Genomic DNA, 66,183 nt, shown 5'->3' with positions numbered 1-66,183 from the left:
CTGCCCCCGCCGCCGCGCCGGCCGCCCCGGCTGCCCGCCCAGGCCCCGCGGACTGCGCAGGATGCTCGGCTGCATCCTCGTTTCCGTGTGCGGAGCGGCCCCTGGCAGGGGATGGTGTCCGCTTGTCCGCAGCGGAGCTGCTTTTGGTTTTCCTTGGTTTCCCGAAGCTCATTGTCACAAGGCTAAGGGATGCGTTCACTAACTGAGATACACAAATAGCTAGAGAGTTGCGATGATAGAAACATGTGAGATTCCGGGGTGGCAGGATCCGGGGCCTGGCTTTATGCCCCGGAGGGCTCCCTGTTCCCGGCAAGACACAGCGCCCGTTCTGCTTCCTGTGTGCACCACTGGGTTCTTAAGGTTACAGTGAGGGTACATGTTCCTCTCCAAGCTCAGCTCATGCCTCGTTGTCCTGCACTGCAGAGTGTACCTGTTGGTTGAAAAGGGGCATTTTCCAGATACTTCGGCGCCCCTGTAGCTCTTCATGAGATACTAAATTCTTATGGGAAGGGGACAGTGCATTTGTCTTTATGGTGGCAATGTGCATAACCCGTAGTAGGCACTCTTTGGGTCCTCCTTGAATTGGATTCTTTCCACACCTTCGGGTTCCAACTTTTTTTAAACTGCTGTCCCAAATTTTGGCTTTTCCAAGTGTGCATTTTCATGTCCCTCCCTTCTGTCACTGGCTGGAAAGTCCGAGAGGTCAGATCAGCTTGATTTCTGTAAGATGGGCAGTGGTTTTTACTCAAGCCAGGACGGAGTAAATAACGTTAGTAACAGCTTATCTTTTATTTCCACAAATTGTCAGCTACCAAAAGCTACCCCTTTCTTTATTGTGTTAGTTTCATTGCCACCTCCTCTTTAATTTTGGTGTAGTCAGTATTCACTATCTTAGCTTCGAAGGTCATGCCTTTCATCACATGAGTTGTTTTCTGAACACACTTCTCTTTTCTAGTGCTTTTAAAACGGTTTTGTTCATGTCTTAGTGTGAGGTAGAAAGTAAAGCTCTACTTACTTTGTTATTGTTGCTAGCCAGTGACTCGATCATCATTGAATCAAATGCTGTGAATGTTCAATTTTTTAAAACTTTTTCCAGTGAAAACTTTCTATAGACACATGGCCAGCAATGATGGGATAAATATGTTCAAAGCAAGGGGGAGTATCTAGTGTTTCCAGCGGGATTAATGGTCATGTGTTTTTACTGTAGTGAATTTTTATATTTTTATACCATATTTTTTGATCACCCTGTGTATGTGTCATGGACACTGACTCTTCTGTGTTCGTGGCACTTGTTCTGAGTGGTGATCTCCGCCTGTGGCGATGCCATATTGCTCTGGTTACTCTGGCTTTATGATGTCTTCAGTGTTTAATGCCTGCATATTGTAGCCGTCTCTAAATACTTTTACTGGGGGGCAAGCTGAATCCCTTCCTTTGCATCTTACCCCACTTAAAAGTTTCTTGGCTTTTCTTGAAGTTAAGTTTCTAGTTTGTCTTTCCTATGGTTAGGTGAATTAGTAACCAATGTTGAATAAATCCCTCTGTGGCTCAAATAGCAGGCCCCAGCACCACATAGAGCTGCCCTCCAGAGCTGTATCTAAAGAAGCAGCCTCATTCAAAATCTGCATGTCTTTTGACATTGCTTTATGTTTTATTATATTTAGTGTTTGTCTTCACAAGCTACCAGAAGGATCTTCTGTACCTGGTTTCACCAGTTACGAGGTATAGAAGTGATTTCTGAAGTAAGCTCATGTCCATTTGTATTTTACCATCCCAAGTGGATATCCCACGTATAATAAACTTTCATGTGTTGCACTGACACTTAAAAAACTGCATTAGATCATAAAATTATATAATCATTCTTTAAAAATAATCAAGCAATACAGAAATAGTAGAAAGAAAAGTGTTGTGCCTATCAGTAACCTTGTTTCACAGAGATCATTGCTGTATAATTTGTTCTTACCTTCCACATTTAAAAATATGTGTGTAAGTCTATAGCAATTTTATAACTGGCGCCATACCATATATAATTTTCTGCAGCTTCTACTTAGTAATAATTGATGTGTATCTTTTTGTGTCAATGTATATATACATATATATGTATGTTAGTCCCACAATGAAATACCAGAAAACTTTTTAAAAGGATGTTATATATATATCTTTTTGTGTCAATGTGTATATACATATATATTGACACAAAAAGATATATATATATATATATAAAACATCTTTTTAAAAAGTTTTCTGGTATTTCATTGTGGGACTAATTCAAAATTTAATCAGTCCTCTGTTAATATATAGGCTACTCCAAATTTATTTCCATATGAACAAAATTACAAGTGGGCATGGTGGTGCATACCTTTAATCCTTGGCATTCAGGAGGCTGAGGCAAGAGAATCACTTCCAGTTGGAGGCCAACCTGGGCTACATAGTGAGTTCAAGGCTGAACTACATAAAAGAGACCCTGTCTGAGAAAATAAACAAATAAACAAAAAACAAAACAAACAAAAAACACCACTCCAGAATTACAAGTTCATTTTTGTATGGGTGCTGTTATCTTCAGTTTCATCTCCATAATTTCAGTTATCTACAGTCAGTCTCAGCCCAAAAAATATTAAATGGAAAGTTCCAGAACTAAATACTTTATAAGTTTTAGATTGTGCACTCTTCTGAACAGAGTGTGATGAAATATCATGCCTCCCTGCTCCATGAATCATGTGTATCCGTGCTGGATCTGCAACCTGCCTGTTAGTCATTTATTAACTTTTATGGTTTTCAGATTAACTGTCATGGTTTTGCAGTGCTTGAATTCAAGTAATCCTTATTTTGTTTAATAATGACCTCATAGACCAAACAAGGGTAGTAATACTGGAAATCATATATGCCAAAGAAAATCCACCAGGTGCTTCTATTAAGTGAAATGAGTAAAGTTTATCCCAGGTATGTATGTATAGGAAAAAGCATTGCATATATAGGTTTCTGTACTATGCATGGTTTTAGGCATCCACTGAGAATCTAGAAACATGCTGTGTAAATAAAGGGAACAGTTTATATATGTTTGCAGGTTTGTTTATTTCTTTAGTGTAAATAAATTTCTGAGCCAAAAGCTATATATACATTTTAAATTCTCAGAGAATTTGCTGTAGTCCTTTTCAGAAAAGTTGTTGGTAAGAATCAAATTATACAATCTATAAGAATACTTTCTGTGGCCACATCATTGTCAAAAATGGTCAAGACTCTGAGATTATCAGCCAGGCGTGGTGGTACATGCCTGTAATCCCAGCACTCTGAGGCTGGAGGACCATTTTGAGTTTGAGGCCAGCCTGGGCTACAAAGTGAGTTCAAGGCCAGCCTGAACTGCACAATGAGACCCTGTCTGAAAAAGACAAAAATAAAAGTCTGTGATTATATATGGCCTCCTTGCACATCAAGAGTTCTGTGGATGCTGGCAGAGGACATAAGAATCCTGGGTCAGAAACAAAACAGAAATTCAAGAGGCCACAGAGTGTCAGCCTCTCCTGGCCGTCCAGTTTCCGTAGGTTGATGGGACAAGGGCCAGATGACACTGGCACATGGAGTAGGTTGTGTCGTAGGAGAAGAGGCCTGAGTTTAAGGTTCCTGAACTGTTCACAGTGGGCTGCCAGTAAACCTGCCTCCTTTGTCCTGGAGGGAGACATCGTTTTCCTGGGTACTAAACAAACCTGCCCTCTCTTGCAGAAGGAGACCTTTTTATCTACCAGGGCTGTTTGTTGAATAAACACCACTGAAGATGTAATCTGAAGCAAAAGTCCTTTCTGCCTTTGTTTGTAGACATGTAGAAACTGATGTAAAGTATTATGTCACGATTATAGCTGAGATTATGTGGCTAAAAAGCCACATTTAGTAATTTTATGAACGAAAATGTTTACATTTCTTTATTGATAGTATTTTGATGATATTGACTGTCTATACATGTTAATTGGTATTTATATTCACTTGTTTCTTAATATGATTATGTCCTTTTTTCTACTGAAGTATTCTTTGTCTTGTTGATTTGTAGTAACTATTGTGACTACTAATAATTTGAAACACCACTTATTAATATTTTCTCATAGTCTATTTTTTACTTGATGTTTCTGGGAGCTTTTGGTATATAAAAATCTTAAGATTATATGTTTTTGTCAAAACTTATCAAACTGTGCACTTAAAATGGGGTACATCTTTTGAAATGCAAAGTGTACCCCAAATTTGGTTCAACAATCTTACACCATTTTAGTTACTCTTTTAGCTATAATGTCTACCCAGGATAAACCTTGTACTTGTACTGGACTTGGATTTTTGTTAGGCAGGATAACTGTGAATCCATTATATTTTATTAGGTATAATGTTCTCTGTATCTCTTACAAAAATTACATTTACAGCGTATGTGGGAAATATTTGGCTAAGTATAGTTAGTATGGTTTTAATAGTTATAAATGATATCTTTTTCTCTTCAACCCTTGTACTGGTTAATCTTTTTTTCCCTCAGTATTGGAGATTAAACCTAGGACCTTTGCACTGAACTACATCCCCAGCCCTTTTTTCATTTTTGACTTTTGAGACAGAGTCTCACTACATCACTGAGTTATCTAAGCTGGGCTTGACTTTTCAGTCTTCCTGCCTCAGCCTCCCAGGTGCTGGGATTATAAAGTGTGTACTCCCAGGCCCAGCCAGTGTTTAATCTTAATTGTCAGTTTGACTGGTGTCTTGGTTACTTTTCTCTTGTTGCTGAGACAAAATACCTGACACTCAAAATTAAGGAAGGGAAGGTTTATTCAGCTTACAGTTTGTGGAGGTTTCAGTCCAAGGCAGAGTGGCACATGGCAGAGGGCAACAGTTCTTGGCGGCAGAAGATAGCAAAAGCAGCAAGAGCAAAAGGGAAGAGCAGCAGAGGAAAGAGCAAGCCTGTTTTCTAACCCCAGGGCGGGTGTAGCACTCGAACCCATAATCCCAGCATTGAACTCTGGATCATTCAAAAATCTAGAAGCCCATGACTGCATGAGGATTTGAGGGGACATACAGACACAAACCATAACAGCTGGATTAAGAGATTCCTAGAGAGGTAATTAGGCCACAGGTTGTTATACTTACTGGTGAATTGATTCACTGGTATGTGTAGCTGAATGAGCTCCTTGGAGTGGGGCCCAGTTGGAGGAGGTGGGTCAGTTGGGACTTGCCTTGGGAAGTATGTATTTTGCTGCAGTTCTTCCCCTGCAGTCTGTTTCCCTGTGTCCGTGAGGTGAGCAGCTTTGGTCCATCAGGCCCTTCTGCCAGTATATTTTGCATCACCTCAGATGCACAGCAATGGATCCAGCTAACCATGGACTGAAACCTCAAACTGTGAGCCAAATAAACCTCTCCTTTCTTTTGTCTGTGTCAGGCATGTTGTCCCAGTAACGTAAATCTAACCAATATGACCATCTATTCCTACTTTTTAGTATTGGGAAGATGTATGTTTCGTGTGTGTGTGTGTGTGTGCGCACACACACGCTCTAAAGGTTTAGAGTTCTTCTGAATTCACAGTTCTTCCTAATCTTAGGGTTTATTATTACCTTTTACGAAGCCATGAAGAGAAAGGTAACAGGTAGGTAATGTAGTGTAGTGACAACTGTGTTGAGGATACCTTGTGTTATTACACCTGTGTAATTAGAAACAAGTCCTTCCGTGTCACTATGAAATAGTGTCTTGGGCAAGGGTTTCCAGGTCTGCTGTATCAGGAAAATGCCATTCCTTTTGTTATACAGCTTTTTTTTTTTAAAAAAATCATTGATTCCTTTCATTCTTTTTTTCTACTTTTCTTGCTACTAGAGACTGAACTATAAAAAAATTCCTGAGATAATAAACTTAAAAAGAGAAAGGGCTTATTTTGGCCCATGGTTTTAGAGGGTTTAGTTCTTAGTCACTTGGCCCTGTTGGTTTGGCCTGTAGCAGCCGGTAAATCATCATAGGAGCAGGTAGTAGAGGAGGTCCACGTGCTTCATGGCAGGTGGAAAGCAAAGAAAGAGGCTCTTAGGCCTGGGTACAGTATCCCTTTCAAGAGCGGGCCCGCAGTGACTGAACTTCTTACCACTGAGCCCCCTCTCTTAACGGCTCTACTACCTCCCAGTAGTTGGGGACCAAGTGGATGACACTTATCTAAAGCATAGTAGGCCTTTTTTATTAAAAAATATTAGTAAAAATGTCTTCATTAGCGGAGAATTTACCTGTGGAAGAGATACATAGAGTCTTAAGACACCTCTTCAGTGGACTCCTTACTATACTGTTTACTTTTTCAGTAAGTTTTAAGCATGTAACATAATTGGAATGTAAATAATTATAATGAAGGGAAAGGGATGCTTCTGCTAACACTTAGTGTGCTTCTCCAATACATATCCAGTATCATAATGGTTTCAACCTGTCGGTTTATATAACAACCTGTCTTGTTATATTCTTGCTTTCTTGGTCTGTCTCTTTTCTTGGCTCTTAAGTTATCCTTTTTTTTAAGAACTGCTTTTTTTTCATCCATAGTTCTTCCAGTGCTCTGTAATCAACCATGGGCTTAACATAGATTTGGGGTGTTATAAAAAAGTCATTTGTATTTGAGAAAATAGCTTTCTTTTACCTCTCCAATCGTCTCTTTCATGAATCTTTCTTTAATTTCAATCAGAGTTTCTTTGTGGCCAGAGTCAATCCCTTTTATGTATTCAGTGGGTGCTTTTATACTAACAAAAGTCACCACTTTTTTACATTCTCTTTGAACAGCACAATTTCAATATGTATACTATTCCTTCTTGGATGGCTTCAAAGAAGTTCATACATTTGATTCTTACCTATTGTGCTTCAGTTTTTATTATCCATTTCCCCCACTTTTTCTCTATATCATGATACGGAACCTTTTTTCATATCTACCTGATCTTAACATGTCACTGGCTTTATTTCTGTGTTTATTTTAAAAAATTGTAATTCTCTCCTGTCATCTACTCTGCTAATCTCCATTAAACAAGAAATATTTTTGAACATATATGGGCATACATGAGGCCCTAATGGTTTAGTTACAATTAAGATATGTTCTCTGGATTTGTGGAATTCATTGTATTTGGATGGAATAATATTTCAGCAGGTGATACATAATAAATGATATGTAATGTACAAGTACATAGGATATGTGGGCAGTGGATAGAATCTGAAAGTGACTTGGAAAGATGGGTGAGAGTGCTAAGCAGAGGAGGGCAGGGAGGACTTCTGCCATCCTCAGTTGGAGACTTAAATCACAAGTACTGTCGATGGAATGGTGGAGGTTCTGGTGGGTCAGCAGCAAGGGCTGTGGGTATACAGAAGTGAAAGGGAGAGGGAGGAGACAGTTGCAAAGGTACGTGGAACTTTCTTGTTAGTCATGTTATCAAATAGACCATTTTTTTTTGAAAGGTGCCTTTGTGCGTTTGAGAAGGATGAGGAAGATGACGACCTAGGGAAGAGACAGGCTTGCCAGAGAGACAGGAAGGGATATAAGAATACGTGTTCTAGGACCCTAGAGGATCCTAGTGGGGGCAGGCCAGGAAAGAGGGCTGGTGCTCACTGTGGGGTCAAATACAAATGTAATTTGGTGACTGCTGCTCAGAATTCAAATAGAGTGTATGTCCATTCGTTTCTTACTTGATGCTTTCCTTACTTCTCCTGTGTTTTGATTTCTAGATTCAACCAGCAGAATTCTTTCCTTCAGATAGTATCTCCTGACCAGTTTCACTAGATTCAGAAATTACAAACATTTAACGTGTGTCCATTTCTTTGACTTACTATCCCGTCATATATTGCATTGCATTTTGGTACTGTGCTGCAAAGCTACCTAGTCCTTTTTCCTATTACTTCATTGACATATCTCTGCAGAATATTCACAAGTAAGTATTGTGTGAAGACTCACTGTGCCTGTATGACTGCCTTCTTTCCTGTCATTTTAATCATTTTCCATATCTTTTTCACTTTAATATAAATTGAGAATTGTCTTTTGAGTGTTGAACTTGTTTTCCAGGTTCTTTCATCACCCTGTGAGCATAGCTCTAGATCATTCTGTTGCCTCCTTTTATTTCACATGAAGCTCACTTCCTCCCTCCTTTTCCCTCTGCTGAAGCACAGGCTAACTTCTCGGCAGCTCCTGCCATCCTGTTTCTCTCCGCCTCATCGACTCCCCATCTCACTTCAAATCTCAGTGGTAAACATATGTTCTCCCTTGTCTGTACCTCTTAATTTCCCTTTTCCACTGCTACTGCTTTCTCTGTAATTGTATGATTTAACTTTGTCAAGCATTTTATAATAGGAAAGATGTGGTTGAAAATAAAGTTGTATTATAATAAAATCATGTCATTATAAAACAAGTTGTTTCCCAAGGAATGTGAAAGTCTCAAGACACAAGTTAAAATGGCTGTTGTTTTGTATTCCTTGGTTGTGCTAGTAGTGTATAAAAGTTCATTGTGTCCCAGAGACTTTCTTATCTCACAATCATGTTCTTAAGTGATAAGATTAAGCCCCAAATAAAATGAAGACCATTCTGTTTGTACTTCTAACTTCTTACATGAAAATAATATGTGTTGTGAGAGTCCTGAAAATTAAAGAAGCTTTTTGAGTGAGCTAGAAAAGACAATGTCTCCCCAAAGGTACATTTTATAATCACCATTTTGGAAAATTTAGTGTTCCTGACTAATATTTATGTATTTGCCCCAGATGGGAAAAATCATTTTGTCTTTGAATCCCATTCTCCTCATAAAATAGAATTATTGTTTCTTTTGCACTTGGTTCATTGCCCATTGGGATATTCATTGGTTATCACAAATTGCCTCTATGCCTTGGCAAAAGTCCAGGCGGTACATGGGCAATTTGGACTTCTGCATTGGTTGTCGCTACCCACATGAGCCCTGAGACAATGGCTGTATTCCCCTTTTCACTTCATTTCCCAGGGAAAAGTAGAAAGAGATATCCTTCTTGTCCATATGGTCATCTCTACCCTAAACCACTTTTATGTGTCATCTTAGTGGACTAAAAAGGAGTTTAGAATCAGTGAAGGGTATTAGCTACAAGTTTATATATTTCCATTTTTTTTTCTAGGTCTTGTTTATTTTCAAAAATGGCATTAACTTACATGGCATTAATTGAACAGCACTGATGGAAAAAGAATATTTGCTTTTTCAGTACCATACACTGTTTTTTCCCCCTCTTTCAAAATTTTTTCTTTATTTAGCTTTGTTTCACAAAAATTAACTTTATTTCACAAAAATTAAAGGATTATTTTTATCCAGAGTTGGACAAAAATCATATATTTTACATTTCTATACTGAAGAAGCTTGAACACATATATTTACAGTTTATAACTCATTTTTACATATGTTGCTGCAATGCAAATTTTATTTTACTTTAACACAGCTTAAAAATAATATTGCCCATATGACAGTCTTGCTGATTTTGACATTATCCTATAATCTGCAATGGTAAAAACTAGCCGAGAGGCAATTATAAAGTTTGTGGTTTGGTATATCAACCAAGCTTTGACTTTCACAATTTGTCTGAATTTTCTTTTTGCCAAGAATGTTTGTGAAGGTTCAGATGGATGATGATGTCTTACTTTGCATGACATTTCTTTCAGTTTATGAAGCTGTTTTGCTTTCTGATAAACAGTTTTTAAAAGAAAGTGGAAGAAGATTATAGAATGAGAAATGATATCAACGGTCATACAGTCAACGCCTCCCTCCATGTTGACCAAAATGTCTTGCGCTACAAGACTGTTTTAGTAAATGCTTGACTGCCTTTCCCCCCAAAAAAGTCTTATTCTTGGGACTACAAACTCCTTCCCTGGGTGAGTCTACTGACTGACCCTCATCTCGGTTCATTTTTATAGTGTCTGTAATTTTTACTGTGATGCTTCACCAATATGGATTTGGTTTGTTCTATGTGAAAGCATCTTTACAGGGAGGATTCTCATCAGTGCTTAACATATCCTAAAATATTGCCAATTTGTGACTGCTTTTTGCTTTTTTGACTTGGGGTAAGGTGGGATTCCAAACCGTGAAGGTAGCATGAATGTAGGCCTGATACAAGGCAGATCCCTAATAGGGCTCTGATTCATCCTCGTGACTCTTCCCCTATCAACATAAGTTGATGTCATGTCTACTTGTGCCTCCTGTCCAGGCGCCCAAGTTTTCACAGTCCTAGTTTCATGGATAGGGTCAATCCTTTTGAGTTTTGGCTTCAAGAAGTTCCTTTCAAATGTGACGTGTGTCTTGAGATGATTTCCCTGAAAGAGTGGTGGAAATTCCTGTTTGTAACCATGGCCAGTAACCAGTCTCATGAGTCAGGTTAGCTTCAGGTCCTGTCCCCTGCACTTGACTTTCATTTTTGTTTCTCACACTTCAAGCTCCCCTCTTTGTTTACTGTTTGACTGGTTCTGTTTCATCCAGTATCCCGTAGTATGTTTGGACCCAGATGGGATTAAGAGATAGAAGGATGCTATTGTATAATTTAAAAAAAATTTTTAGACTTCTATAAAATCCTTTATTTACCCATCACCTCTCTATGGACATATCAAGTGTTCTGGGCCTAGGTGTGTACTGAACGCTTTAAGCAATGGAGACCTTAGGCTGGGTTCCCTTCTTCAAGAAAACCTACTTCTGAAATAGATGCATGGAGATGGGTCTGATACGAATGCAGTGAGAGTGTGCTTGCTAATAAAGAATAAGATGGTTGGAAAAGAAAGAATAGAACAATTGAGACTTCAAATATGAAGGGTGGTTAGAATTTGATTGGGTTTTCTGGAAGAGATCTGTCCAGCTGAGGAGAACCTTAAAACACCAAACCAAGGAGTTTAAATTCTTTTTCGTGTAGCAGAAAAAGCCATTGGAGGCTTTGAGTGGGACAGCCATCTAATGCAAGTAGTGTTTTATAATCTCAGTGCTAAAGTTTTAGAAGTCTACCGGATGCTTGTACTGAAGAAAAATTTGTGTGTTCTCCTTTTACTTGGGAGAAACTGAACTCAGTACTTTGCAGGTAGCAAAATAACTATAAGGATGGAAGTTACTTATTCTGAGGACAGGGGACAGGCCTGTACTGTCAGTGAGGAGCTGACTAGGAACAAAAGTACCCTCTAGGAGACCTTGAGCTTCTTGGAAACTTATTACTAAACTAGATCTCTCCCCCTCAAAAAATTTTTTGAGACAAAGTCTGGCAATGTAGCCTACCGAGGCTGACCTCAAACTTACATGCCTGGTATCTAGACCAAAAAATTTTTTTGTTTTGGTGGTTCTAGGGATTGAACCCAGGGCCTGCACACTGAGCTCCTCCCCCATATGTTTTGGGAAACAGTTTTACAGAGTCACTAATTTGCGCAGGCTGGGTTTGAATTTAAGGTCTTCCAGCCGGTCTTCCAGAGTGCTGGGATTATAGGCATGTGCCATCACACTCAGGTTAGGCCAAATTTATAAAAACACTTTTGGCCCCAGTAAAATATGTGTCCAGGTATATCTGAAGGAAAACTGGGTCTGCAAAGTTTGTATACATGGGGTCCATTATTGCATTTTTATTTTACTGTATCATAAAATTATTTAAATAATAATGCAGAGTTGCCCACAAAATTCAGAAAAACGTAGCATATTTGATTTGAAAGTTCTATGCCTAGTAGCTATTTATTTGTAATAATAATGTTTTTGATATATTGAATGTCCTGATTTGAAATAAAAATATTTTCCAAAATTCTTGTTTTATAGGTAGAAGAATGTTAAATTTCAGCATCTGTGCCTGAAAGTAGCATACAAATTTCAGGCCACATGGATGAGTGCCAACTTCTGCATTTCCCTTGTGTATCCTGTGACCATTCTACCCGGGGTGAGTGATTTCTAAGTATAACTGGCAACCAACCAGGTGCCAGCCAGCCAGGGGCTGCCCTAACAAATAATGCTAGAGTTATAAATTAAACACTGTCTGGTGATCTGTGATGTGTAAGGCCGTTAATTTAGTTGATCTGAATTAACTGTCTGCTCCCAAAACTACATTCCTACAGTGTGAAATTTGTACTTAGTCTGTTTGGAAGAAAATAATAAAAAACAATAGGAAATTATTTGTTAAAATGTTAAATGATGGCATTGCCTAAGATTGCTTTGGGTTTACATAAGTATTTTCACTAGATGTAATTTTAAAAGCTCAAGAACTTGTTATTTCATGAATGTTGGTTATAATTTTATATAAAATAGGGCTTTGGGGATCATACATCTTCCATTGTCTTAGAGTATCAGTTTTGTAAATGTTTTATGCATTTACAGTGTTTAGGTTTCTAACAGATATATTAGAGAAATTATTTATACCTGAGATTCACATTTATAATTTAAAACTTACTTTCTCAAAGTTTCATTCTGGAAAATTACATTGGGTATAAAGCCTATTTGTTACCGTATCCATGCATTTTTCTTCTTATTTAAATTTTTTACTTCACCACGCCATTCATTTTTTAGAACATCCTTCAGAGTTCATGCGTCTTACTGAGGACACCTGACCTTTTGAAGCTTCATAATTCACATCTAGATGTCACCAGTCTTTCCCATGTTAACAGTTCTGACTATGTTTTATTATATGTGCCTTCGGCGCCGAGCCAGGACAGCTGCAAGAGGAGAAATGATGAACAGCCATAGAACTATAGTGTCAAACAGCCGGACTTCCCCTCTCAATGCGGAGGTGGTCCAATATGCCAAAGAAGTAGTGGATTTCAGTTCTCATTATGGAAGTGAGAATAGCATGTCCTATACCATGTGGAACTTGGCAGGTGTACCAAATGTATTCCCACGTTCTGGAGACTTCACTCAGACCGCTGTGTTTCGAACTTATGGAACGTGGTGGGATCAGTGTCCTAGTGCTTCCTTGCCATTCAAGAGGACACCACCTAACTTTCAGAGCCAGGACTATGTGGAACTTACTTTTGAACAGCAGGTATATCCTACAGCTGTTCATATTCTGGAAACCTATCATCCTGGAGCAGTCATCAGAATTCTGGCATGTTCTGCAAATCCCTATTCCCCAAATCCCCCAGCTGAAGTAAGGTAAGATTCATTTTTAATGACCTAAACCTTATGGCTCAAAGGTTTTGGTGGTTTCATTATAGGAGGTCTTTTTTTTATTGGAAGCATTCTTTTAAGTAATTTAAACAAATGATTTTGAAAATATTCGTCAATATCCTGATGGGAATGAGAGATCAGATGCATGAAGATTTAATGAATGCTTTCTCCTTGAACACCTCACACTATAATATTCATAGATCATAATATTTACTTGTCATAGAATTTACCATAAATAAAAAGCACAATTTGAACTATTATGAGCATAGACCAATCTAGAGGTTAGTAGGCAATATGCCTTCTAAAATATTTTCAAACAAGCATTTTTTGAAAATATTTTGAGCAACTCAAAATATGCACTGATACTTTAAAGGAGGTCTTTAGAGGATTAACCTTAGGGTTCAGTAGGTGTTTTGGTAGCAAGCTTATTCATTTAAAAATAAGTACTCCTTTAAGTGACTAGTGTGTTCTCCTTACAAGCCTATTTATATCAGTAGTTTGCTCAGCAATTCCTTTCTCTGTTGTTTTTGTAGTTCCACCTTTTGACTTTTTAAAAATGTAGGTGGTATCATCACATAGTCCAGTAATCAAAAAGAATATGTAATGCAGCCTTACATATATCCTGTTCTCTGTGTACCTGTGACCCAACCTTTCCTCAAAAGAAGACACTTTTGTCAACATACTTTTTTCAGTTTCTTTCTGCAGATACAAGAACTACAAGTATATGTTTATTTTCTTTATTCACAAAAATAAGCATACTATTCACATTGTTTTGTACCTTGATCCACTCAGTAGTATATATTTTGAACCCATTCAGATAAGTGCAGAGTTTCCTCATTCTTTCCTACATCTGTAAGTAATGCAGAATGTGTATATACCCCGACTTACTAACTTGTCCCCAGTTGAAGAGCCGTTAGTTGTTTCCAATCTTGCTATAATAAGCATGTAGGCAAGGAATGAACCCATCATAAGTTGATTCACCTATGTGCTGGTGTATCTGTGGGATAAGCTTCCCAGAAGAGATGCTTAGCCAAAGATACACACATTTATAACTTGGATATGGAGTGCCAAATTCCCCGTGAATATTCTGCACCTATTTATGTTTCTACTGATAACCTACAAATAATGCTGGTTTTGACAAAGCCACACACACCTACAGAGTGTGTTAATAAATTTCATTATTTTTTGCAGTTTAGTGTGTGAAAACTTATTTCATGTTGTTTATTAAAATTCGTTTACGGTATTAGCTCGGAGGTTGAATACCTTTTCAAGCGTTTGAGACATATTTCTCTTTCTTTGACCTTGATTATATTATTTGCCCATTTTTCTGTTACTTGGTGATCTTGGTGTTCAGATCGTTATATAACTACTAATTCTCTCATTTACATATTTTCATGTCTCCCATGTGCTAGGCATTGTTCTAGGTATTGAGGGTGCACAGTGAACAATGTACAAATGACAAAACTCCGGGCCCTTATGAGTTTCTTCTAGCTTGGAATAGTTCATGGGCACCTGTTAACCTTTCAGACTCCAGATTAGCTGCTGTGGAAGGAATGGAGCTGGGAGCAGCACCACTCCCGTGACCCGCTGCCTCCTTGTTGTCTCCTTAGTTCTAAAGGGGGCTCCTCCTCAGCCCTCCACAAAAGAGGTACAGAGTGCAGCACAGCTTGGATCAGAGACCACTAGGACAATCTTGTTCTTTTCAGAGCTATTTTAATTATTCACTGTGTTCAGTGTTATTAATGAGTCATTAAAAAACACTGAAAACCGGCATTCCTTTAATACAATGCTTTTTTTTCCCCCTAAGAGGAAAAAAAATGTAGAAATTTGGGCAAGATCTCTTCTTATGTGAGAATTGTTTTATTAGGACTCTGTCACTGTGCCTCTTTTCGACAGTGCTGTCCACCTTCTTTTTTAAAAAGCTGAATGAGTTTGAGGATGAGATCTATGAAATATGTAGTATGTTTTCTCCAATCTAAAACTTAGTGGCTGTATAACTGATTTGGGGTAGAAATCAGTTTCTTATGTTTCTGAGAGTTCTGGTATATGATTTTGATTAAAGTTCAAAATATATTTACAGATGTGTCTCTAACTTGTTTTAGTGATATTTAGCTTTATCCCTCAGAAAATACCATGAAGTTTTAAGAGAAAAGGAATTTGATTACAGTATAAGAAAGGCCATTTTAAAATTTTACTGATTATGAAATCAGAAGATATTTCATTAAAAAAAATTATTGGAAAATACCAAAAAAGGGAAAAAGACACAGAGAAAATACCTGTCATTCTTCTGCCCAGATTCAGTAACTGTTAAGGTTTTGGTGACTTTCCTTAGGCAGTGAGAAGCATTCATGGAACAATACCCTTTTTGCCAGTTCACTGCTAGGCACAGAACAAAGGCCAAACAGAAGTGGCCGTTGTTCTCAGAGCTCACAGGCCAGCCTGGAAGGGGACCATGGGCTCCCAGGGAACATGTGTTGGCGGAGGACAGAACCTAAGCCGCAGGGCTCAGAAAAGGCTTCCTTGAGGAAGTGAGGGCACTGAGAGTGAGTGAGGGTTGAGGGAGACTGCACTGTGGACGAGAAAGGCAGGGAAAGAAAGCATTTTCGAAGGTATTTGTAATTTGGCACAGGATTTTATGCCCACTGAGTAAACAAGTGTGTTGGAGAATTTCTTTGTTGGAAGTGGACCTCTTGTAATCTCAAGCATTCAAAATTTAAAAGCAGCCCTCGCCTATTTCATTCAGTTTCAGTGAAGTAGAAAAATTACAGGTAGTCCTGCAAGATATGTCTTTGCATGCTTCTTGCCAGTGCCTTAAGAGAAAAGGAAAACAGATAGTAGTAGGGAGTGACCTGATCCTAAAGTATAAGATCCCAGTGGCTGCCTGTACAAGAGTCGGAAAATAGGCTAGCTCAGAGTTACAGTTTGGAAGGAAGAGATAGGGAAGAGTGAAGGGAGAAAAATGACAAATTGAAGATACATTAAAGATTGGAATTACATTATATAGGAATGAAATTAGTGGTGTGGATTTCTTTTTCTTTTGAATGTTACAAGCACTTTATATAATGAAGTTAAGAAAGCAGATCGAAAGAAAGAGGCTGTCACAGAGAACATTTGCTGCCAGAAAGAGTTGCTTAAGCAACAGTTTCACAAATTTGTCATGGTCTGGTCACTTTGACATTGTGGACCAAGAAACATGATTTTGTCATTTAAGTTAGAATTGATCAAGCCTTTCGCATAGAATGGTAGTGTGCTAGTTTCCAATTGCACATGGGTTGGGTTGTTGTCTCTGAATACAGATATTCACAGGCTCTTTATGTTTGATGAATTTTATTCTTAATTTTCAGGAGAAAAATCTGCAAAAATAACTAGAGAGGGTAATTATGAAGATTCTAGAAACTGTAAAGATTCCTACTGTTATAGTTCCTTGTTCTGTGGTTATACATTCCCTGGGTGATACAGTTACTAGAATTCCTACTGAATATTCCACTTCTGGGTATATATCCAAAGAAGTGAAAGCCGTATACTGAAGAGCTACCTGAATTCTCATAATTATGATGGTACTGTTCATACTAGCTAAGGTACAGAATCAACCTAGGTGCCCATAAACAGATGAATGGATAAAAAAATAAGGTATATATATATTACTCACTGGTGAAAAAAGAACAAAATCCTGTCATTTGCAGTAAACTTGACAAACTGGAGAATATTATGTTAAGTGAAATAAGCCAGACACGGGAAGACAAGTACCATATGATATTCTTTTTCATATGTAGAAGCCAAAAACAGAATTTTTTTGGAAGAATGTGGGGGAAAGGGGAAAGGGAGGTTGGATTTGATCAGTGCTATGCATATTTGCAGCTATCACACTGAACCCTATTAATATGTACAATTAATGTGATGTTAATAAAAATAAGGTAGAATAAAAAACTTCTACCTTATGTTTTTATTCCTGAAAGTAGAAATTATCCGATGTCTCTTCACTGCTCTTCCAAGATGGTGGCCATATGTCTTTTGTGGCTCCTTCTTGGCCTAAAGACTGTTAGGGTCTTTCTATGCCAATGGTTTCCATGTTTTAGATTTCTCCTGTGAGTTTTATATTCTTGTCTAATTTAATTTCCTATACTATAGTTAATCAGTTTTTACTTAGATCTCAATAGATCGTTGGGCTAAGGAAATGAACCAACAGTTTTTTGAGGGAGGATAATAGTCTCTTATGATTAGTAAACATTTTAATTGTTATTAATTATCAGTGTATTATAAATTATAAGGAGATATGCCTCCTATTAAATTAGAGATTATTTTTTAAAATAGATAATGCTTTCAGTGGTTATTTTTATGTATTTTGGAAAGCAGTTTGTAGTATTATTGAAAAACTTAAAATATTCTTTGACATAAAAGTAAAAATTCTGAGCTGGGGATGTAGCTCAGTGGTAGTATGCATGTTTAACTTGTGAAGCTGAGTTCAATCCCCAGTTCCACGAAAAAGAAAAAAAAAAAATCTGCTAACCAAACTAAGTAGAAATAGAGGACAAATGTTTATTGAAGTATTTTTATGTTTCTAAATTTGTCTGCTATATTGGAAAACAATAAACACCTGATGGATGATACTACGTTATGAAGAATCTGCATGTAGTTTTGGAAAATAGTTTTATAAGAAAATGTCCATGCATGTGGGATATTAGTTCACTAAGCCTTGAAGAGTAGATGGGCAAATAATACCAGTAGGTTGGGCATTCACTGGGGGAAGACAACATGAACACAAGATACAAAGGTAGAAATAAACTTACTGTATGGAAAGTAATGACCAATTTGTGTGGCTAGTAGTTCATCAGAAGGGATAAGAAAGAATGTTATTCACCTTTTATGTATTAGAGACTTACTAGTTATTGGCGATACAAGGGTAACTAAAAGTTGACAAAAGTAGACATTCAGGAGAAGGGCATATATAAAAGACAATTTTCTGAAATAATTGACAAAACTTAATGACTGTATTTTAAAAAGAAAAAGCAAATCAAAGATCATACATAAATTTTGAGTTTGTATGAGGCCAGTAAAAGGCATGAAACACTAGAAAAGAAAACTTTTATGAAGCAAGATAATCAGTTTAGTTTCTGCAGTGGGTTTAAGATATAACACAGCACACGGGACAGCCTTACCCCTTAGTTAGGGTTTACTTATATCTATTCTAGTCTTTAAATGGACCAATGTAAAATCTAAAAAAAAAAGACTGTATGGGACTTAGGAAAATAGTTTAATATGTATATCTATAAAATTCAGTTTAAAACATTTTTTCGTATCTTAGAAACAATTTATGTGTTGATTCTGGTCAGCTCAGGTGACACCTTTGTTTCACACTGTATTGTGTTAAGGTATGGGTAGATCTCATTCCAAACTATATTATAGGGAAGTTTCTTTCTTTGGCAGATGGGAGATTCTTTGGTCAGAGAAACCTACGAAGGTGAATGCTTCCCAGGCTCGCCAATTTAAACCTTGTGTTAAGCAGATAAATTTTCCCACAAATCTTATACGACTGGAAGTAAATAGTTCTCTTCTGGATTATTACACTGAATTAGATGCAGTTGTGCTACATGGTACGAAAGACAAGCCAGTGCTTTCTCTCAAGACGTCACTTATTGACATGAATGATCTAGAAGATGATGAGTATGAAGAAAAGGATGGTTGCGGAATGGACAATCTTAACAAAAAGTTTAGCAGTGCTGCCCTCAGGGAAGGGCCAAATAATGGATATTTTGATAAGCTGCCATATGAGGTAAGCCAGAAGTATTCAGTAGTGCTAGTCGACATAACACAAATGTTTAACTATTAATGTTTATTTTGCTAATTATCAGAGAAATAGAAGCATTAGTAAGGGGCATATACTTTGTGATGTGTTGTGTATTTTTTGTTATTTTGGTTTTTTTATTAGCACATATTTGCAGTTTATGATGTTTCCATTCCTTGTATGGATTTGGAACATATGTATTAAACATCTTAAATCTGATTTGAAACGTGCGTATTAAGCATCTTAAATCTGATTGTAGTGATTCTGGATAAATTATTAAATATATATTCTTACATTACTGAGTAACATTAAGCAAATACATTAATGATAGATTATACTCCACTTTAATTCATAACTGTACAATGTAAATATGGGCAGTGTGTGCTTAACTTTATATCAGTTATGTTAAAGATTATTTGCTATCAGAGATAAGAACAATAAAATTGTGAAATGAATGCCTGTTTTATTTTATAACTACAGTTTCCTTAAGTGTCATTTGTTCTTCTATACTAATTATATTATTCTAAGCATTACTTTTGGTCTAGGCAGATAGAGTACCTTTACTCATAAATACAGGAGGTACCTTGGTTCATGAACTTGATTCTTTCCACGAATATGGTCACAAACTGAATTGGATGAGAACTGAACCAAATTCAGTGGTTAGAGTCAATGTTAACCTCATGGGGAAAATTGATTGAGTTCTTGTCCAGTTTGGTTTGTGACCAGAATTGTAGAGAGAATTGAATTCATGAACCTAGGTACCACTGTACTTTTTTGTGTGTCTAGTTTGAAATTTGTTTTCACTGTGTCTCCGTGGGAGTACTTCTGTAGTATATTTAGCCTGCCTCCCCAGCATCAAATTCCAGTACATTCCACAGCTATGTGACACCAAAATTCCCCACCTGTTACCAAATATCCCCAGGGAGTTGGGGAGAGGTGTGGAGGAAGTTTGACCAAGTATTTATGTCACCCACTGCAAACTTTTGTGTATGGTTAAAAATAATACAATCAGCATTTAAAAAAGAAATTTATAGACTGAAATTTTAACCAAATTAGATGTCAGCCTTCTAAATTGGTATTTCAGATTTCATTATAAACACACTGGTAGTTTAACATGCATGAAATGAGAAGAAGCCTGTTGAATGCCTAGTAGTAATAGTAACCATGATACCTGTACAACATTTTACACTTCAAATATTGTGGTGCTTCCTATGCAATAGCTAACGTTGCTAAACATAGACGCATTTAAGTAAGAGCAAGACCAAGATCCCACCCAGGGCCTCCAAGGCAAGACTTGCATGGTAGAAAGGAAGCTTCACAGACTGGAGAAGGCCATCTGGCCTTTACTGTGAGAAAGGAGGAAAGATGCAGGAAGAGCTGAGCTTTCAGTGAGGAGCATGAGGCATTGCTAGTGCCATTCCTCGGAGCTCTGAGGAGATCTGCCCGGCAGCAGTGGGCTTAGTTGATTGGGAGGCCAGTGAATCACTTCTTTGTTTTTACCCATTTCCTAAGATTTAGAACAAATTTGGTTCAAGAAATATGTATTTTAGACCGTTTATTGAATTTTATCCAAGCCTGGTAAAACGCATTTCATGTGGCATTCAAATGAATGATATGGGAGAGCTTCTGGTAGAGGGAAGAGAATAAAGTGTTTGACTTGTTGGAAAACTCCAGTATTTCCCTGTGGCTGGAACATGGGATTTAACAGGGAAAGGTGCAGGACATGAAATTGGAGAGAGACCTAAAGCTGCTGCAGTACTCAACTCAGTTCACGTGGATAGCGGTTATCAGGACGCCCTGGTCATGAGGCGCAGCAGAGGGCTTTTTGGGTTTACCAAGTTTGCCTTTTGTCCCTTTCAGCCAGGGGTGTTCAGGGTACTGTGCTTCCCCAGTGTACAGCAAAATAGTTGGGGAAAAACACAGATACTTCAGATTTTGTAAATAATTTACCATAGGTGAAAAAAACAAGAGCAAATTCAAGATAGTAGTTTCACACTGACTTACTTGTGTTCTTTGTGTGTTCTTTTTGAATGGGAAAAGATATAGAATAATATCTAATGTTCCAGAAATTATCCATAATATTCAGGCATTTTTACAGATGCATTGGCTCACAGTTAGATACAGTAATTGCCCAGATGTTTTGGTCTCATGTGAATTCTTTTTCATAGGTCTTGATATAAAAAAGATTGTGAACAATGAAAATTTTATTTGAAGAAAGAGCATAACAAAACAAAATTTTGATTTTAGATTACTCTATGGTAAATGAAGAATAGAACAGCAGGAAGTCAGGGTTGCAGGGAGGGATACCAGTTAGGAACCTGCTGCAGTAACTTAGGGACGAATTGACGAAGCCCTAGAAATTGGAATGCTTTGAGAAGAGATAAGGTGGGAGGAATATTCCAGAGATTCAGAAGATAGTAATCAAAAGAAACTAATAAATGTGGAGATGAAGGAAAACATCATGGACTTTTAGGTTTCAGGTTGGGATGTCTCCGTGGTGGACATGCTTTTAATCATGAAACTGGGTGGAGGGAGACGGGGACATTGACTTTTAAGTGCCTGTAACTCATTAAAGCAGGCTTGTATGGTCACGGACAGTGGCCAGTTGCTGTTTGAGCTTTACTTTCAGTTGGAAGGTCTGATATTTTATTTGAGTGATCCATCTCTAGAATGAAGTGGGTGAAGTTGATTGGTGAAACTATAGAATGTAAATAAAGGGCCAAGAACAGAATTTTGGGAATGCTAACATCTAAGAGTCCCATAGAAAAAAGAAATGGGAAAAAGGACTCAAGAGGTGGGAAAGTCTTAAAACCAAAGCATTAGGAAGCTGAAAAGGTACAGCCACCATTAAAAAGTAAACTCAGCTGTGTTGCTGCAGAAGTTAAATTACACTGCCCACTGGTTTGGGTCACTAGGAGATCTGTACCATGAGCAGTCAATTCCGTAGGGTGACAGATGACAGAATTGCGTGGTGTTTGGTAAAGGCATCAAGTAGAGAAGTACAAGCAGAAACAATAAGTGTTTAATATCTCAGAATAAGCAGAAAATTACTTCTGTAATATACTTTTGATTATGGACTGTAACATGGATAAAACTATCCACCAAGACAGTTGGCCTTCTAGCTAACATGCCACCTCTTTGTGTCATACTCCCAAAGGAGTATTATCACAGTGAGAGAGTGAGAAATTGTAGGTATAATCTTCTCTAGGTTACATTTGAAAGGAAAGAGATATGGTAAGTAGCGGAGATGCAGCAGAGAGGTTAAGGCTGTGTTTATGATGCAGAAAATTCAGCATATTTATATAGAAGGGAAGGAGCCAGGAGGGAGAGAAAGCTTCAAATATATGCAAAAACATTTAATCAAACAACAAACTTCTGTAGAAGAAACCAAGAGATAGAGTCACTATTCCTGGAGGGATATTAATTAGCATTGACGAAAGAACACCATGTAAAGAGTTAATGCTGGAAAACACATAGAGTATACTGAGTTTTGAGGGCAGATCAACCTTTTTTGGGGAGGCCTTCCAGACCATAATTTCATCATATATTCATTATGTTATCCTAAGGTACTTTAGACTAGGATTTCTCATATAATAAGAGGTTTTGACAGATACTAGATGCTAGTTGAATAGCGAGGAATGGGTATTGTCTTCCAAGCCTAAAAGCTGCTATCTTTATTTAGATAAAATCTGGAGGTACTCTTTCCCATGTCACTGTCATGGTTTTGGTGACTTCATTAATTTTTTTATACTTCGATATTTGTTTAAAATTTAATACTAAGTGTTGAAATGTTTTCACCTTATAATGTGACTTTTGTTATGGTGACTTTTGTTTGGAATCATGCCAGAAGTTGCTAGGAATAATTTAAATAACAAATCATCTATAAAAAGTAAAGTATTTACTTCTGATGCAGAATGACTCAGTAGTAACTGCTTAAAAGTTCTACTGAAATATATTTGAAAATTATAGTTAAAGCAAAATTGTAATTCTACACATTTTAAGGTACCATTGTTACCAAGCTCAGGTGATTCATAGTTGCTTTCAAACATTTATGAACACAAAATTCTTATATTACTTACATTTTCAAAGCATAAAGAAAAAGGAACAGGGATCAACATAACATGCAAAAAAGAAAACTGTGGACCAGTTTCACTTATATAAACATCTTGAATAAAATAATGTCAAGTAGAATTATTTTAAGATGATAATACAACAAAATCATTCAGGATTTACTCCTGGAATTCAAGAATTTTTGTCATAGATAATTTATAATATTAGATTAAAAGCTGAAAAATCCTAAGATCATCTCAGTAGATGTGCAAAACCAGTTAACAAAAGACAGCTAAATGGATATCAGTATTTTTGCTATTTCTGTTAAAAATTGCTTTATTAGGCTGTCAAGCATCATAAACCAAAAGCTAATAATCATATTTAATTATCAAAAACAAGAAGTCCATTGTTTAGCATGGCAGCCACTAGCCATACACACTATTAAGCACTTGAAATGTGGTAAGTCTGAATTGAAATGTGCTAAAAGTGTAAAATATATATAGGACTTTAAATACTTAGGAATGCAAAACATCTCATTTTTACATTAATTGTAAGGAATTGTGATACTTGTATATGTTGCATAAACTAAAAGAAAACTAATTTTGTCTGTTTTTTTTTACTTTTAAAAATTTAATTAGTAAAAAATTTGAAATTATATATATCTCACATTTGTGGCTCACATTTGAATTAAAGCCAAGATTAAAATAACATTGTTCTGGAAGAACTGGCCAATACTGGTAGATATGAGAAAGGAACAAAAGGCATAATTTTTAGTAAAGGCAGCTATAAAGTCAGCATTTACAGACAAAATGATTACCAATAATGGTTGAGAACAATAAGTAAGTTGGCAGGCTGGGAAGTTAATAGATGAAAAGTAATAGCTTTAGGAACTCCAGGAACATTGAGTGTTAAGTCATAGCATGGTCTTGAGTAGGAAAATACATTAAAGCTAAAGTGTCAGTTTTTCTTAAAGTAATGATATATTTAATGAAATCTCAATTAAAATGCAAACAATTTATAAATAAAAAATTCACCTAAGTAACCTGAAAATAATCAGGAAAATCCTAGTAAAGGAGAATGATTCATCTTGATTCTCATTTACAACCAAGCAAAAAAATCTAATGTATTTACCTGTATACAGTTTTAAAATTTTAGAGGACAACTTCCTTTACATAGATGATTGAAATGGGAAAAATAATGGATAAATGAAACACAGAGACCAAGAAAAGACCAAAAGGAGAGGAGAAAATATTGGCAATTTTTTTGGCAAAGAGTTAAATTTCTATTAAATTTCTATAATTAACAAAACAAATAATTTAAATAAATAGAAGAAGAGTAGTGGCAGAATTCAACACAGCACAAATAAAATAGCTGCTGCCCCCTTTTTTGCCTCTTAGAATGATAAAGTTTTGATACCAGTACGAAGATACAGGTGAATGGGTACTTTTACACACTTATTTGTGGATATATAAAATGATGTGAACATTCAGAAGGGCAACTTTGTGCTTATATAAAGACTTTTAAATGTGGATAACTTACCCTAAGGGTATACATACAAAGTTTGCCAAGATTAACTTATATACATAATATATAATAATGATATTGATATAATGATATTAATATACAATAAGGACATTACAATAATGACATTGCAATATTATTTGCAACAGGAAAAAAGCAGGTGATATACTAGCAGTCAGAAACTAGTTCAGTTATTATGTCACATTTGTGAAACCGAAAGACTTGGTTCTGTTTGTGTAGATGAGGATCTATAGGATGTATCAGTAAATGAGAAAAACAAGGAGCTAAACTATGTTTATGATATCCAGGAATACAATTTCATACACATGTATCTGGAAAAGACCAGAAAAACTTAAAAATGCTTATCTGTAAGGGAGAAGGATTGTAGAATTGAAGGTAAAGAGGAATAAACTTATTTTCTACCTGAGGTTTTTGATTTGTTTGTATAATATTTCATAGGCCAAAGGGTTATCTGGATGGTGAGATTTTATTAAAGGAAATACCCATTTGTGATAGGGATGGGGACCACTGCAGTGGGATGGTAGAGGATGAGGGTTTTGCTAAATTGACTTAGCAATGTTTTTTGTTTGCTTAAAATTGGATGCTATAAGGAAGTGCTCAGATGGGTCTAGGAGAAAATACAGATACATTGCTAAATTTTAGTAAAGCAGAGTCTTTGCCAGCCTTTATTATTAACATCTTTTTATTAACATCTAATTATTAACATCTTTATAGTTTTTCTTTTCACAGCAAATGTATAAATGCATAAACACCCTGAAGTTATTCTTTCAAGCCTAGTTCAAAGGTTAAGAGTAAATAGCAAGAATACCTCAAACCTTACTATAGATGATCGATTTATTAGGTAACTGATGCTCATATTTTATAAAAATCTTTTCAACTAGCGTGGTGGCACAAGCTTGTAATACGAGCAGTTTGCAGGAGGCACAATAGACGTTGTGAATGGGGAAGAAACTGTTCAAAAGAAAAGAGAAACTGATGGGGGAAAGGGGTAAGGAAAGAAAAGAAAAGGGAAAAAGTATACTACACAAGATAGTTAAGACAGTTACACAGCTAGTTTCTCTTAGCTGACTGAAAAGAAAGATCTGTGCTAATATTGTCTGACTTCACTTCATGCCTATATCTTGTACTCTGAGTAACTACTATGAAGATAACAATGCACAATCAATTATTCTTATTCTTCTATTAGCCTGATTTGAAACTGTTTTACTTCCATTTTTGTTCTCCTCTTTAAAATTGCATTAATTTTTGCTCTTATCTTTATAATTTCCTCCCTTATATGAGTTTTGGGTTTTATTTGTTCTTTTTTCTAGAAGTTTGAGGTTCAACATTAGGTTGTTTATTTCAGCTCATTCTGTTTTCCTGATGTGAAAACTTATCACTATAAATTTCTCTTGTAGGACTGCTTTCATTGCATCCTGTAAGTTTCAGTATGTTGTATTGACATTATCATTTAATTGTATATATAGTTTAATTTCATCTTTAATTTCCTCTGTTGATCCATTGGTTATTCAGAAGAGTGTTATTTAATTTCCATGTGTTTATATAGTTTTGTGATTTCTTTTGTCATTGATTTCCAGTTTCATTGCACTATGATCAAAGAGTGTACATGGGATGATTTCAATTCCTCTACATTTACTTAAGCGTGTTTTGTTAATATGTGGTCTATTTTAGAGAACATCCCATGTGCAGCTGAGAAGAATGTGTATTGTGATGTTTTGGGGTGGAATACTCTGTATTCATGTACTAAGTCCATTTGTTCACAGGCTTGGTTTAATTCTGATATTTCTTCATTGATTCTTTTTGTCTAGTTGATCTATCTCTTTGTGAGAGTGGATTATTAAGGTTCCCCGCTACAACTGTGTTAGTGTTTATTTGTTTTTTTTTTCATGTCTGTTAATAATTGTTTTATGTAGTTGAGTACACTGGTGTTTGGTGCATATATAATTGTTATCTCTTGGATGTTTCTCTTAACAAGTATATATTGACCTTCTATGCGTCTTTTCATCAGTTTTGGTGTAAAGTTTACATTGTCTGCAAATAGAATAGCTACCTCTGCTTTTTTCTGGGTTCCTCTTGCCTGGGGAGTTATTTTCTATACTTTGATGTTTAGTCTGTAACTTTCTTTTTGGTTTAAATGTGTTTCTTGAAGGCAGCATATTGTTGGATCTTCTTTCTTGATCCATTCTGCCAGTCTGTTTCTTTTGATTGGTGAATTGAGACCATTTCATTGATGTTTATAACTGTTATGTATTGGCTTATCCTTTTTGGGTTATTTTCCTGTGGTTGGTTTCCTGTCTTTCTTCTCTGTTTAATTGCTTGCCCACCTGGCAAAAACCCAATTGTTTACCATTAAAAAGAAAACTATTCTGGACTCATTCAAGGAGATTGTTTTTATTAGAGATAAAGATCTTTTTTATTCCACCTTGTTAATTTTTACATACATTCTCTATTCCATCATTGCTCCCGCTGCTTTGAACAGATATTTTTCTTTTTCTCTTTCCTGGAATTCTGCATTAGCTCCCTGGCTGTTTTCTCTTTCTGCCTCCTTTTGTCCTGTAGCACTTGTCTGATGACCTTTCTAAAACATAGACCTGATCTTCTCACTCAGCCGTGTAAATCTTTTCAACTCTCCTCAGTGCTTTTATGGTAAATGCAGACTCTTCTGTTTTTATGTTTGCTCTCATCCTTTTGATGCTGAGCCTTCTTGGCATAAGCACACTTTTGCTTTGGAGTTAGGTCTATGTCTTGTACAGTTTTAGGCTCTACTAGCATTGTATATCGCTACCAACACTATTAAAACATGTCATTGTACTTACTAATTTCCCTGGACTGTGAACAGCTTGGGAGTGGAAACTCTTTTATATCACCAGTGCCTGGAATGTAATAAATGCTGAGTCTATGAAAAATTCTATTAGTCAACAGATTAGTAAAATATCTTTGCACACTAAGGAAATGAGTTGTCAACATGAGCCGAATATTTGAGCAGTTTGAAATGCAGTGTAGTCGGGTATCTGTAGTTTCTTCCCACTTAGATATTTTTGTTGAACATTGATTTATTTACTATGTAAAAAAAAAAAGGAAACAGCTTTTGTAAATGAGGGAAAGAGGGGTTGAAAGGAGGGTAAGAGAATGCAAAAAAAAAAATTGAGATAAGTCATGTAGGGCTAGAAAGTCCCTATGATTAAAGCGATCATTATGTATATTTACAATGTACCAACAAACTTATTAAAAAAGCACTGTTTTTTATTGTACTATAAAATATTGTTTTAAAATGTGTGTTATGTTATAAATCCTGTATTATGCTACAATGATACTGTTTTTCACTCTTGTTCTTGGGTTCTGTTTTGTGTAGCTCATTCAACTGATTCTGAATCATCTTACACTACCAGACCTCTGTAGATTAGCACAGACCTGTAAACTACTGAACCAGCATTGCTGCGACCCTCTGCAATACATCCACCTCAATCTGCAGCCGTACTGGGCGAAACTAAATGACACCTCCTTAGAGTTTCTACAGGCTCGATGTACTCTCGTCCAATGGCTTAATTTATCCTGGACTGGAAATAGGGGCTTCATCTCTGTTTCAGGGTTTTGCAGGTGAGTGCAAGGACTTGTTGAAGCTTTTTTCTTCATCAGCAGGCTGTACTTATTAACTCAGTGTATAATAATTTTCACAGTAGGAGTTTAAAATTATATACTATATCTTACAGAAATAAAAAAGAAACACAGTGTGTGTTCACAGTGGTGCTGCTTATTAAAATTAAGGAGTTTTATCAGCCTTTCCAGCTAAACTTTGTAAGGGCATTGTATCCTTTACCTCTTAATTTTTTAAATCAGAAGTGACTTTCTACAGAACTCCTTTTTTTCTTTTCTCATATTTTCAGCACAGATGATTAACACATTTTAAAAACTATTTCCAAATCAAAATCTACCTCTAATGTGATTTGTCAGAAATGGAAAACAATTTATTATGGAGCATTTTTAATTAAATCTTAATTACATGTGCAATACATCACCCAAATTTAGAAGCTCATTTGAACTAATTATGTTGAAAATGCAATTGCATGCTAACTAGGCGACCACACTTGCAGACCTGCCCAGGTGTTTCTGCTCCTTTCTATTTAGGCATTTCGTTTCCTTACTATTAAATGTCACCTGTTAAACATTTGAAATCTTGTACAAGTGCATAATCATTTAGTAATGCCATAGTAATTTTTCTTATGATACAAACAGGTGTTTTTCTCTTAACCTTGATAAGAGTTGTTTCCATTGTATGTTACATGTGAGCTCATCATTTACATGAGGTTGAATAATAGAGAAAAGAGTTTGGGGAAAATACCTGCTAATGCGCAAATACTCTTTTATCCTATTTTTACAGACTAAAACTGAATTTCACCCATCCTTACATTTGGGTACCGTCCAGTGGGTATGTTCTTATATAGTGCTTTAGGACTTAGAAATTTATATGTAGTGGCTTATTTTCCTTTGCCTTACATTATAATACAGATGCAGTTCAAGAAAGAAATATTTGATATGATTAGATTTGGATGACATCATAGTGTGAGAGGTAGTAACAGTGTGCTCAAAATGCTAACATTAATTGTTTATGCATCAAATTTAAAAACAGGTACAAGCAATCGTGGCCCACAGCACATGTTAAAAGCATGGATGCACTGGCTTTCTCTCTTTTCTCCCAGAGATAGGTCCAGGGAAAGGCTTATTACTCAACATATGATAGCTATCCAGTGGAACACATTGTAGGGGCAGAGAGAGGGTGATCCCTTTTCTCTCCATCATAAAGGGTACAACTGGTACCCCCATGTCAAAAAACAAGTTAACAAGAAAAAGGTTAACAATTTTACTTAATCATAGTTATATATGCCATGGGAGTTTTCAGACAGAAGACCTACAGATGTAGGAGAAACCATCTGACTTTATGCCTAGGTTTGAAGAAGTAGGGATGGACAGGCATGTGGAAATGTGGTTGAACAAAGCGTGTGTGACCCAACAGTAACACAGTGAGTGTGGAAGGACCTGCCTGTTTAGATTCCTCTGTATTGTAGTGTTTCTTCTTCATGAATATAGGGCAGGACTCCTGTGGAATGGGAGTCTTAAGACCTGTTACTGGACAAGGGTGGGTCATAGAATTTCTTTCCATCCAGCTCCTAGGAGGAAAGACAGGGGAAGGTTAGAGTAATATGTTCAGAGTTTATGACTTGGTTTGGGAAAGAGAAGTTCTAGTTTTTGTGACCTGTCTTAGAGAAGAGTAGCTCTGGTTTCTGTGATTTGCTTTGGGGGAGAATAGAGATAAGAGAGAGAATGAGAAGAAAGAGACCTTGGGTCCGAGACTGCTTCTGAGACAGTCTCCTGTCCGTTAGTCAAAAGTAGACAGCATGCCAACACTGTAGATTTTGAAGTCTCATTATCTGAATCCCCCAAATTGTGTAGTCCTTTTTTTCCACTTCTCTCAGCCCAAACACACATCCTTCATGTGCACATTCTCCTCTCTTCTAAGAGACCTTGAAGACCTGAAGCTGATGCTGGCTGGGTAGACCATATGAATCAGTCATAAGCCAAGGCCAGCTGAATGTGAGACAGGGAGAAGAGCGGTGCCAGTAAGCGTTATTTTACATTAGAAAGACCTATAGGGTGTTTAAATTACTCTTACAGGTCTGTCCCCAGTTTTCATCACTATCAGGAATTAATATTGTTTTTACCCTTTGAGTACAAGGGATGGTAGTGCATATTGTGGACCATGTAAACAGATACTTGAGCTATATAATATAGCTCCTTCTACAGAGAAGCTAAAAATATATAAATAACATGTAAACATATCCTTTACAATATTTTTATGATTAAAATAAAGGTAGTGACCAATGGTTATAGAAGTTAAAGAAAATGTTGGTAGTAAATGGCTGGCATCTAGCTTCTTTGACAGTGTGCTACATAGGATTGTGGTAATGAATAAAACGTAAAGATAGTATTGCATTTTAAAAGCTTTTTATGTCATTTCCTTGGGTGCACGCGAAGAAGCTTCAATTGTGAGAAGAAAACTCAGTGGTATTTTTAAAATTATAGTTGATAATGGGCAAAGATCTTTTGCAAAGTTAGAGCTCCAGTCTGCTTTCTCACAAGAAGTTCTTCCATTTTCCAGTTCACACAGGGTAGTTACTCTGGGGCGGTGAATAATAACAAAACTACATATATAGATTTAATTTGCCAAATATTTAACCAGAAAAACAGTGCATTTTGCTAGCATTCCTTAACTATAGTCACTGTTCCCATTAAGAAAAGAAAGTTTAGATAACAGGAACAGAAAAAAGTTGGGGGTGGAGGCAGATGGGAGTTTCGCTTGCTGATTGCTGTTGACCCCCTTGACTTGACTGCTGAATTGACAGTCATTATGGCTTGTAGGCTGCATTCCCATAATAAACAATAAATATTCATGGCTTGATTATTAATGAATAATCTATGAATAAGTATGGTCTATTTATGCTTATTACTGTGAGCAAGACTTATTTATAATACTGTAAAGAAAAAAGGTACATTTTAAAACTAGAGACCAATGATGATGAGCTGCTTTTTGAGCAAGTTTTGGGGAAAAAAGTTTGATGCAGCTTATTTTTATTAACTGAAAACCTTATGAAGATTAGAACTATTTCACTAGATTTTAAAGAACTTCTTAGCACTTTTTATTATTCAGAATAGCAGAGAAACAGATTAAATTGGAAGAAAGAGAACATAAAACTCTTAATCAGCTATCATAATCCTAGCCCCACCACAGATTTGTGATTTGCAACTTGGAGTACTACTCAGGCATATCATTACTCATTAAAATCTTACCTATTATAATTACTCTTTTCTTTTATAATACAGTTCTCCAAAGTCTTGGATGTTCCTTTACCTCCCTGCCTGTTTGTGTTTTAAAGCATAATCACATCATTCTGTCCAAAAGGTTGATTTTTCTATTACCATGGTTCTCCATGTAGAAGAATGATGAATCAATGCTGATCCTCCACCTCACTTAGGTGTGGGTTTTACCCCTAACCTACTTACTTACTCTAGGTAGTTCATATTCGTTACTTCAGGAAATATTCTTGGATGCTTTCTAGATGCAAGGACCTTGGTCAGTATTTTCAAACAGTTATAGTTTCATGGCACAGAGAGCTATTTTTTGATTCATGTGTTTTTTTCAGTTGCTTGCCTATACTTTATACACTTGTTCTTAGATTGTCAAATCCTAGAAAGTAGAGATAATTTTAAGACTCTGGGCTGGGGATTTAGCTCAGCGGCAAAGCGCCTGCCTGGCAAGCGCAAGGTCTTGAGTTTGGTTCCTGGTACCGGAGAAAACCAAAAAAAAAAAAAAAAAAGACTTTCTCCCCACCTCTCCCCCTCTATAATTGATAGGTAGTACTATGTACTATTATCAGAAAGTTTTTTCAGTGGCTTTATTTTGGACCAGATTTATTAAATAATGTTCCAGGTACTTGGAATTAACATTACCTTAAATATACTGTCATAAAACTCAGTGAGGGCCAGCTAACAAAACAGAAGGTTAGGAATCAGAAGTTGTGGATATTTATATCTAATTCTCCTTTTACCTTTATACATCAGTCAGGGTGTGAGGATTAGTGTCTTCTATTTTGTGATGAGTAAGCTCAGATTAAATTGTCCATTTGTGTGATGTTAATTATTTTAGGGTACAAGGTACCAGTTAGTAAATTACTTCTTACATACTTGTGTTCCTCTGGACAAATTAATTCACCTCATAAGGTTATCATTTTATTTTCATCTCCAGAGGCTCCTGGGTAAGTTCAGGATTGTGTATCTGAACTTAGGTCTTCTCATAAAAACCTCAATATCAGTAAATGCTTTATGAGAATTCACAGTGTAGAATGAATAGGCTGCAGGAAATAAAAAAGCTGTAGTTTTCCTTTTAAGGGACCCATGAATAAATAGTTGCAATGAATAAATAGTTGACCAAGACAAAAGCATGTATCTAACTTTACATTACCTTCCAGGTGGTGCATTAAATAAGAAATGAGTTGTGTTGAGCTAATTGAGTCTGCTGCTTCTTGTGCCTTCTTAGGGTGCAGATACTATGAAAAGCAGGTAGAACAGATTTCCTAAAGTGAAGAAGATAGAATATGAGTGTACTGGCCAAATAATCCAGTGGAAGAACATGTGATATAAGAATCTTGACAAAGAAAAATAAAAATCCTTGCTAGTATAGTTATGATTATTGTCTTTACTGTGCTTTCAAATTCTAACATTAAATCTATCTGGAAGTTTTCTACTGTCTATTAACACTTGGTTTTCTAATGATTGGTTGAACAGCACTCTATACATTCTTTGGAAACAAAGGTTCATAAATGGTAGTAAAGAGCAAAAAGGAATGTCAGGTCATTTTAAGTCAAAAATGAAAAAGAGGTGTATGTCAGAATGCTTCACCCAAATAATGAAGACCATGAAGAGATAAGATCCCCTAAACCTTTCCATTGTAAGAGTTAATATACTCACTTCTAAAATCTGCAGATATTTTTAGAGTTATAAAAATGACATTCTTTAATTCTCTGAAATGCTACATCTATTTTTATATTGCTAGCTTATAAATAATGAATTACTCTGCATAACTACTTGTACACTCAGAGTAAGGTCAAAGTGTTAATTTCATCGTATTTCTCAGGAGTAGTTTGCCCCTACTATGGGAAAAGTACTGTTAATCACTGGAACTTACTTGTTCAAGAATAGAGGAAGATTACGTTTATAAAATGTATTTTTGTAATTAGAAGAGTTGTTCAGTTACCTCTCATTGAATGCTTTTTACGTCCCTGCTGTTGTACTCAGTACTGGGTGCACCAGTGGTCTGTTTCAGTTGTCACAAGAATTGAGACGGTTTTTAACTCTCTGTGAAAAACAATAAGGAAATTATGTTTATGAGAAAGATAATGGATGGGAAATAGATGATGCTAGAGTTCAGTGCATTGTGTTGGAGATATATCATAATTTAGCATACATTGTCTACCTTTGAAATCGGTCCAGAATCTGATTATTTTATCTCCACATTTAGAGCTGTCATCCAAATGACATCGCACCATCTTCTCTTTCTTGAATATTGCAGTGGTGTCTTCATGGTTTCTACCCCGTTCCTCTCAATCTTTGTATGCAAATGTCAGTCAGCCTGGTGAAACACAAGCTTCTGATGATTGGGAATTCCACTGCTCTCAAAATAAAAGTCAGAGTCTTTATAGTGACGCATGCTGTATGAACTGCTGTCCTGCCTCACTGATGTAATCCTTTCTCCCTCATCTCCTGCCTCCTGCATCACCTTCCATATTTTCTTCTCTCTTAGCAACTTTCCCCCTTGCTAATGTGCTTGGCCTTCTCACTGCCTGAAATGCTTTTGCTCCAGACATTTGCTTTACCATCCTCTCATTTCCTCCACACAGACCCCACTCCGAGGCTTCCCTGACCGCATTTTCTATTGGCCCTCCCTGCTTTTATTTCCCTGTTGGTACTTTTCATTCTTTACTATGCTATGTGTTTTACTCACTTACTTGTTTCTAGTCTCTAGCACTGACCAGAATGTAAGCTGTGCTTGCTGAGAGCAGGGACTTTGTTTCCACAGTGCTGAGACCACTGGCTGGGTCATGTGGAAACTCAGTAAATACTTGGCTGAGGGAGTGATTGATGAATGTGCTTGGTGCAGACTGCAGCTTAGCTGACACAAGTAGCAGAGGAAGCAGGAGTGAGAGCTGTTGGAGAAGATCCAGGAGAGGGATCACAGCCTCAGAAACTTCAGAAAAGAGTGCGTAATTGTGTGAGATGTCACAGATAAATCATATAATACAAGTAGCAATAGGAGAGGCTACTGAACTTAGCAATTTAAAGGAGAGAGTGAATTTAGGGTGAGCAGAATGCAGACTGCAGTGGATTAAGAATAAAATGGTGTTCAAGTGTAAGTAAAATGTGTGGGCTACAGGGTTATTTGCAATATTTAAGTAAATCTGTAGTAATTGAATTTTGCTTTTTAAATGTGAGCTAGCAGAGATTTAACTTATATCTTAATGCTTGTGAGCTGCTTTGATCTTTGCCAGCTTTCACATATTATTTGATTTTTGGAACCACGAGGCAGCATGGTAAGTATTGTTCAGTCTGCCTGTTGGAGCTGAGGAAATGCTGAGACCTAAGTAAATGCCATGTACCGGGTCACTGCTAGAAAGTAATAGAGCAGGCCAAAAAAAGTGGGAGGAGAAAAATCCGTCTTTTGACTAGTCCAGTGCTAATTCTTTTATTTACACAGATATCCTTAGTTCAATTTTATTTCATATGCCTGTTGGTCAGTTTTTTAATTATTTAGGGAAAATACAGACATAAATTAATAGTGCTAACATTGCTGACGTGACACTGATGAGCAAGATTATGTCCAGAGAACTGGGCAGAGATAATTGGTGCACTATGTAGGGGTTCAGTTTACTGAGTTGATAAAATCTCATAGTCATACAGGCCTAGATTGATGCTTTTAGGTTATTTTCAGTTAATTGTTATAGACAGATTTTCCCCCAACAGGAGTGGAACTAAGATAAATACCACTATTTCTACTGTGATAAAACATTTTTGTGTCCATCACCTTGGATTATTTGTATAGCACTCCAGTTATTAAATATTAGTAACAGCTAAAGGAACATCTCACACAACAGTGGAGTTAAAACAACATAGAAATATTTTGACTTGAAAGGAGTCTGGTCTGATTTGAGGTCATTCAATCCAGGCTGTCATTTTGTGTTATAGTGTACAAAATGTGTTACTCAGTACTGTGTGTTATTAAGGGGGACATATCTCCCAGGAGTATTAAGTTTTATGTTTTGTTTGGGGCTTTACAAACTCAGATGTGAACAACAGGTAAGTGGGAGTAATATTTCCTCTGCTTTCTTAGTTTTCCATGTGGCTTTAGCTGACTTTTTCTGTTACATGAATTTACTTTATCTTTTCAGTTTTTTTTGTTGTTGTTGTTGGTTTTTTTTGGTTTTTTTTTTCCCGGTACCGGCAATCGAACTCATGACCTTGTCCTTGCCAGGCAGGCACTGTGCTGCTGAGCTAAATCCCCAGCCCCATCTTTTCAGGTTGATATATTTTAGCCTAACCATGACTATTTCAGCATGCAATGGATGGGAATTTAAGAGAAACAATTTTTATATTTTCCTTAATAGAATTCTGTTCTTTTGAAGTGTGTCTTCTTAGAGTTGATACAGTTTTAAAGTTCTTACAATAAGATTCTTTAATCTTAGAAAACTCATGGAACATTGTTTTTACAGATTTCTGAAGGTTTGTGGATCTGAATTAGTACGCCTTGAATTATCTTGCAGTCATTTCCTTAATGAAACTTGCTTGGAGGTTATTTCTGAGATGTGTCCAAATCTGCAAGAGTTAAATCTCTCATCCTGTGATAAGTTACCTCCTCAGGCTTTCAACCACATTGCCAAATTATGCAGTCTTAAACGACTTGTTCTTTATCGAACAAAAATAGAGGTAAGAATAACTCATTTATGTCTTTCCTACTGTGGTAGCTGACTGAATATTTAGTTTCCTTAATTGTTCAGAATAATGTTATTTCTGATTTTAAAATAAAAATTTTGGTACCATCTTAGTACCCTAAGATCATCAGAACTAATTTGGTCATTTCAGGGCTAGAGTCTATTATGTTTTTAAATTATAAGGAAATGTTCTTCTCTGCACTCTTAGAATGTTTGTGATGCTGAGCTGTTCATGTCTTTAGGTAAAGGAGGAGTGAGCTGAGGTGAGCTGACATGCTAGCAGAGATTAAGTCATAGAAAGAGGTGGGAGTATAGTGCATAGGATGGCATCTGCTTGGAACGGGAGAAGGCAAAGTGGAAATTATTAAGGGTCAGATTCAGGGGTTTTAATTCCTAGTACCATGTTCATATATCTCATTTTTAAAAAATGAAATCTGTCACATATATTAGTCCCTTGCATTTTTGCGCTCAGTATTTCTAGTGTGTCTTTCCAGATTAGGTCATACACTATCTGACCCTTTTGATTAACTCTGTGTTGTACACTCTACCACTGTCTAGTTGGCATCATCCCAGTGATCAGCATCTAATTTTTCCAGTAGTTTTTCTTTATACACTATCTAGCAGTAACCTTCTGCACAGGGCCCTGGAATAAATACCCACTTTCTGTCATATTCTTTTCCCCCTACTGCAGGCGTGTTGTCCTGCTTTCTGTTCTTGAATGTTCTTACCTGTTCCTGTCTCAGGAGTTTTGCTTTTCTGCTTATCTGGAATATTTTTCCAGCTTCTTAAACATTTTAATATTTTTCTAGCTCTTTAATTTTTTAAAGGTGACTTCCAGTTTATGCCTATCATATCACTTAGTTTTATTTCCTTTTTAGCATCCCTTTGTTTAAGCTCATATTTTGTTTGCCTATGTTAGGATATATTGTAATAGGAGCTATGTCTTATTTATTGTCATTTCTAGCATCTAGAATAGGATTTGGTAAGGACAAGCCATTTAATAACTATTTAAGTGAATGAATAAAGATAAAAATATCGACCTCATTGAGTCTTTGTGAGGAATATTTATATATTCTGCTTGTGAAGGTAGTAGTAATAGTAATAACTATCATGGTGATTTGCAGTGTGTTTTACTATCTGGAGGAGAAGACCATCCTCACTGTTCTTTGCAAACACTTTTTTTGGTGTAAATCCTTATACAGTATATTTATTCTTCCAGATGTATCTTTCAGTGAGGATTTTATTAGATGTACATTCATTATATTTCATTTTGCACTCTAGTAAGGCTTCCCATCTGTTCATGAAGGTCTTATTTTACATCTAAGGACATGTTACAGTTTTCTATGCTTAGATCTTAAGTCTTCTGGGTTAAATTTGTTCATTGCATATTATACTTTCAGTTGTTACTGTCTTTTCCATTTAATTTTAACTGCTTATTGTTAGTGTAAAGGAAAATCAAGATTTTTAAAAATATGTTTCTTTTGTTTACCTTACTAAATCTGTTTACCTTACTAAATGCATATCACATTTAATATGTTGTTTGGTGTTACTTTCTAATAAGTAGTCTTTATAAGCTTATTTGATTAAGAATATTTTCTAAAAATTACATATCATATTAAACTTTTTAGTCTTACTTAATACAGAGTCTTTGCATTACTGGGTAATTCCTGTATGGATTTATTTGCTGTTTTGTTATTGTTATTGTAGAACCCAGGGCCTTGCTCATACAAAGCACATACCTATCACTAAGCTATGTACACCCCACCCCTGTCTCCATATGTTGTTAGTTTAGTGCATAACTAAATTGATTTCCTAATATTTTGGAGCTAGTCTGTTTGGGTGTGTCTGCTACCATTATCCCCTACTAACTGGCTTAGCTTGAGGAAGTTTTTCAGCTGCCTGTGTTTTTCCTTCTGAAAAGTAGAGACAGTGATGGTATATATTTTGAGTTATTGTGGTATATATCCTATCAGATGTTTCTGAAGTGTTATACATTATCTAATTATCAGTGATTTAATATATATAAAGTGTCTACAACAGTACATGCTTCATAGTAAATGCTACATAAGGGTTTATACTTACTGGTATTTTTTACATCTCCTACTTTAGGTGAAATTGAGCTATGGTTTTCTTTTTCATTCTATTTTATTAGGTTTGGGACTAGGGTTATGACAGCTTAGCACAGTGAATTGATTGGAATAACTTTTTTATTGGAATAATTTGAATAAGTGGAAATTATCTGTTGGATACATTCACTTATAGAGAGCTAAGGATATTTAACCTTCATAGTAGTAGATTAAATACCTTTTTTTTAAAGCATGTAGCTTTTGTTCTAAACTATGGAAAACTGAAAGCATATAAATATGGGAGGTTGTAGCAAACACATTATTCTCAATTTTGGGAAAAATGTTTAGCTTAACAGGTAAACTGGTAAAGAAGGAAAACTGGAAAGAAGATCTTGATTCTAGCTACAGCCCTACTAATGATAAGTTTAATTATGTAGAGTAAGACATAGTCTCAGATTTCCAGAGTTTTTATTTGTAAAATGCGAGAACCCTTATCCCTGAGTACCATTTTCAAGATGGCCAGTGTTGTTACTGATGTGTGGTGAAATGATTCACCATTTGTGTAGGTGTAAACGTGTGAGCTGTCTTTTCTTGGTGTCTGTCCTGAATTATACTCTACTTGTTTTTCATTGGTATATTATTATTTTATTGGTCTTTATACTGTCCAAGGTAATGACTCATTTTTAGTTTTGCTGATAGTTGGATTTTAAGGTGAAATGTAACATAATTATATGAACTCTTGAGAAGAAAAATAGGGTAGAAACCAAACTTGCTAGTCGTCTTATATTTGTGAAAATATATCCTATCAGATGTTTCTGAAACGTTATACATTATCTAGTTGTCAGAGACTCATTAGTCTGTAGTTTTCTTGCTATAGTTTTTAAGGAATGTGATTGATGAGGATGAGATTTCACAGCCCAAATGGAAGTTTATAAACATGTATCTAAGTGTGGATAGCATCAACTGTAGCGTCCCTCAATTACTTGCATATATATAAAGTCATTGTATAGATGGGTTAAATACAATTTGCATAGTACTCTATTTCCTAAGTTTTTATTAAACTGTCTGCTAAAATAACATTAAAATCACATGCTATACAGGTTTTTCTGACATTGGGTGTGTAGAAAAATGTATAAAATTGATTTTCATTGATCTATAGTTGATGTACAGTAAAATTAAAAATTACATTATTTTAGTGATATACTGTAACAAATTCAAATTGAGAAAAATTCACCAAGGTGACTTGGAGAGAGAAGGGCGAATGCTTTCATGTCAGTCTGTCACACTTGCCTTGTCCCTTAGCAAAGCACTGTCACCTCCTTCTCCCTTTCATACTCACCCCTGGGATCCTGCACTTAATGATGCTGGTCAGCAGAAGCAAATAGAGTGAGAAGATAAGATGTAGGAGACTGGTCTCTCTCTAAACCTTTCAGATAATCGTTGGTAGTATGTCCAGATGTCAAAGGCTTTGTTGAAAAGAAAGCATAGCATTTGATTTCAGATGCCTTTGCTTGCTCTATGGAAATATCTGAGGAGAAAAAGATACAAATTTGAACTTTGTGGGTGAGGTTATTTTAAAAGAACTACAGATTACTCATGCCCTTTTACTCATTTTTTCTAAATGCTACAAAAGTCAAAAATAAGCAAAATATTAGTATTACAAAATATTTATGCATTGTAGAGTATTACTCTCAGAGAAGTCACATTTATATAATAGTGACATTTTCTGTGGGTATATATAACTTATATTAATAGACATAGTACAACTATGTCACTCATAAGACCTAAGCCAGTCTATGTACATAATAAAAAACACTTTGGAAGATTTTTGAGTCCCACATTTTAGTCTCAAAGTTTGGGAAAACTTATTGAATATATTGTTTGCTGTTCTAGACATTTTGCATTATTACTCGATTATTTATACCAGTCCAGTGAGAGTAAGAAGTATTCCCATTGTACAGATGATGAAATTAAAGTCCCAAAAGATTAACATGTTGCACAGCGGAACAGAACAATATTTGGAGTCAGAATTTAAACACAGGCCTGGTGGCCTCAGGGATGTAGTTAAAAATTGTAACATTGTGAGATACATAAGATCAAAGAAAAAGAGTTATTCTCATAGCTTGTCTGCCTCTATCTAAAACAGTGATTCTTTTTTTTCAGTACTTATTCCTTTTCTGATTTGCAGTTAAGGAAATATAACATTGTAATTAATGTACACATTATAACTCAGTTTAAAATATAAACGGTTAAATACTATTTTGTAACTTTCTTCTAGTCCCAAATAACTTCTACAGGGAAATAGAATTTTTGTCCTTTGTTGTTATTATTAACACATCTAGTCTGAAGTCTTGATTTTTGAAAGTCAGTTATTCAAATTACATTTAGAAACATTTAAGTGAAAGTTTATAGAATCAATACATAATGAACTACTTCAGGAGAATGGCTGATATAAGCCTACTCTTGATTTTAAACTATAGTAGAGAACGGCAGTAAAACAGATAATCCTCAAAATAATTTAGTGCATAAAATGATGTGCTATGACAGCTAAGTGGTGTATTCTGAAGTGGCTAGCAATAGGCAGGCATGCCGCAGGCCGGAGTGCTTGGTGAGAACTCAGAAGAGTGAAACTGTGGCATGGTTAGAATCTCCTTTTATGTTTGTAGGTAGACCCTGGGGTGCTGATGTGTCACTCCAGCCATGATGGTTTTGAATTTTTAGTTATACAAAATGGTAAAATATAGTTCCATTTGTACCCTCAATTTATTGTATGAGGTCTTTCTCTTTCTTCACATGTGTTTAGGATTGCAATGACAAATTGCTTCACCAAAGAAATAATAAATGTCTTCTTACAACAGCCAAGAGAAATCACCAAATAAGCTATATGCTATTTACAGAGTGAGTAGCATGTTTTTGAATTTCAGTAGGTGGAGAGCAGTAAATGTATGCCTAGGGAAGAAGAAGATACTGTATTACTGAGACACAGAGTAGACAGGCGTATAAGCCCAAATGCAGGCCTGCAGTGCCTCTGGTTGTGCTTGTTTGGAAGATTGTGGAAGACTGTGTGGACAAACCGTTTTAGAGGAAACGTTCCCACCCGCTGAGGTTTACTTAAGTGTGATCCCAGGATAATTAGTGAAATTGGTTAGTAGACATGGTAATTTTTTTTAACTGAATTTGGTGGATCTCTTAGAGTTGAGTAGATAAAACTTTAGGCTAAGTATGGAAAGTTAGGGCAGACAGGAGAGAAACGGCTTTGTTTCTCCTACAATTTATGGCAAGGAAGTAATTAGAGTTAAATATTGCAGTGATTGAAAGCGCTTTGCTTTAATCCCTTGTTTCTTTCCTTCTCCACTCATAGTATTATTATATATGATAAGCATTGACTGCAGACACTTCCTTAGCTATTCCTAGTCATGTTTTTATAAGAATAGGGCTGTAAATATCTACTTCATAGACTTTTCAATACCTAAAAATAAAAATTGTACTTTGAAATAATCTCAGACTTTTAGAAAAGTTGGCTTTTAACTTTTAAAAAGAGGGAAAACCCATCTTCCATACACTTTCACCCAGATTCCCCCACCATATGCACTTGTCTTTCTAGCCATTTGAAAAGAAGTTGAAAACGCAGTGACCCCTTAGTTCCACTGGGGCTGTACAAGTAAAGACAAAACATAATTTACCCTGAAAGGATTTTATATATATATATATATATATATATATATATATATATATATATATATGAATGAAAAAAATATATATGTATGTATATGAAATCTCTTTTAACTGTTTGTCTAATAGACTGAATTATATTTCCCCAAAATTCATTAATGTGAGTCCTAACTCACATTACTTCAGAATGTGAGTACATTTGAAGATAATATACTCACAAAGAGGTAATTAACGTTCAATGAGGTCATTTGGATGGGTCTTAATCGAATATCGCTGGTATCCCCATGAGAAGGGATTAGTGTACAGACAGGTACACTGGGCAGACCATGTGAAGACACCAGCAGAGGATGACATTTATAAACCCAAAGTGAGAGGTCTCAGACGAATACAGCTCCACCTCCACTGACACTTCAAGCTCACACTTGCAGCCTTCACAACCGTAAGAAGAGAAGTTTCTGTTAACCTACCTACTCTGTTGTGGCAGCCCTAGCAAACGAATACAACCTGTAAAGGAATGCATGAGAATAACTTTTAACATAGTTCCTAAAAAGTGTCAAGATAAGTCCTGTGCATTTACTGAAACAGTCTGGGTTAGTGTTAAAAGTTTGAGCTTGTTTACCTTTTCTTCGTTGGGAGAAAAACATCTGAAGTGGCGACTAAGGGCATGACAGGTAGCTCGGTAAGAATGTCATTCTGTTGCTTAGCAGCAGAAGAAAAACCAAGGGTGTTTTTTAAAAGTTGGAGTTATAAATGGAACACCTGCATCCAGTTTTGATTGCCTCACTTCAAGAATGATGGAGCATAAATTGAAAGAATCTGAAGAAGTGAAAAGACTGATTATAGGTATTGTGGGAGACTAGTATATGACAGTAATCCACAAGTGTGGTTCAGCAACTGTTTACTGGGCCTGCTAGGCTGTGTCGACAGTTTCAAGGGCCCCTCTGCCTTCATCTTCATGAACTAGGAGGAATCAAAAGAAGCTGACCTTTGCTTCTTTTTAATATCAACTTTGCTGGTTTCTTTTTTTCTGTGTCAGTTTACCCAGCAGAACACACACACACACACACACACACACACACACACACACACACACACATACACACACACACACACACACTGGTACCTCGGTTCACAAACTTAATTCTTCACACGATTCTGGTTGCATACCAGACTGAATGAGAACCGAATCAAAATTCCCCCATAAGGTCAACATTGAGCCTAACCATTCAGTTTGATTCATTTCTCATCCAATTCAGTTTGTGACCAGCATTGTAGAAAGAATTAAGTTCATGAACCAAGATAGATGGATAGATAGATAGATAGATGAAAAAGAAAGAAGATATTTATTCAGAGCACACTGTTGATGAAAGCACCTGAACTTTCCCACAAAGGTATATAATTGTCTTCTAAGAAAGGGTATGATTTGATTTCTTGTCATGCATTTGCTGTTTGCCATGCAGATACGGTGGTCTACTTTCGGCATTCTTACTTGATTTAAAGAACTCATTATTGTACAGTGGCAGGAATGGCTTTTCATTTAACAGAGCCAGTGCAACATTAAGACAAACAATATGACAAAAAAAGGGAGTGGGCTCTCACTTAACAGATCCAATGCAGACAACTAAGACCATGGGGAATAATTAACAAATTTTACTTGTGGTACATGCATGACGGTCCCATCGGGCGGCTTGTACCACTTTTGGTGTAAGTAGTACTGTCATGAATTAGGACAGACATGCATGTGCCCTCGATGGTTCAAGTTGCCCAGGAGCAAGACATGCAAATTACTTTCCCTATGTGAACGTGTTAAAGAGCAGCCTACTTCAGTCACATATACACATATGCTAGCTATCATTGTCGGTCATCTAAAATGCAGTCTATTTCAAGCAGATTGGATAACCTATAAAACAAAGAATATTAGTAATTACTTTGTTCTTAAACAGAATCAAGAGCTATAATATTATAAAACAGACTTTCACACAGTCCTTGATATATGTTCTCAGGCAAGAATGCATCTATACGTCTTTCTCTTGATTGGCCTTGCAGAAGTTCCAAAGGAAATATAGATGCGGCTTTTAGTGGTAGTGTTTTTGTGTGATCTGAGTGAATAGGTTTACTCGGACCAAGTCGGGTCACAAGTCCTGCTTTGCTGTGAGTGGGGAGGTCACTCTTGGAGGCCATACTCATCAACTATAGTTGAAAAGATACTGTTCATTAGAGGTGGAGGCTCAGCCCATTTTCTCACCGTTGGTGTGTCCCAAGGGCATCCATGTTACAGTTACAAGGCTTGTTTAGTGAGCATGCCGTGAGAATGTTGAGAATTAATTATGTGACTTCAGTGCTTACAGGCCTCAGCACAGAACAGGTTGATACCTTCATCTGACCAGTAAAGAAAAAAGTCCTTTTGGAAGAAGACAGGTAGTCTTTGAACCATGACACTTTCTTTTCTGGGCATCATTTAGATGAACAGTGCCAAGTAATATATACCTCAGACTCTTCTTGTATGATTCTATGACTGCCTACTCCTTACCCCTTTGATGAAGAGATTCTTTCTTTATGTAGTCAATAAGGTTACTAACAAGTCCCACTGGTGTATAAACTGCCAGGTCGTTTTAACTACCCATCTCTGCTGTCACGTACTCTGGATTATTATGAACATTGATCATTTAGACATTTGTGGGAACAGATACATTCGACTGTATTATTGTAGATCAAGTTACTGTAATGGTGAAAATAAGTTCTAAAAGAAATTGCAGGGCAAAAGGTATATGAACATTTAGTCTTAGATTTTGTCTCATCACACACATATATTATTGCAATTTGACAAGTCATCTGAACTTTACACTGAATTTGATCCTTTGCAGCTAAAATTCTGAGTCTGTGGCCTGGAGTAGTGTATTAGTTACTTTCTTCTTTCTAGGGTAAAATAGCCGAGACTCACAACTTAAAGATTTATTTTGGTTCCTAGTTTTTAGAGGATTGAGTCTGTAGTTGGTTGGCGCCAGGACAGAAATGGCATGGCAAAACCGTGTGGTATAGTGGAGCTGCTCACTGACTGCAGAGGAAACAGAGAGGGGTGAGCAGGCAGGGACAGGAACCCTTCCATGTCACCCTTGGGGAGACCCACCTATTCCAAGCGGGCCCCACCTCCAAGCACATGCAACTTTGGGGAGACATTTTAGGTGTAAACCATAACAGATGCATGGAAAACATGTACAGTTAGATTTAGAGAACATTCCTTATTTCCCTCAGTGGCATATGTAAAAAGCTTTATAGCATTTGTGCCATTTTTAAACGTTTTTTCTTTTAGACATTAGTTAGAATTCTAATTCTTTACCACAATGTTGATATTACAATTTAACTTCGCAAAAGACAGTATCATTTTCAAGTTGTGATTTTATTAAGTGCATAATCTATGCCATATTATATTCTTAAATTGTGTAAAGAGGAGAATTTGTAGTAGTTCATAGCAAATCTCTAAAGTAATTGAACCTGAATATTCTGAAATGATTATTTCTACATATGGTTAGTTCCAAATAGTTTAAATGCCTCGCAGAATGTTTAAACTTTTAATCTATATTCTTTTTCTTCAAATACACTGAGATTGGAATGCTGGGAGAAAGTTGGATGTTTTTTCTATGAAATAATGAGTTTTAATTTAGGGAGTAAATTATAAAAACCCCTCTTTATCATTTGGAGTTGTTTCTCTTATGAGTTTGACATATATTAGGATTAGTAAAGTTACATTTGTTTGTGATAATGTGATGTCACTAATCTATATCTAGGCTGTGTCTGTAATACATAAGCTTCTTGTATGTTCCTTTATCCATATACTTTCTAAGAATCATATTGAACAATACTGAATTATTCCACCTTCCTATATTGGGAATATAAGTAAGGATTGCACTCTTTATTAATGATAAGCAACAATTAATTTTTGACACCAAACAAAAGGAAATTATAAACTATAATAACTATAAACTCATATTAAGGTAAAATACAGAGCACGGTACCACATCCATTGATTTTATAAGGTCTATGATATATTATAAAATGTGTGATGTACACATAAATGTAACTCTACTAAGCCATTAATCTAGATTGTCTATAAGTTATATGCAAGTATAATAAACATTGGTTATCATTTGTATTAAGTATTTCGGTTAGCCCTTGAGAAGCCTAGAGAATGAAGAGTTATGAAGTTTGTGGGAAGAATTTCTATAAAAATTGTCAGTGAATATTTGAATTCATGCCACCTTTTACCTATCAATAAATTCCCTTTTAGGAAGGAAAGGCATTAATAATAATTCTTTATAACTGCATGGCATTTCATATCTGCTAACATCTGACTTTCACATCTATTGTACATCATTTTACTAACTCAGACTGTTTTTGAAATTGAAGTGGTTCATTTTTGAAGTACTGTTTGTAACATCTGAATATTTAGAGGCTTCACTAAGGGCATTCTGGGGAATAGACTTGCTAAAGAAACAAGTAGGAGGGCAACTGAAAGGAAAGAGAAACAGTCTTTCTCCTCTTGTAATCATTGGACGATGGTGTTTAGGGACTAATTCCTTTATAGCCATTTTCTGAGTTGCAGTGAATTATTAGGAGCCTTGAACCTGTGAGCATGTTATTCAGTTGTTTTTGCCTAATTCCATTAAATAAAACTGTTCGTCCTGAACCTTGTCTCTTGCTTTTCTCTCCTTTCATAGTCTTTTTTAATGGTTTGCCATTTAATCCTTTACTTTGGCATGACTGTCATGTGATCTACTTGACCATTGAATCATGTGTTTACTCTTTTTTTGGGTGGGGGCGTCAGATTTTTTTTTTTTTTTAAATAAAAGGAGGAAAACTTTAACAGACAGGACAACCTTTTACAAAATAGCAAAAGAACATTACAGACAATACAGAGTTACAAACAAAGTGGTAGGAAATTAACAATGTGTTTACTCTTATTAGAGTGTTTTGCTAAATTAAGCAGCTATGTATGTGTCTTTACTTAGATGTGGGGATTGTTTCTGTATTACTAATAGTTATCATTAGATTTTAAAGTGCTGCAGGTAGATTTTATGTGAAATATGTAAGAATATGTTTTTGTACTTGTGTTCTATCAGATGACAGCTTTTACCTAGAGTATATTTTGATGATTCTGTCGAAGAAATTATCATTAATCCAAAGACATGGTAGCAAATTCCTTTATTAGGTTGGTTTTTGTTTGAAAATTACAAACTCATTTGAAACTGAATACCCTGCCTTGCATTATTAAAGGTGCTACCTATTTAAAGTATATTTTAATTTTATAGAACTACACTTCTATCAGTGAGTTTTTCAGAACTAATTGGTAGAATTTGTGGACTTGGGAAATTAAAATAATTTAAGCCTTATATAAGAGGTTTATACATGTTTTAAATTTCTGACTTAGTTTTGTCTTATCTGTGTGTACATTCTGCATGTGTAGGTAGGTTGCCAGTAGTCATTATGGTAGAATTGTTGTGTTCTCTTAGGTAGCAGTCTGCAAACTCTTCTTTGAATGGCCAGATGGTAAATATTTTACACCTTATAGGCCATATGGTCTTTGTCACAACTACTCTTCTTTACGGTTGTAGTGCAGAAACCAGTCACAGACAATACATTAATGAGTGGATGTGTTTGTGCTTGGTAAAACTTTATTTATGAAAATAGGTAGTAGGCTGGATTTGACCTATGGACTGTAGTTGGGCCACTCCTGCTCCAAAGTATTGAGTCTGTTATCACTGCAAAAGCACGCTGTTTTGTACCTGGAAAGGTTTCTCCTCTTTGTTTTAACATCCGTAGCATTATTTTAATTCTGGGAATTGATAGCATAGGGAAAGAAAATTCTGAATATATTCAGGATATATTGAGAATTCAGGAGGAAATGGGTTAATGATATAGAGAGATTGCAAATTGAGTCCATAGATGTGTTCTTTTAACCTAGGTCTTCGCACAGTCTCTGGCTCATTGCTGATTAGCTCTTCAGGAGAAGGCCATGAAACTGTGGTAATTTGTGCTTTCTCACGTCACTCGTACCTGTCAGACTTTTTCTAATCATAATTTAACTCCTTGTTACATTCCTCACAGCATCTCTTTCTTTAACCATCGCCCCATCTCCCCTTATTTCAGTTTCAGCATTTGATCTCACATCTGTTATTCAGCAAAGAGGAGTGAAATTGTTAACATGAATCTTCTTTTGTTCTGTTAGTTCCTAAGATGAGGATAAAAAACATGGTAGTTCTCTCTGCTATTAAATGATCAATTTAATGTGCAGACTGGCCTAAGTTTTTGTAAAATATTTGCCAGAATAAGTATATTGAGCCATGAATTCCTTTACTATGACTTAAAATTCTTCTAGAGAAAAGAATGTATCTATCATACTGCAAGATGTTTTCTAGCTACCTATGCTTAGACTCTTCATTCGAAAGTGAGTTAGGAGGATGTGCTGTTAGGTCTGTGACTTAAAGTTAAGATCTTTAAAAAAGCATTAATAGGTACGGTTTCTCCAAGAAACAGTCCAAATTAATAATGTCTTTGACCAAAAAAAGTTGTTTTACTCTTCCTTTTAAATTGAGGAATAGACTCACCAAAGAATTGATTCAAGACTGTATCAAGAGAATTTTATTGTTTTTATCCAGCCTAGGGACCAATAACAGAGTAAGGTGATAGCTCTGCATGGATGCCCAGACTACTTCAGCATTTGGATGGCTGTCTTAGAGAAAGGAGGGATTTTGGTTTAAGCAGATGTCTGAGTTACTTTTCTCTTATTGCTGAGACAAAATGCCCAATGCCCAAAACTAAGGGAGGAAAGTGTTACTTAACTCACAGTCTGTGGAGGTTTCAGTCCATAATCCGCTGGCTTCAAGGTAGGGTGGCAGGGCTCAGGGGCAGCAGTTCTTGGTGGAGGAAGATAAAAAAGCAACAAGAGGAAAAGAGGGGAGGAGCAAGCCTCTTTTTCTCCCTTATATTCTGTGCAGGCTACTGGCCCTAGGGTGGATGTAGCACTCACACCGCCAGTCCCAGCAGTAGACCAATCATAAACTCTAGATTCAGCTGCCTTGGGAAAGTCCGCCCCCCATGACCACGTGAGGAATTGGTGGGAGGGGGGTGTGGGGGGATGGAGGGGGGTCACATCCAGACACAAACCATAACAGCAGATTTAACCAAAAATTATGCAGTAACCTGGCATTGGCCACACCTCATGGTTAAAACTGAGCCAAACCTTCTACTGGTTCTCCCATTTTGCCCATGTTCTCTGCAGAGCAGGACCTTTATACCTTTAGTGAAAGTCCTGGTTCTGGAAGAAATCTACAAGACTCTAAGACAGAGGAATAAAAAAATGTAGGCTCAGGGATAAGGGTTCAAGAAGTAAACAAACAGAAGTACATTTTAAAGAACTGGAAATTATGGCACACACGTAAACATAAAACAGATAGTTGTGAAAAGAACTGATTTGAAATCTAGGGAATAAATTATACTCATTGGAACTTTTAAAATCAATAGATGAGATAAATTCTAAACTGGACACAAAGATTTGCTAAATTACAAGTTTGAAGAGCGTACTTGGGTTTGTAAAAATTGTGTCAGGTACTGCTGTAACTTCTTTATATATCATACATGTATATATGAACTTACTTAATCCTCAAAGCAGTGCTATTCATTTATTTAATAAATATATATTATACTTATTATGTATTAATCACTGTATCATTTATGTCAGTGTATATCAATTACTCTGAAACTTTGTGATTTAAAGCAACCTACAGAGCTGTGGATATAGCTGAGTTCAGTTCCTAGCACCACAAAAAATAAAGAAAGAAAACCTACATTTATTATTCTCAGTTTCTGTGGGTCTAGAACTTTGGGAATGTTTTAGCTGTGGAGTTCTGGATCTAAGGAGATCAAAAATAAATTCCTCTAAGGAGGTTGCTGCCAAGTTGTTAACTCGGGTACGAGTCATTTTAAAGCTTGACCATAGCTGGAGGATCAGCTTCGCAGCTTACATAGCTATTGGCCAGAGGCCTCTGGTTTTTTTCCACATGGGAGTCTCTATGGGCTGCCTGATTGTCTTTATGATAGACAGCTGGCTTCTCCCAAGTAAGCAAGGAAGAGGGAGGGATGCCAAGGTAGGAGCCACAGCCCTTTTATCACTGGATTAGTTAGGACTGTCTAGAAAAGAAAAACAACAGAAGACGTATTAAGAGGGTTATTGTAAGGAACTGGCTTGTGTGATGGAGGCTAGCAAGTCTGAAGCTCTGTACTCTGAGTCCACAAGCTGGAGATAAAGGAGAGCTGATAGTACAGTCCTAGCCTGAAGGGCAGCAGGCCTAAGTCTCAGGCAGAGCTGATGTTCTGTTTGTAGTTAAAGCCAGGAAAAGGCCAGTGTCCAGTTTGAGAGCCCTCAAGCAGAAAGAATTCTCTCTGACCTCTTGTACTTAGTGGTCAGCTCTTTAAAATTTATATAGGCCTTTAACTGACTGAGTCAGGCTCAGCCGCATTAGAGAATGGCAGTGTGCTTTCCTCAGTGTGCTGATTTAAATGTTAATCTCGTCCAAAGAAACAATTGCACATCAGTATCCAGAATAATATTTGACCAAATACTAATGAACCTTATGGACCAGTCAGATTGATATGTAAAACTAACCATCATAATAACCTAATGTTAATAGTGGAATGCCATCACATCTGCTGTATATTACTGTCTGGAATAATACATGGACATAGTTTCTAAGCCACTGTAAAATTGGTACCTTGGAGATTGCAGTGTTCGTTGAATAAAAATTCCAGAAGAAAGCAATGAAAGTAATGGTAGAGAAGTAATATTGGAAGAGAAAATTGGTAAGAATTTTTCATGTAGAAATTTGTGAGTCTTCAAATCAAATGTGCACCCAGATTATCAAGCAAAATATTTGGTTTTGTTTTCATCTTTCAGACAAAATAAATGAAAAATAATCTTAACAAAATACAGTGAAACAAAACTGTGATCATTAAAAATGAAGGGGCAAGATTATCAGGAAGAAAGACACTGCTCACAAAGGCTGCCAGTAGATTTCTTACCAAATAGCAAAGGAACAGTACTTTCAAAGTGTTGAAAGAATATAACTGTTATCTTACCTGGCTAAACTTTCATTCAAGATTGAACATAAATATAAAGACTACATAAGTTATTTAAATTTTGTGACTCAGATGCCTCATCTGTAAATGGCAATAATGATATTTACCTCATAGGCTATCATTTGTTCACTGATGTATCCCAAATGCTGAGCACATAAGAAGTATTTAGTAGCTGAATGAATGAATGAATGAATGATGTTGTCGTAAGAATTAACCGTGTAACCAGTGGGGCTGTTGTGAAGGTTAAAATATGTAAAGAATTTACAGTATTGTCTGACATGTTAACATTCAGTAAATGAATTAAATTATTAAGATTGTATCATCTATGAAAACTTATTAAAAGATCTATTTAAAGTACTTCTCAATAAAAAAAATTCAGTAAGAAAAGTATCAGATATAATGAACAACTATAGAAATTGATAAAATACCAATAAGTTAAGTAATGACCCTGGCAGTAGTGAAAGAAAAACTAATCTTTATATATCATTTTTAAAAGTTAAAGCCAAAACTTCATAGATGATCCAAAAATTCATATTAAAGAACAAAGCCAAGAAAATAGAGTTTGGAAGAATGAGAAGAGGGTGTTTGACGTATTACACCTTTAAGACTTACTATAAACTACAAAGACTGAAGGTTAGGGTTAGGGTTGGTGCAAGGAAAGCCAGATAGACCATAAAACCAAGTAACCCAAAAGTACACTCACACATATATGAAACTTGCCATATGACAGAATCACAAACCAGTGGATGAGGTAGTCTTTAATAACAAATTAAAACTTGAACAAGGGGGGGATGAAATGTGATATCCTACCATATATGTATAAAATCACTTCATTTGTTTAAAAACCTGAACACAAAATAAAGATTTTAAGGTTGTTATTTGAAAGAAAGTAAAAAGAATATTCTTTGTTGGGTAAAGAGAGACTTTTTAAAGAAAAGACAACAGAAAAGTAAGAGGAAAAAGACTAGTGTGATTATAGCAGAAATTTAAAATGTGCACACCTGAGAAGATCCTATATATACAGGGTAAAAAAAAAAAAAACACGTCTCAGATTTAGAAAAGGTATATGTAAGGGATTGACCTGACAAAGATTGGTGTCCCACATACGTGAAGTATTCCTGTCAGTCAAAAAGGAAGAAAAAGCCCAGTGGAGAAATCAACAAAGGATGTGATTAAGCAATTTACAGAACAAGAAATGTGAGGGGCCAGTGAACGTAGGGAATGTCCTCATGTTCACTAATACTCTTATCAGTAATCTTACAGAATTATACCATTTTGTATTCACTAGGGGGATGTATGTTAGGGCAGACAAAAAAGATGATATGTTGGCAAAGATATGATAACCTAACCCACTACTGGTGGGAGAATAAATTAATTCAAGGACTCAGGAGAACTAGTTTTGCAAAATCTAATAAAGTCAAAGCACACCTAAATGCCTGGAAATTCTTGCTGTGGTATGTGTTATAGAGAAATACTCTCCAATAAATTCACAAGAAAGTGTATATAAGAATATTTCTAAAACCAGGCATGGTGGCACATCCTTGTAATCCCAGCTTCTCAGTGTGCTGAGGAAGAACAATCAAAATTTCCATGTCAGCCTGGGCAACTTAGTTGAGACCTTATCTTAAAATGAAAAATAAAAAGGGGACCAGTATAGATTAGTGATAGAGCACTTGCCTAGCACAACCCTGGGTTCAATCCCTTGTATTGATATAAAAATATTTACTATGTTGTTTGTAATGGTAAAAATTATAAACAAATAAATACCCATGAAATGAGAGTATATGTTGTAATATAGTTACATAATGGAATATTATATAGCAGTGAAAATTAATGAACTAGAATTACCTGTAATTTCAGTGTAGAGAAGTGCCTCATCAAAGTTATGTGGAATATGTAGAAATATATATATGCATATTATTTTTCTCTTTATCTACAAAAATGTAGAACAATATTAAATACCATTTATGGTTACATAATGTATAGTAAAATCATGTAACTTTTAAGCAAACATCAAGTGTTTAAAACCGTGGTAAAAGTTACCTCTGAGGATTTATGTAAACAAGTGGAGGAGTGCAAAAATAGAGAAGCAAAATCAAAATGTTAAGAGTTGATAAATATGAGTGTTGACTACATAAATGTTACACTGGACTCTAAAGTTTTTCATAGTAAATAAGAATAAATTACCAAACATTTTCCATACCCTGTGTGTGTGTGTGTAAAATATTTTTTAATTTAAAGTTTCTTACCCACAAGGATATATCGGGTCCTTTTTCATAACTCCTTAAATGTTCTGAATCATTTTAATGGGGAAAAAAATCTTACAAGACTTTATTATAAGCATCTGTTACTTTAATAAAAATTAACTTAATGTGATTATCCTGTATGTCAGTAAAAAATGGCTATGAATTTTGGAGAACCTCAAGATTAATTTATCTTCATGTACTCTTCCTAATCTTAATATTCTGAGAGCTACATGGCGTTGTAATGTTACAATGTAACAGTATAACATTACTTGTAAATGTTATATTGAAACAAACATAAAATCAGTATAAAGTTTTTGTTGCTCAAACTTAAAGAAATGCTTATTAGGGAAATGATTAGACTGAAGTCTTGTATTAGGGCCAATTATAGTTTTCTTTTTTCTTTGTTGCTTTAACCTTAGTTTATATGAAATCCTTTAGTGCTTTATTTTCCCAGTGAGAGTCTTATCTAGGATTTGACCAGATGTTTTGTATTGTCGCTGACAGATTCTTTACCTCTGCCTCAACTGATACTTTCAATTTCTACTCAACTGAGGTTGTATTGTAGCTTATTTTGTTAGATATGATTTAGTTCAAATGCTTGGAAAGAAATTTTACCATGAAGTTTAAATAATGTTCTCCTTAATTTATAAAAGAAAACTAGAAATCTGAATATTTGCTTTGTTTTATTTTTTACAATTTTTCATACTAGGTCTGTTGTGAAATGATATTAGAACTTTAAAAAAATATGTTAGGTGTTGTGATTATTTAGCAGTCTCACATACTTTTGAGTTTCTTTAGTGGTGAGACTGTTTTCATTGCACGGGCTACATAGGCTTAAATGGCAGGAACATGACCAGAAAGTGCTAGTGTTAGATATATTTCAGTCAGCATGTTGCTACTGACAGGTGCTCAATGGTTGTTGGTATCCTTGTCAGCAAAGAGAATCCTTTGACATTAAAGTCACCAGCTCAGTCCTGATTTGGGGTGACTCTATTGGCAGTTCTATCAGGCTGCAGCTGATCAGTGAATGTCAGCGCTGCTGCTGTTTTTGAGGATTGTCACCAGCCTCTGTGGGTTTTGTGTGTGTGTGTGTGTGAGAGAGGAATAGTTTACTCTTTTTTAACCAGACTTTGAAATTGCTTACCGCTGGGAAATAAACTAAGAGATCATGGGAAATACAGGTGTCTTTAAGGCATGCAAAACCATATACAAAGTGATGATTTAGATGGAGACTAGTAATGATTACCTTGACTCCAAGCCAATCAATGGTTGGAGCACCTGGGGGACTCATTAAGTGGCATTTGTGGAATCTAACCTAGGTTTTGAGCTGTATTTCAGGAAAAGCAGTGACAGCCTTTAATGTCTAATTGACCTCTTCTCTTTGTTTCATTTTCATTCACTTTCCATATTTGTCTCTGATGTGGTCCCTGATGGCAGCAAACAGCACTGCTCAGCATATTGAACTTCTGTTCAGAGCTTCAGCACCTCAGCTTGGGCAGTTGTGTAATGGTAAGTACTTGAAAGTTCTTAGTGTCAATTGCTTGTTCTCATCTTCCTCCTGTGAGTGAATTTTATCCTGAGCCACCCCACCCTGCACCTACCCACAGTTTATGGTTAACTACCTTGTACCCCACTTTCAAACATTTTCCTTAAAGTGGGGAGTATGTTTTTGAAGCACTAATACCTATCTACAAAAGCAAGGAAAGCACAGAGTGATAGAATGAGTTCAGTCTGCCCCAGCCGGAGGTTGTTTTGGGCAAGCCATTTACCTGTCTGGATTTGTTTGCAAAATAAGATGTCACCATACCCAAATGTACTGGTTGTGGTAAGTTGTGGTAAGTTTTTTACAAAGCTAACTTTAGTTCTTAAGTTCTGAGATTGTTTCCTGGAGATGATGATAGTATATAGGCTGGTTTGTTGTTTTTTCTGGTACTGGGAATCATTGAATCGCTGACATTGAGCTACACCCCCTACTCTTCTTTGAGACAGCATTTTACTGAGTCACTACACTGCTTTGGTTGGGCTCAAACTTGCAGTTTTCCTGCCTCAAAGTGTTGGGATTTTAAAAATGCACCACTCTGCCCTGGTGGCTTGTTTTTGTGGGTTTGTTTTTGAACTGTCCTTAGTGGGGAAAATGAGAAGATTAATAGTATGATGGAAATCTTTTTTTTAAAATTTTACTCGTTTTTGACATCCAAAAAGCTAGGGACTCTTGGACTAGAGTATCTCGAAAGTCCTTGAGGATTTAAAATTTTGGTTTTATATGTTCCTGAAAGAGTCCTGAAAAAAGTTAATTGTTTTCATCTTCACTTCATTGTTGAATGGCTTATACATAATACAAAGAGTTAAGATACAGTTGAGCCCCTGGCATAAGACTCTACATATGTGCATACTCACTAGCAGCCAATTTTCTGGTGGAACGATTCATTCCTCTTCACCCTCAGCACTGCCAACCAGAAGAGATTTAGAAGGTCCCCAAAGCATTCTAATTTTCCACCACCTTAGTAAGAAGACCTGTTTAATAGGATGGTTACATTATTCCCTAGATGTTCTGGTATCCTGGGCTAGGACTTAAGTGGCAGGGCCTGTGTCTTAGTTATTTTTCTCTGGTTGCTGAGACAAAATACCCAATGCCCAAAATTAAGGAAGGAAAGGTTTATTTAGCTTACAGTTTGTGGAGGTTTCAGTCCAAGCTTGGCTGGCTCAGAGGCAGAGTGGCACAGCAACAAGAGCAAAGGGGGGAATGGCAGTGCGTGCGAGCCTCTTTCCCTCCCTTATATCGTAAGAAGGCTACCCCCACCCAGGGGGCGGCACTCACATACTTAACCTTCTAAACTCCTCACATTGACACAATGAACAACCAGAGCAGGAAGGGCATGTCCTTTTCACCCCAGGATGTAGAACTGCTGAGTCACTTAGCCAAACCTCTAGACTCCTCAGGTTGACACAGTGTATCGACTGTAACGGCCTGTAACCTAAAAGAGATCCCATTTGAACATTTCTGAAGCTTAACAGTAGCTTTAGAGATGCCTCAAGATTTGGAAATGTAGGCTAGCTACTATTCCTTTTATAGTGACATGTTTATCTCTGTGCCTTCACCGTCTTTAATTGCAGTGGGTGGGCCTTGTTAAGCTGCAGGTATGGGCCCACACGATCCCATTCTCTTGCAGCAGTCTTGGGACTCCATTAGTTCCTCCTTATTTCAAGTCAGACTTCCTTTTGCAAGGCTTTTCGCAGGCTTCCTTGGTTCCCCTTAGTGGATCTTCTGCATGAGCCCAGTGACAGTAGATGGCAGCTTCTGTGACAGCAAACCCTAGAATCTTTACATATTGCCTGGCCTTGTTAGAGTGATAAGGACCCTGTTTAACATTATAGGCACCTTATTCTGCTTGTGATTTACCTCCCCTTAAATTGGAGCAACATTCGCTGGGAAACCAGGCCTCTGGCCACAGACACTTTAAACAAGTTGAAATAATATAACCATAACATACATATTGAAGTGACATTTATTTTAGGTCAATATTTTCCCAAATTGATTCATAGAAAGTTATTCCTGAAGGACATTCACTTGTGTGTTTGTGAGGGCACAGTGGGGGTTCCTGATCAAGATAAGAAAATGATGCTATTGCTCCTCTTCTTGGAGTTTTACCTTGATATATGCTAAAACAAAGGACAGGTTACCCTTGTTTAAGCCAGGGTTTTCCAACCTTACCTGACTACTGAACCCACTTTTTTCTGTATTTTATCTATTAATATGTAACAGCCCATGAGAAATGCTATTTTAGATAAATAGGTTATTTTTTTACGTTGAAGTATGCAGTTACCAGTATCATATTGTTACCCTTGATATTTGTTTCCCAGGAAATGGAGTTCTTGATAGAGAAATTAAGAAATAATGCTCATATTTCCAACATCACTACTCAAGTCATGATGGGACATTTCACATGTGTCATAGAAACACTGTCATTTCACTGCAAGGCCAGGGTTCACCTGGACACTGACACAGATAGCCCTTGGTTGATAGTTTTATACCATATGTACCTGTTGCTTTATCAGTCCTTTTTATCAGTTGACCAAAAGGATGATTTACTTAGGATTTACTTTTGACTATTAAAATGGTAGCAGTTTTCAGGTTTGTGCTATTTGTGAAGCTGTTTTCCTCCTAGCGCACTAGGTTGGCTTTGCAGTGATTGTGATCTATGGTCCGTCTTCTCTGAGTGCTCCCCTAATGGCTTCTTCTGTATTGAATGCAATGTGGATACCAAATTAGTCATGTCACTTTTTTCCCAGAACTGATTTTTGTACCACAAATGCCAGTTTCACAGATTTGTAATGATACGAACTTGTGAAAAGTAGCATCTTGCCAGTAACACACCTAGATCATTCTGGTCACTGCCATAAACATGTGTGTGGGACTCTGGAAATTTAAGTTATTCCTCTCATTGGGAAAGGGAATTTTAAAAATATGTTCTCAAATAGCTGATCATCTTTTGATTTAAAGTTTTATTATCTGTAGTAATAGAAAGCAGTGAACAAATATATAACAAAACCCTAAAGTAATCAGAAGTTTGTTTTAACCATTAGTTCCAACCCTCTTATCTACCGAAGTCTTTTTTAGCAAGTTTGTGAGCAAGCATATTGATTAAGTATGGTTCCACTGCCAACTATGGAAAACCTCCAAATGACTGTGTGTAAACAAGATAGCTTATTTTTCTTACTTGTGAATGAAGTGGTAAAGGTGAATAATTCAAGCAAACTTCCCAGCTGTACTCCTAGAAGGGAAAAAGGCTTCCCACTTTCTCTTGAAGACCCTTTCTAGAAGCTACATGGCTTTCTTGTTACCCATAATTTAAGTATGTGACATACTTTGTAGCATGGAAAGCTGGGAAACTCAGTATTTATTCTGGGCAGCCATATGCCCAAGCAAGCTTCAAAATAAAGTAAATAACTTAATGAATTTTATATTTCTTTTTCCCCCAGTCACTTCCAGAAGAGGGAGAAGCAAGTTATTAGGAGTAGGTTAAGAGAAAGAGTTGTGAAGAACGTAAATTATACCATAACTTCATAATTAGCCACTAAGCATAGGTTGCCTTCATCCCAGTAAAGGTATGGAGATAAATTCTTATTTTCCCACCCCTGGATTTCTTTATGTTTGATATATTTCATAATGCTGTGAAAAGTCACAACAAAAAGACTCCTGGAGGAATTTCACACTGTATAGTATACTGATAGAGAATTAGTCCATATGGCACTGAGTGTCCTGGTACAAATTCAGCACAATCAGAATCATTGGTTCAGAAAGTTTCCTTTTAAGGATGCTGATTGCACTAATTAACAAAGCTACAATTTTGTGTTGTTCAGGTACACTTACTTATAGAAATAGTTATGTTCCTGCAACCTGTTTCTCTTGGTCTTTGGCACAATTCCATCAGGTATACTTGCTGAAGACCAGAACATTTTAAGTTATCGCCACTATATCTCATCTGCCAGTCTTTGGTTCTGACTAAAACCTATAGCTCCACATCTGTCCCATGTCTCCAATTCCTGTTACTACCTTAATCCAGGCTCCTCCTCATCGCTCTTCTAAACTCTTGCAGTGCTCTTCTAAACTCTTGCAGTTCTCTTCACTGCACTTCCCCTCTTCATTCTTAACAGTACTTAGGCTGTCCTTCAGAAGGAAGTCAGAGGAATGTTTGTTTTAGTGTAAATCACTGCCATGTTTCTGTTTATAATCCTCCATTGCCTTCCTTAGTACTGTACCTAAAATAAAAACCCATCCCCTTGTGGCTAAATTGTCTGGCTCTTGCATAACCTGTTCTGTCTTCTCTCTCACTACCCATGAGCCACACTAATCTTATTGTCATGCCTTGAATGCACTGAACTCATCCCTAGAAAGCCCAGCAACCTGCCTGTCTTCCCTCAACTCCTGACAGTCTGATCACATCATCCTCTTTTATTATTTCCTACCATGTATCACTCTCTGGATAATGCCACACATTTATTTATCTCTGTGTCATTTCCAAAAACGTGAACAAAACGCCTGCTTTTTGGTATACTGCTGGGTGTAGGATCTAGAGTGGTACCAACACACAGTGAGGGCATATAAGTATTTGTGGGAAATGGAATAAACAGATTAACAAAAGAAATAGTCATTGTAAGTGTTTATCATTTTGTCTTCTTTTGACTACTGGTGATAAATGATACCTGATTATAACAAAATCACATAAACCTCTTAAAAGAACCTATTTAAAGAAACATTATTAAAATACATAAATCCCAAGATTGAAACATTTAATCATTTATTAGTAGACACTTAACCTTAAATTATAAATACTGCACTTGATCTTAGCCAAAAGGCCGAGAAGCTATTAAATTATAAATATTGGATACCTCTGATAACTGATACTGATTAACATATTACTGTATAATGTAAATTATTTTCACATTGTATGTTCAGTCCATAAAGGCCTCACTTAACACAAAATTACTATTCTAATTAGTACTATCAGCATTAGACAGTTTTTGAGCCTACCAAGTACATACCTTTATCAGAGAAATATTATGTAGATATGCAAGTATATTTATCATAAATAAAATAGCAGAAGCTAGATTCCACCAACAAGTAAGGTCAGCAGCAAGGTCAAAATTGTAAGCTTGAGAAAAATAACACATAATCCTCAAGCTCCTCATAAGAGACTCAGGACTTGAAACTGCTTTGGAATGCATTAACAAGTACGTGAGTGATTTTCCTTGCTGTTTCATGATAGAGTGATAGGTCTCTGAGCTGAGTAGACAGATCTGTTAACAGGCATGAGTATGTTTAAATGGAAGCAAACAATAAGAGATGGTTAAGTATTTTCTCACTAGCTCTAAATCATTTACATTTCTGAGCATAACATGTAAAAGGTTGGAATTATTTGATTTTCAGATTGAAGATTATGATGTGATAGCAAGCATGATAGGAGCCAAGTGTAAAAAACTCCAAACACTGGATCTTTGGAGATGTAAGAATATCACCGAGAATGGAATAGCAGAACTGGCTTCTGGGTGTCCACTTCTGGAAGAGCTTGACCTCGGCTGGTGTCCCACTCTACAGAGCAGCACCGGATGCTTCGCCAAACTGGCACGCCAGCTCCCAAACTTGCAAAAACTCTTCCTGACAGCTAATAGGTCTGTGTGTGATACAGACATAGAAGAACTGGCATCTAACTGTGTGAGACTACGGCAACTGGACATACTTGGTAGGGATGCTGTATGCAAACTTGTTTTAAAACTTGGTTCCTTGACATGAAATCTCATCTTGGACTTTGCAAAGAATTAAAAATTTTGTTCTGATAATACTGCTTGATTTGATAGAAACTGTAAGATAGCAGTTGATATAGAGAACAATTATATATGTATTCAGTATAATAGGACAGTAACACAATTTTACAGTCAAACCTGTCAGAAGCTGTAAATAACCATTAATTGCTGATCCAGTTACAGGAGTGAGAATTTTCATGATCCGTATTCTCTAGGTTTGTTCGTGACAAAAAGGAAGAAATGGATTCATTTGTATAATGAATTCAAGCTAGATTTTTTTTTTTTAACTTGTTAGTGTTAAACTCTTGATTAAGGGATACCGTGAAATTTCCATCCCTGATAATTCTGGTTTTTCAGACTAGTTCTGCCTCAAGGCAGTTCTTTCGAAAATTCATCTTTGGGATTCCTTGTGTTCTTAACTGCATTCATCAACAAGGAACCCTTTGATATTTCATGACTTTCTTCTTCACTCAGCAGAGGTGTCAGCGGTGCTGTCATAGTCATCCCTGCCCACACAGTTAGTACTTTGTGAACTCATGTGACACTTGCACTGTGTTTTCTGGAAATCTGTTAGTACTAGTAGACACTAATAGATTAGTCTATAAGGTACTTATATATTCTTTATTTTTTAACAACATTTAACAAGATGAAAACCTAAAGATTTGAAACGTATTTCTTGTTTCAATTAAAATCTCTCCATATCCAGGCTGATGATACATTTGGAGATGTTGCTTATGGAGTTGTGTGTTACCTCTTAAGCTACTTTTAGGCAAATGTCTTTGCCTACTATGTGCACATTTTGGACTAAATGTTTTAGCTGTGTTATATTTTATTTGATTTCCACAGCTCGAGGAGTCTATGTTGTTATCTTTTCATAGATGAGGGTACTGGAAACCAGCAGTTAGTAAGTAGCAGAGCAAGAGTCCAGACGTAAGACTTTTGGCCCCATAATCAGGACTAGTTTTCCTGGCAACACCACACTCACTCACTTTATTTTTTGCCCTTCCTACATATCTTCCTCCTTGCATTGTCCCAAGCCTTTTATGAGAGAAATGTTTTTGAAAAGTTCAAGAAAAAGTCATGAATGTACAAGAATGAGGAAAACCAGCAAAGGCCTTTACAAATGGATGCATTCTTCACTTCATAAAATAGTACTGTTGTTGGTTCAAAACAATTCCTTCCTCAAAGAAAAATATCATATACAGTACTAGGTACGAGCAGTTCCAACCACTGGAAGAGGTGACAGAGCGCAAAGCAGGCAGGAATGCTGATCTTAAGCAGTGCACAGCTGTGATGAGAGGTAGGGTCAGTTTTCAGGGGACCTAATGTTGGCCTAGTAAATGTACAAATGACTTCACATAAAACAAAAATAAGACATATAATGAAAATATTTTTAACATTTAACATCTTGAACTCTCATGAGCATAACAGCAAGGAAGTATCGTTTATTATACCATAAAAATTGATGGAAGACAGTCACCATGCAAATATATTTGAATGTTTTTTAAAATAAATAGTGCAGTAAGCAATAACAAGTGATTAAATAAGAACAAGTATAATTGTGTGATATATATTGTTATGAGCATATAGTAACTAACTTAATGCTCACAGCCTGGTAGGGTAGTTATTTTTAGCCCTACATAAGGAAATAGGCTCAAGCAAATTAATTGATTTTGCTCAGCTAGTAATGGTACAATCAGAGTCTGGTCTCCTAATCACTAAACTATGTTTTCTTTATTCTTTGCTATATTTTGGTTATTATTTGCTATATTTTGGTTTCTTTAATCCTTATGTGTTAGAATATTTTTTAAAGAAAAATAAGAATGCCTCATTCAATGAAGCCAGGAGTCATTACTTTGTTGTTGTTTTACATGGGTATTAAGTGGCAGTCCTGCTTCACATTGAAAATAGTGCTTATCACTACAAAGCTGAGTAAGACACTGTATATTTCCACTTTCAAAGAGTTCTTAACATAGGAAGAAGGAGAAAAACAACTATATAAATGAAATGCAAGCCAGAGACAAGTCCATTTTGATGGGGCTGAGAAAGAAGAAAGAATATATGTAATTCCAGAAATAAGGAAAGGCTTTAAAAGATTAGTAGATATTTTAAAGATATCCTTGGTAAGGGAATACAAAATGGGAAGAGAAGGCCTTCCTAAGCAGAAGTAACAGCATAGGTCAAAAGTATAGAATTAGAAAATACAGTATGTCTTCAGAGAATAGACAGTCTAATTTGACTTACCATGTCAGTAAAATGGAGGGTTTCATGGAAAGTTTTGAACACTGCAATAAGGAATCTGTACAAAATTAACCCAGGAATGGTTATTTCAGGATTTTAATGGGGGGTGGTATATATAGCATGTATTAGGACCCTTAACCTAGAAACAGGTAGCAGATAGATTGGAGAAGGAAGAAATCACATTCAGAAATTTGTTTCAGTAGTCCAGATGGCCTAAAGTAGGTACTAGAAAATTAACCAACCTCCCTTCATTCAATACACACCTATTTAGCATGTACTGTGTTGGGCACTGTTTTCAGTACTGCAGATATAATAGTGGATGAGATACACTTGACTCCTGCCCTGATGAAGTAAGCTGACTGAGCAAATAACTGGACAGAAGCGCAGTCATTTGGAAGAATAGGACAGTGACCTAGGCTCATTGAATTTTAAATCCATGATTTCTTTCACAGAAATGCTTTTAGGATTTAGGGAACTCATTTTTTAGGATACTCAGATTGTAATGGGAAAGACTAGCACATAGAAAACAGTCATGGCAGTTGGTACAAAAACACCACATAGGTAAGTGCCTAGGTTGAGGTTCTCTGATCTCACATAACAGAAGTGCACTTGAGATAATTTAAGCATAAGGAAAAGAAAGTTATTATGAAGATACACTTGTATCTCTTGAATCCCAAGTGTAGAAGCTATGGTGAGATCTCAGGACTGAAAAACCACTAAAAGGCAAGAAAGCTCTTTTCTCCCTCTCTCACTCTTTCTCTTTTTTACTTTTCCTGTCCTGCGTGCTCCAGCACTTGTACCTCCCCAGCCTTCTGGCAGGGTGTATTCATAAAAATTTTTATGGTGCTTCCTTGGTTTTGTCTTGTTCTCTCATCAGAATAGCATTCTCTGCTTTCCTGAACACAAATTGCTAAATACAACAGCTCCACTTGGCTTTACATGTTTTTAGAAATAAGGATCTGTGGACCCTGAAAGCTTTGCTGAATCCCAAGTTTAAATTCCCAGGGGAATCCGAATTGCCTCAGTTCGGGAGCAGTCACAGGTAGCATGACTCTATATTGACGGCTCTGGAGCTTGTGCTGGGAAGGAGATTATAAAGAAGTTCTCAGAGAATTAAACTTAGGTTAGCATTTCAGAAATCCCAGATCCCCTCCCGGTAGATGTGCATATGTGATATGATTGTGATTGTTTCTCCCTAGAAAAGTTGTAATTAAAGCAACAGATTGTCTCTTAGACTCAAGTGACATTTGGTAGTTATTAAGTACCTGACGTATCAGATGCTTTACATAATTTATTTAACTTTCAATTGAACACACCATAATCACTTGAAATTTAACATCAGCTAAATTAACTCATCATCCATCATTTGTCTTCCAGTAGTATTATTGCATACTCCCTTCTCACTATAAGGCTTACCAACTAGTGTTGTGTTTATTTGCTTTCTACCATGGTCAATGAGTTCCTTAAGGCAGGCATGTGTCTTAATTATCTTGGCGTTTCGAGTGCTAGTACAGGTGCTTAGTACTTTAGCAGAGTAGTTGCTTAGTAATTACTTTGCATGGTTGAATTATTGTAGGTATTGCTGCCAGATTTGACCCGTAAGTTAGGGAAAACGAGGTGTGAAAACCATTTTGCAGAAATAGAACAGTTGGATGACAGAAGGACTGTTTGGAAGAGGTCAGAAGTAGGAATGAAGGTGGGGGGTAAACGATTGATCAGATTCAAGTCATAGGTACTAGATTGCTTGGGAATATTTAGGTTTTCTTTCATTAAACAGAGCCATTTCAACCTGAAGCTCTGTTTTTGTTTTGTGGTAGTGCTGTGGACCAAACGCGTGCTGGTCCCGGCTCCTCCAGCGTGCTAGCATTGTGGCACTGAGCTACATACAGCCCTAGCCCTTCAATCTGAAGTCATTTGTTTGAAAAAAATGTTTTTAATTTTTAAAAGGTCATTTATATTGTTTTTAAGTAAATAATTTAAAAATTCATTATTGGGATATTTTATAAATGTACTTAAGGTGTTTTGTTTGGCTTTTTCTTTTTCTTTTTTAACAGGAACAAGAATGGTAAGTCCAGCATCGTTAAGAAAGCTCCTGGAATGCTGTAAAGATCTGTCCTTACTTGATGTGTCCTTCTGCTCACAGATTGATAACAGAGCTGTGCTAGAACTGAATGCAAGCTTTCCGAAAGTGTTTATAAAAAAGAGCTTTACTCAGTGACTTCATGTATGTTCTGTAATTAAAATCAGTGTTTTTTGTAGGGTTTTATTTTTGTTTGGTTTCCTTGTTTAGTTTTTATAATGGTGACAATTGAGACATTTGTAGATTTTAAAGGAAAAATACAAAATTTCCACTGAATTAAGTAAAATGTAAAGAAGTGTTTGCACAAAATATTGGAACCAGTTTTCAAAAATAAGTGAGTGGGTGATAATATTTTTACCTTATGTTAATCTGTGGTATTATGCTTTAATCAATGAGTGTGTGTTAATAAAAGAGTAATACAGAAGCACTTTAACTTATTTTTAAGTGAACAATAAAATATGATATTTATGCAAAAATAAAGTTGATTTTTCACACTTCCATGTGAGGATAACTTATTAAGCCTTATGATCTCACAAGTATTTTGTTTGGTATAAACAATTGTCACAGCTACTTGGGGAAGTGAATTTTTTCCACTTCTAATAGATTTATCGAAACTGCTACATTAAGCTAGTAGAAAAATGTAAGCATAATCAAGAATAAGAAGTAAAGCCACTAATTGAATTAGCTTTCTAACTGCTAACTGGATGCCTTAAAAGTTTGCCTCAAGGAAAGGTTTCAGGATTCTGTATTACATGTGGATTTTGTTTACATACAGAAAATCATGTATGTGGTCTTCATTTGTGTGTGTATATGTATGCGTGTGTGTTGTACTTGAGCCCCAGTACCTTAAATAATTAAAATGTAACCATAATTCATAGATGGTAGGAGGGGAGAGAAAAGAAATTTTTTAAGCATTACTTTATTAAGAAATTGAATTGATTTAATTCTGCTATTAAGAATATAGAATGAGCTGGGTGTGGTGGTGCACTCCTGTAATCCCAGCACTTGAGAGGCTGAGGCAGGAGGATTGTCATGAGTTCAGGGCCAGCCAACCTGGACTACAGGGAAGACAATGTCTCAGAAAACCAAAAAAAAAAAAAAAAAAAAAAAGAATATAGATAGGCCGGGCATGGTGGTGCACATCTACAATCCTAGCTACTCAGCAGGATGAGTTAGGAGAATCTCTAGTTTGTGGCTACCCAAGGGCAACTTAGCAAGACCTTGTCTCAAAAAATAAATGAGTAAGAATAAAATTAAAAGAATTGGCTATATAGTTCAGTGGTAGAGCACTTGCCTACCCTGTTCAAGGCCCTAAGTTCAATTCCCTGCACCAGAAAACAAAACAGAACAAGAAAATAAAATATTTTGTGGCACGAAAAAGCAGGGCTGTTTTGAATGGGAAGCCAATATTAACTGTGTAGTATACCAAAATTTACTTTTCTATTAAGACAAAAATATTATAT

General features: G+C 36.2%; 1 protein-coding gene across 1 annotated transcript; it reads left to right on the top strand.

Annotated features, from left to right (window-relative positions):
• Nucleotides 1-8,020: 8,020 nt before the first annotated feature.
• Fbxl4 (F-box and leucine-rich repeat protein 4) lies at nt 8,021-65,218 on the top strand (the record flags this gene model as incomplete). Its single annotated transcript, XM_005377798.2, is given in 10 exon segments — nt 8,021-8,200; nt 9,658-9,835; nt 11,739-11,856; nt 12,480-13,061; nt 18,501-18,846; nt 27,803-28,047; nt 35,766-35,979; nt 54,535-54,606; nt 60,026-60,338; nt 64,695-65,218. Coding segments are annotated over 7 exon segments (1,866 nt in total). The 3' UTR covers nt 64,859-65,218.
• Nucleotides 65,219-66,183: the final 965 nt, after the last annotated feature.

The sequence above is a fragment of the Chinchilla lanigera genome, unplaced genomic scaffold (genome assembly GCF_000276665.1).
Source record: "Chinchilla lanigera isolate Chin_1 unplaced genomic scaffold, ChiLan1.0 scaffold00010, whole genome shotgun sequence".
Classification (NCBI taxonomy): Eukaryota; Metazoa; Chordata; class Mammalia; order Rodentia; family Chinchillidae; genus Chinchilla; species Chinchilla lanigera.
The sequence above is the reverse complement of the archived record's forward strand: the minus strand, read 5'-3'. Positions and strand labels throughout refer to the sequence as shown.